At 38.9% G+C, this 72089-nt stretch overlaps 1 protein-coding gene across 13 annotated transcripts; it reads right to left on the reverse strand.

The window, feature by feature from the left end:
* Positions 1–3481: 3481 nt before the first annotated feature.
* On the reverse strand, positions 3482–46421 carry CAPRIN2 (caprin family member 2). 13 transcript variants are annotated; one of them, XM_025283454.3, is made up of 19 exons: positions 46279–46421; positions 44638–44903; positions 42585–42647; positions 35024–35110; positions 29015–29253; positions 27729–27811; positions 25550–25717; positions 24605–24648; positions 23047–23724; positions 20330–20452; positions 19070–19151; positions 16790–16845; positions 14455–14559; positions 13024–13170; positions 10150–10318; positions 8610–8792; positions 7781–7881; positions 5539–5602; positions 3482–4404 (listed from the first exon to the last, which is right to left on the reverse strand). In XM_025283454.3, exons 2-19 carry the CDS (start codon positions 44887–44889, stop codon positions 3836–3838), a joined length of 3213 nt encoding a protein of 1070 aa, XP_025139239.2. In that variant the 5' UTR covers positions 44890–44903; positions 46279–46421; the 3' UTR covers positions 3482–3835. The 13 variants fall into 13 exon arrangements, with proteins under 13 accessions (XP_025139239.2, XP_044797241.1, XP_044797240.1 ...); XM_044941306.2 differs by having other exon boundaries at positions 8610–8732; positions 46279–46409; XM_044941305.2 differs by having other exon boundaries at positions 8610–8789; positions 46279–46408.
* Between the last annotated feature and the right edge of the window lie 25668 nt (positions 46422–72089).

The following is a 72089-nucleotide window of genomic DNA, read 5'->3' on the forward strand; positions in this document are numbered from 1 at the left end:
GACTACACATGTAAGGAACATTCAAGATAACAGAAGTATACTTAAAAAGTTAACATACCAGAAATTTAAAACTCTGTAAAAATGTCAGAAGACAAAATCAAGGAAATCTTCCAGGAAGTGAAACTTAGAAACAAGAGAAAAGATGAGAAGATTAAATAACCAGTCCAATGAGGTTTAACTTTGGAATAGTCAAATTTCCAGATACAGATCAGGAAAAACAGAAGTGTGACAGAAATCAGAGAAATAACTCAGAGATTTGCTCTCAGCAGATGAAATGGATAAAACTGTTACTGATGTGTCTGAGCATTCATCTTTGTAGCCCCTGAGTCAGGTACAAATCAGATAAGCCAGCTATTTGAAAGACTAAATTAATCACTTATTTCAAAGCATAATGCCCTTGAAATAAAATAATAATGCTTACAAAACTTACAATTAGTGAGCCCAAGGCTTCCTGATACTGAAAATGGGTAACTATTTTATCATCTGGCATTTAGAATCTTGCTGTGGTAGCAAGTGAGCTGTCCCTATCAGTTTGTCAACACTCGCCAAAAGCTGCAAAGTGAGGATTAAAGGTATGACCTAATCATTGAAGTGACCATTAAAAATACCCCTGAGATACATTACCAAGTGGAGGACCTAGAGAAACAACTCAAAAATCTTTCATCAAAATAAAGTGTTTGTCATGGGAGCAGAGTGGAATTCATGTGAAAAAACCTTTAGTCTACATGCCAAAAATTATTTCACCTTATAAAATACATATAAAGTATCATCACAAAGATCACAATAGAACATCAGTCAATAAGAAAGAAAATTTTGCAAACAGGGAAGATTAAAGTATAAAAACACAGTATGTGATGTCAAAGCACTGTAAAATTGTAGCTATCACAGAGTTTGTGTACGTGCGCAAGCATGCTCAGTCACTCAGTCATGTCGCTCTTTGCTACCCCCTAGACTGTAGCCCACTAGGCTTCTCTGTCCATGGAATTCTCCAGGCAAGAACACTGGAGCGGGTAGCCATTCCCCTCTCGAGGGGATCTTCCCACCCAGGGACTGAACCCACATTTCCTACATTGCAGGCGGTTTCTTTACCACTGAGCCTCTAGGGTGGAGTTTAGAAAGTTTCAATTTAAAAATGGAATGGTTGACAAGATACTTGGTATGGGAGGCAAGTGAACAAACCTCTCAAAAATATTTCCTGCTTTAAATATCTGTATTTACTCCCTAAATAACTTTAGAGGAGATAGGAGTCAGTTACTCACAATTCTTAAGGGAAAATTCATTTAACAAAAGACTAAAAGATTTAAAGTGGAAAAAAAAAAAAAACCTCAAGGCAAATTTATAGAAAATCTATACAAAATAGAAAAACCACCTCCCCTATCTCTATCTCCAGTAAGACAAGTAACAATCTATATATTCAGAGATATATTGTAACTTTATGGAATGCCTTTCCACCTGTCATACCCACAAGATCCTCTCAGTAAAATATAAGTTCCTTATACAAGGTCCCTAAATGTGCTTTTGCATATCTATGGATCCCACCATCTCTTGCAAAGGTATCTAAAATCTGCTTACGTACATCTTTCTGTAAAGACATCTGGACTTTTACTTAAAGATTCCAGAAGAACTGTATCTTCAAAAGTTATAGTGCTTCAGAATGAAAGATCTTGTTCATCCATTCCTTAAGTCTAAGAATTATTAATTTTCTAGTTCATTATCTTTATACTTAGAAAAATAGTATTTCATTTAAAATACTCTCCTAAAACATGAGTTTCATGAGGGGATATCCTAGGTAATGAATCTCTTCTTGTTGGACACTTATCTTAAAAAATATAAAGTCATTCACAATATTTTAAATAAACATTGATTGGGTGCTGGATAAAAAACTAAACTAAAGACCCTAATGCAGCAGAAAATAGTGGCTAAAAAGGACTGAGAAAGGCCTCACTGAACTTGATCAACTGTTATTAAACATCAAGTTTTCCACTCAATCATTTAATCATATTTCTGCTTTCCTATACAGGGGCTTCCCTCATAGCTCAGTTGGTAAAGAATCCACTTGCAATGCAGAAGACGTCAGTTCAATTCCTGGGTTGGGAAGATCCACTGGAGAAGGAATAGGCTACCCACTCCAGTATTCTTGGGCTTCCCTGTATACTTTTCAGTTTGTGTTCTGGACATAAAAGCCATGAACTAACTGGAATACTGGTATCTTTAACTCACAAAGTACATCATGTGTTGAAAAGTTCTGTTAAATAGTGAATCACATTACATCCTCTATCTTGAGAGCACTATACTAACATTTAACACCACATAGGATTTAATTGCTAAACCCACACCGAGCTCAAAAACATTAACCATAATGATTTAATGCTCTTATACCATCTTCCTGAGATTATTTAACAACAGAGTGAGTGAAGGATCAGAACAAGAACTTTCTACCTCAGCAAGTGACTTGCTTGGTTGCAAAGTAAGAATGCCCTTTCTCTGACCCTTAATAAACCCTAGCATATGCAATCAAAATGTTTATTTTAAAAAACTATTCTTTAAAGTCACTGAGAAATATTATCAAGTTCCTATTAGTGAGAAACATTTACAAACAAATCAAGATCTGTGATGATGTATGCCCAGATGGACACTAAACTCTGGCTATACTGCATGCAAGACAGTATATACACATGCAGAACCCAAAAGTTTTCAGAATGAGAAAAACACAATTACAGCACCTAACGTTTATTAAATGCTTAAGTGTCAGTTACTGTATTAAGTCTTTTAGATGCATTAAACTGTTTAGCTGAAATTTACAACTGCCCTATGAGGCTGATCTATCATGCCCATTTTACATCTTGGGAAATGGTCTTTTAAAAAATCTTAAGATGTATAACTTGCCCAAGATCAGTTACTAAGTGGCAAAAGCAGCACTCCAACACAGCACTGCCTGACCACAGACCGATGTGTGCTTTTTGATGACTAAATATTTCACCTACTCAAATTAAGAATCCACGAAAAAGCATAGCCTTATTGACAGTGGACCAGTAGTATTATCTATGTATCTCCTGCTCTATTTTGTATTCATATGGTAGGAACTTGAAGACAGCTAAATAAAGGATAACACACTCTACTACAAAATAACTTCAAGGAGAATATGTGATTTAGGCAGTGGAAAACAGATGAAATATTTTGATGAATGATATATATAATAACAGAAAAGTAACTCAAAGGAGCTCTCATAAATAAAAGGCTTATTTTAAAATAAACAGTATGATTGGGATTGGGAACACGTGTACACCTGTGGCGGATGCATGTTGATGTATGGCAAAACCAATACAATATTGTAAAGTAAAAAAAAAAAGAAGAAATAAATAAATAAAATAAACAGTATGAACCCATGAAGATTCCCATCCAAGAGTTATCAGTGATGAACACTAAAAACTAAACATCTTACCTCTTAACTAAATGTTTAATCAAATAAGAACACTGAAGATGCAGGTAACTTTTTTATTGAGGCACAACAAGGCATTATAATTTGCCTGAACGTGAGGCAGTTAGTTTAGTAAGCTGAACATTAATACAGTTAAGGATTAAGTGCAAACAATATACATTCACAGCTTGACTAGCGAGGCTACATCACAATTTATAAAGTGCCAGATTAGTGCTAATTGTCATTCAGCTTGAAATTTTTCACCATGAGGAGGAAAACAAAAAGTAAGGACCTCCTCCTCCTTCTAGGAATGAAAACATTTTCCTTAACCAATCAGTCACAAGGGCAAGAACTACTTTTCATTATTCCCACTAATTAGAACACCATATCCTTTCACTGTCGATTCTGTACTGACTTTCAATCTTGGTAAAGCAGATAGCCTGAAAATGTAGAATATTTCCAGCTACTTCCATAAATTGCTCCTCTGTGCAAACGTAACCATATCTGGTCTCCCTGGAAGAGCTGAAGAATTGCGTGATTGCTAGCAGTTTCGTGGTCTGGAGCACCATCATTGGCATAGGCAGATACCAAGACCTCTTCATTCTTCATGAGGTTGACATACAGTGGCACATTCACTGCCAGCTTTAGCATATGAAAAATGAAAACATAAGTGCCATTCACTGGGCAATTAAATCTACCAAGCTGAAGATCAAAAGTTTCTCCCAAGTTGTTCAGAAGAAGATCAAACACAATAGGTTGGTCTAAAGTCCCAGGGGCAAGATTAGAGGTTCTGGCTGCTGAGAAGGCAACACGCATCTGCTGAGGCAGGGGGTACACGTGTACTGGCAGTATGGTGGCTGCTGGGTTTGTCACTGGCACATCCACAGGGGTCATGCTACGGGAGTCTCCTTGTCCAGAGTCACCACTGTTAAAGGTTTCGTTGTCTCTTTCTGGGCTGCTCACCTGAGAAGAATCACTCCACCCTGCTGTTTTATTAGCAACAGTGAGTTTCTCATAATGAAGCAGTTAGCTTTGAACACAATATTTAACATTAGTTGGCTACTGAAACACAGATAAAAATACATTTTATAGTAAGTTTTTTAAAAAGCAATAAAGTAGAGCTACAGTATACTTTTCTAGATTTCTCTGACAATAGGTTTGTATAGTACTATTCTAAAGCCATAAAGGATCTAGATGATTTTGTCCAGTAGCTTTATTTTTTAATATTAAGAAAATGAGGACCCCAAAAGGTTGGATAACTTAACACTAGTTACAGCAGGCAAAGTGTAAAACCCAGATGTGAATGAACACTCTATTCTTTATCTTTCGCCCATATTTCTGAGTTATTAATTCCTCAGTGATAAACCTCCAAGTTATCTAACAGAGAAGGACTCAAGAAAACTGAGATTACATAAAAGAAGCAACTTTTGGAACTAGACACTCAAACATTTTCTTATGGTACTAAGTTCCATAATAAATGCTTATCTTTATTTCTAAGTTAATGTGATTTCATAAAATTTTAATGTTTTCAGTAGTATACAAAAACACTGCTCAGATAGAAGGCAAAGATAATGTGAATAGTGGCTACTTTCTTAAAAGAAAAAGCTTCTTTTTTCTTGTGACAAAGTTAATCTTCATTTTCTCAGTTACACTGAATCTTTTAATTGTACCTTCACATTTTAAGAAGTATTAAAGTATCCTGCTTTTATTCAAGTCATGGCGTCTTAACCTCTGTTTATTCCATCTATCAATGCACTAAGGGGCACTAGAGTTATCTAGGAGTGCCCATTATTCCACAACCACCATCCTGAAACAGCACCCAAAACTATACCAAGCTGGTATAGTGAATATGCACCTAAGGTTAAATTATGCTCTGGTGTTGAGCAAATTTAAAACAATACACAACACCCACATACACTTAAAAGTGACAAATGATCTCCACAGCCTTTCTAGTAGTCCAATATATCTCCCTTGGGTCTTCAGTACTGCATTTAAGCAAACCAAAAACCTCAAAAGATAAATGTTGAAAACAACATACTTTGGGGAGAACTTGACAGAGAATAAAGAAAGATCTAGAGGTACGTTTTGGGTAAAGAAATTCCTCAGTTAATTATCCTTACCTCTCGAATTTGCCCGAGGACCACCAGATGTCCCTCCTCGCTTGTAACACTGCTGGAAATTATCCTAAAATGAACACATAGTATTTACCTCAGCACAAAAAAATGCAAAATAGTTATTAGCAAATAAATCTGTAAGACTAAGTCCTCTGAGCCTTTGATCTGGCCTTCTCCAACAACCAACCAAAGGGGCTCAGATGACACCAAGAAAAACAAAACAAGGGTCATAGTAACATATATCTTCATCTGTTAATTAACCTGACAGGTTAGATATGTTAACACTTGCAAAAACAGGAAAGCATTTAGATAACACTACATAAAAGACACAATGCTAGGTTATGAGGGAAATTCAGAAATATGGCCTGGTCCTCTGTGCCTCATCTCAATACAAAAGGACATAATAAAGCAAAAATACAGACTAATTCAGTCTCTCTAGTTATAAACCAAAGGGTGATGACAACTATTAACTGTGTCAAGGGTTTTGTTTTGACAGGGAAATTGGTAAGAATTATAACACATGAACATATTATTTCCTGGAATCCTTACCAAAAAATGTCCAAAAGACAACATTTCAAACTGACTCCCAAGTATGATAAAAGCCCCCCGTACAAGTCATGAAAAGAATAATTAACAGTGTCATTAATTATTAATGTGTAATAAAAAGTTTCAATAGGACAAGAAAATACATAATAAAAATAATAATATTCCTACCCCAAACTCCTCATCCTCTTCCCAAGAACACTACTATCATTGATATCTTATGTTTCCTCAATAAGAAAGCGAAAACAGCACCAAAAAGTACTAGAATACTGGTACTGAGAACAGATGTGCTATTATTGAAGTTTGTTTTAGTCAACATATTCTCTTCACACAGAGTATTGACAATCAAGTAATAATAGTATTTGAATCCTTGATACATGCCTGGCATTTTCATACAAAGCACTTATGTCCATCACTTCATTTAATCCTCAGACTCTCTCAGAGTAATCCTCAACACTTCAGATATAAGTAACTCAAACTGATGAGTCTCCATCTAAAAGATAAGGAACTATGGAGAAGGAAATGGCAACCCACTCCAGTACTCTTGCCTGGAAAATCCCATAGACGGAGAAGCCTGGTAGGCTACAGTCCATGGGGTCACAAAGAGTCAGACACGACTGAGTGACTTAAAAAAAAAAAAAAAAGATTAAGGAACTAGAGCTCAAAAAGTTTATATAACATGTCAAAGGTCACACAATGAGGGGAGTGGTGAGATCCAGGGTCAAACTCAAGTCATTCAGGTCACATGGTGTGTTCTCCAAAGTGTGTTCTTCAATACTGCCTCTGTACAGACATCTATCTTACCTCATGTAACTGTAAGTGCTTCGAGTATAGATCCTTTGTATATTAACAACAGAACTCAGTAAAATACCACATATATAACTGAAGGCTTGTAAAGCTTCAAAACTTAAAATGCTAATGTAGTATAAATTCATATCCAGATATGATCAGAGATAAGGAGTTTCCAAGGACTGTTAAAGTGGAAAGTCTAACATCTTCCTATCAATCTTTTACCACATACAGTGAAGAATATCTGAACTATTCAAATAAAGAATTAACCAAAAAATTAAACTTTTAACAAAAAGGACTTTCCTATACTTGATTATCTAGAAAAGCTAAACTGTAGGCAATATAGTAAAGCCTATGGTCTATGGAGTTAAACTTGCATATAATTTCTACCATTTATTTGCTGAATGACCTTATACAAGTTACTTGTTTCTGAACTCCAGTTTCCCTTGTAGAGTGGTGAAGTAAATGAGTTAATGCAAATTTAATCAAGACCGTAACACTTCCTGTGCTTCCCTAGTGGCTCACACGGTAAACAGTCTGCCTACAATGGAGAAGGCCCAGGTTCGATCCCTGAGTCAGGAAGATCCCCTGGAGGAAGAAATGACTATCCACTCTTGGATAGTGGAGATCTTGCCTGGAGAATCCCATGGATGGAGGAGCCTGGCAGGCTATAGTCCATGGGGTCACAAAGAGTCAGACACGACTGAGCAACTAATACACTTAAGACCTCCTAAGTTCCATGTAACAGGCAGTTGTCATGTATCCTACTTGGGTTATTAGAAAAGCTCCCAACTCAACTCTCCATAGTAGTAAAAGTGTCATTACAAAACAAATTATGACTCTGCTATAGGTTAATCACTAGCTTCACATCAACTGTACTTCACATCAATTGTTCAATTATGACAATTATTCTTACCCTTTGGGAATAAGGTGTTCCAGGATACTCTCTAGCTTGGAACTGTAGCTGGCTATAATTTCCATTGGAAATTGAAGGAGGTCCTCTATAATTATCAAAACCTAGTAAATAAACAACTTACATTAAAATGGGCAAAATTACACTAATTTAAATAGTCTGTTCTATACCACTTAAAAAGTTAAACTGATCTTATAAAGCCATCACTAGATTTATGCCTTCTTTAAGAAAACTCTTTAATATTATTTCCACAATAAAACACACATTTATAAAAATATCACAGACTTCAAATAAGCCAACTGTAGAATTTTACTATTGCTGGGATACAGATGGGGTTGGGAAAGAATGGTGGTTAAAGCCTTGGTCTAGCATACTTTGCCAATATCATGCAGTGACTAGAATACTTGGAACCATATCTAACTTAAAAGACTATCACTATTATACTCTCAAAGTTATCATCTGTGGTATACTCTGACAAAAAAACTAGGAAATGGGTATTGTCTTAACTATAACATGTTTTGAGCCAGCCAGGTCAATTAACAAAAGAAAGAAATTATTCAAATATGAAAACCAAAATTAATTCCTGGAAAAAACAAAATGTTCAACCTTTTACTTCAGTAAGTCACAGGATCAATCTGTTTTTCATACAAAAAGTTCCTCTGTTATAGACAAAAGATATATTAGAAATACTCTTTTTTGCAGAAATAGGGAATTCTGTATGACATTATAAACAGAAACAACACAAAGGAACAAGGTAAAGTAAAAACAGCATGAGTCAAGTAAATATATAGACAAAATAATTCAGTATAATTAAATTTTATTCAGAGCATACCTTTATAACCACCAGGGGACCGATACGAATTGGTTAGTAATCTCCCACCACGAGTACATCCTCTAACAGATCCCCGGCTATTGACAAATGGTTGAGAGGGTCTGGGAAATACATTCGTCTGTGCTGGGTAAAAGGCAAGGCTACCATTGCTTACTTGAATAGTTCCATCGGGAAAACTTGCTGCTTAAGGAAACAGTTTTAGAGTCCAAGAGTTAAACGGTAATAAAAATTTAATATTCTTTATACTTAGAAGTCAGTGTAGAGCAAACCTTTAATACAACTTTCTCCCTTTAAAAAAAAAATAGGTGCCATAGATATGCATGTGTATATATAGAGATGTTTAAGTAATAAAATATTATTCAGCCCTAGAAAGAAAATTCTGACACACTCTACAATATAACATGGATAAATCTTGAAGACATTACGGTAAATGGAATAGGTCAGTTACAAAAGAACAGATATTGTATGATTCCATTTATATAAGATAAGTACTTAGAGCAAATTCATAGAGTAGAATGCTGGCTGCCAGGGGCTGGAAGGAAAGGGAATTGGGGAGTTATGTTAAATAGAGAAGATGAAAAATTTCTAGAGATGAATGGTGGTGTGGGCCACACAACAACTTGGATTGTTTAATGCCATAAAACCTATACACTTAAAAAATGTTTAAAATGATGAATTTTATGTTATGTATATTTTTACCACAAAGGAAAAATAAAGGCTAAATATTTCACCTCATGGAGAAAAAGAAAGTGAACTTTTATTAATACTTTAATTGAAAAGGCATATGACAAACAATACCCTTTATGTACGTTGCCCGTCCTATGTTTTCACAGCACAGGTTTTGAGAAAAGAAGGAGGTATCTGTGGCTAGGTCCAGGGATTTACATTCACCACCTCTTGCAATTAACGAAGTATTCAGAATGCTTAATTTGTTTGCTTAGGCTTAAGTTTTAGAAAACCCAACAGGGGTCTGAAATACCAACATTAAAAATCTACAAATGCTTCTTATGATTGGGAAATGACTACAAAGTTGCCTGCTCTTTCATGTACCTATTATAATAGCATGAAAGACCAAAAGGGCCTCCCATCTCTAAGCAAAGAGTGGAATAAGCATAATAAGTTAAATATGTATCTTCACATTAACCAATGCTCTATTTCAAGAGAGAAGAAAAGAGAAATGGTCAGATAGCCATCTGTCTGTGATAACACAGAGTTAACAATGATTTCAAAGCCTTCATAAAAGCAGCTGGATAGTGTCTTATGCATCTCTACCACTTCTGATGGTAATCAAAGCAATCAGATTTTTAAAAAGCCTACTCCAAGGTTAAATCAGCCATCTAAGTCCTACCTCTACAAACGTTAAAAGTAACAGGTGAACTTAACTAAAGAGAGGAAAAGGCATTAAGCATTTCTCAGCACTTGAACAGGAGAAAAGATAATGCTTACTAGTCAGGAAAGAACCGCTCAAATGTCACTACAGACTTGCTTTCCATTTAATTAGCTCTCATCTAAGTCTTCAAAATTTACACAAAGATCTTACCAGTCTCTTGAGAAAGGACAGTTTGTTCTACGTGGATAGCTGGCAGTTGGCACTGGGGTGGTGTTTGTGTACTTGCTGTAGTAAAACTTTGATTGTAGCCAGGTGAATAAGGGGATTCTTTTATTTCTTGTTCTTTCCGTGGAGGCAGAGGTGCATTAACATTAAATACCTTAAAAGACAGAGTACACTGAGTCATTTGCAAAGTTTCATAGAAAATAATGAGAGATGACATTCGGCAAAACTCTGCAACATTCAAAAACTTCTGTCTGATGAGCGAAGGACTTGAACAGACATTTCTTCAAAGACAATAAATGGCCAATAAGCACATGAAAAGATGCCCAACATCATTAGCCGCTAGACAAAAAAATAAATCAAAACCACAATGAGATACCACTTCATACCCGTTAGGACAACTATTACTTAAACACAAAACAAAAAAACAGAAAATCTAAGTATAACTGAGGGTGGGGTAAAATTACAATCCTCATGCAACGCTGATGGGAACGTCAAGTGGTACAGCCGACTGTAGAGAACAGTATGGTGGTTCTTCAAAGAGCTAAATGTAGAATTAGCGTATGATCCGGCAACTCCCCTTCTAGGCATACACCCAAAGAGCTGAAAGCAGAGATTCAAAGAGAGATGTGCACACCTGTGTGCACAGTATTATTCATAAGAGCTAAAAGGTGGAAACAGCCAAGTGTCCATCAGCAGATGAAGGGTAAACAGAATGTGATATATGCATGCATACGATGGAATGTTATTTCACCATAAAAATGAATGAAATTCTGATCCATGCTACAACAGGGATGGATGAACCTTGAAAATACTATGCTAACTGAAATAAACCAGGTAGAAAAAGGACAAATATCATGAGTCCACTTATATGAGGTACCTAAAAATAGGCAAACTCATATAGAGACAAAGTAGAATACAAGTAACCAGGGGCTAGGGAGAAGAAGGGGATAATGAAAAAGTTCTGGAAAAAAACAGTGGTGATGGCTGTACAACACTGTGGATGTACTTAATGCCACAGAATTATACCTTTTAAAATGGTTAAAACAGTAAATTTTATGCACATTTTACCACAGTTAAAAAAAAATTCCTATTTGATTTCTGACAGAAGTTAAATCAAGTTCAAAAACTACCTCTCCTGATATTACATTATCATAATGCTGCTTATTGAGAATAAAAACTTCCTAGGGGAAGGGGGTACTTTTTTCAGAAACTGAGGATGAATGAAAAAAACCTGTAAATTCAGTACTGAATTTCTACCACGTGGCAGGACAGTGATTTGACCAGACTCTGGTCACTGAGTATAATAAAGCACTTTTGTTACTCTTGAGCCCCCTTATCCTGCTCCATTTTTCCTCAATACACATATGATATAATATATATATGAGTATTTTTCTCTCTAGCCTTCCCACCTCCATAATAAAGTATAAGCTTCTTAAGCACAAAGACCCATCTATTCTCCATTGTTACAACCCAGGCATTGTTGAACAGTGCCTGGCTTTGTAACTACCTGTTTGTTGAATAAATGAGTAAATGAACAAATAAGAACCAGTTTGTACTACTGAATAGGAACCAAACAGGTAGAGAAGACAGACCGGCGTGAGCAAAAGAAGTATTTGTGATAAGAATGTACAGGGCAAGTCCAGGGGACTAGTCTGGCAAGTTATACCAGGCTTCAAAAGTTACTGAGTGTCAGGTAAAGACATTCAATTTCATTTAATAATGGAACAATATTTGCTTTTAATTAGGAATAAGAAAAACTTAATAAAACCAATGTAGCTTTGTTTTTTTTACTAAAAAAAACCTGTGTACGATGGATTGACAGGCATAGAGGGAAAGCAAGGACACTGAGCTTTTTCTAGGTGGCCAAGCAGGGAGTAATAAGATTAGTGAATTCACGTGTCTAAATTCTCCAGCCCATCTCCCTGCCTTGTGTCGGCTTCCCACTGCCATTCCACTGGCCTCATCTCACTACTGTCACTCACAAGGACGTGAAGCGGGACATTAAGCATCATCAGGAAGAGTACTTATTGGCTAAGACTTTGCGTTCTTCTAAAGAAGTTTTATATTTATTCTAAGTTTAGAGAATAAATATACAAACTTAGTTGTAATATAATCTTAAGAAGTTTTAAACTACAACTTGTAGAAAGAAAGAAAGAAAGTGAACTTGCTCAGTTAATGTCTGACTCTTTGCAACCCCATGGACAGTAGCCTGCACCAGGCTCCTCCATCCATGGGATTGTCTAGGCAAGAGTACTGGAGGGGGTTGCCATTTCCTTCTCCAGGGAATCTTCCCGACCCAGGGATTGAACCCAGGTCTCCCGCGTTGTAGACAGACGCTTTACCATCTGAGCCACCAGGGAAGTACATTGTAATTCAAAATACCATACAAGTCTTGAACAATTCTCCAAAACCCAGCATGAGATGAATGAAGATGAACTCAAATGAAAGTTTCAACAATAAGAGAACACACAAGTATGTGTCCTGTATTTCAGGGTATTGATGCCGTGGAATACCAGAACTGTGATATTAGTAACTGTTAGTATTATTAAGCTATTTATAGAAAATTATGTTTCCCACTTACATTTCATTTCTTTAATATGGGTCTCCTCAGCTTTGCCTATCACTAATTTTCAGAAGGGTAAATGCCCTGACAAAATACTCATTCAAAATTATTGAGGCTTTGGATTTAACACTCTTCCCTCCACAAACAATATTTCCATTGAACAAACACAAATTCTGTCAGTCCAAATAAGAATAACAGAAAAGGCAAACTTTTTCACATAGTACCCAATATTAAAGAAACAGTAGCTTTTTAAATGGAATAATGAACTGCAATCATCATCCATGTTTTATACTCACTGTCTGCATGGCTTGAAAGGGTGCTGTGTTAATGGTTACTGAACTACTACTTGCTGGAGGTGACTGGAAGCCCTGTTCAGAGCCCTTTGACATGGGAGGATTTGGAGAAGCTAGTGAAGACGGTTGCTTGCTTGGGGAAACTGCTGCCTAGGGAGGAGAAATGCAGTATCAGCCAATCACCTGCCATACAACAAGCAGTTAACTTACACTAAACCCCAGGATGGCATAAGTCAGCAAGTCCTATAGGATGACATTTGGACATAGGAATGCAAAAGAATAGCTTCTGCTTACAATTTCAAATCTCAGTTGCTGAGCATGCACACTAGTATTTGCTTTGCACAGCTTGCTGACTAAGTGAGAATCTTACTATTAATCAGTCTAAGAGACGAGGGGTTGAACTTTTTATGAGGACCTAGTCCCTTTCAAACCCTGTAATGATATTTTCTAGTTCAGAATCTAATATTATTCCAAACTTATACAGAAGAATTAGGTTTAAGAAAAACCCTGGGTAAGTTGCTTAGTCAGTGTTAACTTTTTTCTGTTTCAAAGTCTTAGTAGTGGATTCCTTAGTCAGCTGCCTTTAAAAAGAAAAGCAAACCTGAGCTAATGTAAATAACTCTTAACTAAGGGAATTAGCAACTCCTTGATACAACAGATTATAAAGCCAAATACTTAAAAAGATAGGAAAAAAACAATCCCAATGAGGTAATGAAGCAGACAGGTGTGACTCATTAGGTGGCAAACACTTAATTTAAATTTAGACCAAATCAACATCATAAAAACTATTTTCTTATATAATGAATATATATTCTTATATAATAGTTAACCAAGAAATAATAATAAAACCTGAGTTGCTAAATTAATTTTAAAAATCTACCTATCATGCTATATCTATCTCAAGGATTTGCTCAAACATAGTAAAAACTATCAAAAGCATAAACATAATACTGTCAAAATGCTTTGACAAAATTAGCCGTAAAGAGAATGGAACTCATTCTGACTGAGTCAGTGCTAATATTAACACTATAAAGTTATTGAGTCTTCAGTTATATGTATAAAAGATTTTTCTCCTAAGGAGTCCTTCAATATAAATATAATGAGAAACTTGAACTAATTGCTAATCCTAGCCCTACCTAGAAATTTTCATTCTTCTTACATTAGCATTTCAGATATAATTTATTGTATCTGAAAAGGAAATACACTTGCCTTTTCAGTCTATTTAATACACTATTAAGTCTATTTATATGGTAAAGTCACAATAAAGTTAAAGTTACCTGTGTAAGTTCCAGGACTACAACATCAATAAAAAGCAAACATTAGTAAAGTATAAATGTTCAGTCATTAAGTTGATCATGCCTGTAATTCACATGTTAAGCTGGTTCTGCTATTCTTTAAGTCAGAAAGAAATTAAGACAATTGGTTTCTTATTACCTCAGGAGTCTCTGAGGTCATAAACTCTGTTTCAGATCCTGAAGAAGCCTGATCAGTAGTAACCAAGCAAGCATTTGAGCTACAAGTAACTGGAGAAGAAGCAGCCTAGACACAGGAAGATATAAAAAATTGTAAAAGGCACAATTTGTTCACTTTATATTACATGGGCCCTGACCTTCCCAACACATTACTCTCACTGAACACTCAGCAGTGCCAATTGCTATGCTTAACACTTTAATACATATTAATATATTTACTCCTAACAATAACCCTGTGCAATAGGTACAACTATTCCCATTTTATTCATAATCAGGCAGAAGCAAAGAAAGTTAAATAATTTACCCAAGATCACTCTAAAATTAAGGGGTAGAGCTGAGATTCAAATCCAAGCAGCCAGCTACACTGCCTTTCCAGGCCTAGTCACCAAAGCTACACATTTAATCCCATCCTCATTTATCAAGATTCTTGGCCCTGGAAATCTGGGGCCAGATTTTCCATCAGGCACTCAACAGCAAGCTTCCTGGGCAAAGAGCCCAGGGTACATTAACGCTCTGAGCATGGGTCTGCCAGAATCATGACAACTATCTTTTATTCTAAGTGCTCTCAGTGTCTTAAAGGAGTAGGGGAAGTATAAATAAAAAGGATAAACTCTATATAAATCACAATGGCACCAATATCCTAACAAAAATTAAAGCTAATATGTATAAAATAAAAATTGGGAGAAGGCATATAGGAACTAAGTCTGACAACTGTAACCGATAAAAAAAAAACTATGAAAGCAGCTAGGAAGGAATTCTATGGCATAACAGGTATTGGAATATAACAGAAATCCATAAAATTCTAGCAATCACAAGGTCCGAAGTGTCAGTGAATCCACTCCTTTTATCTAAATGCTTCAATTCAGTTCTCAGAAGCCCAAGTAATACATGGGTTACCCAATGCTAACAGAGCAGTTATGTTTCAGTCATCTTCTCCAAGAGTTCATCAGGATATGCTGCTTCTTGGGAAGGAGATGGGGATCAGGTTTAAAAAGTCTCATGGAAAAGGGCTTATGAAAAAAATTTTGAAATCCTTTAGAGCATTTTATGTATTTAAATAGGTATAATTTAGATCTGACCAAACTATTACAAAACAGGAGTGTTTTAAACCTAGGCCTTGCTTCTGGCCTCCTCTTTAAAACAATGAGACAACCACCCAAAATAAATGCTATTGGCTGTTGTGGGAACACAACTAAGTTAACTGCCAAAAAATTCACAGATACTAAGTTAAGGCAATTTGGCACACCTGATAGTTAAGCCTTAAGAGACTATGAATTTTAGTTAAGAGGTTAACAAAGAAGATAAGCATTATTTACATTAGTATTTACTGAGAAGTTAAGGCAGTTTTTGCTTCCAAGTTATTGCTCTTTAAGTAGACCAGCTAGAGTTCATTTTAAGTATTTCTGAGTAAGCATGATGATGGAGGCCAGTGGTTCCAAAAAATCAATGTGCAGATTCACCCAAGGAGCAGACTAAAAACATAGATGAATAGACAACACCCCTGGAGATGCCAACCTTACAGGTCTAAGGTGGTAACTAACAATATAGTCCTCTCTCAGTTATCCACAGGGACTGGTTCCAGGACTCGCTGTGCTACCAAAATGGAGAGATGCTCAGACCCTACAGTCGACCCTCCACACCTGTGGTCCCACACCTTCAGATTAAACCAACCTCGGATATGTAGTATTGTATGGACTTAGTGGGAGAAAAAAACACATATAAGAGGACCTGAGCAGGTCAAACTCATATTGTTCAAGGGTCAACTATATGTATTTTTATTAAAGTGACCAAATGATTCTCATGCAGCCACCCCAGAGGCATGCCTATGAGAACAATTAGACTAGACTACTGGTTTAGCAAAAAAAAAAAATCTTAACTTGTTGACTGAAAGCCTCATACAGAATCTAATAGTTAGAACACATAACGTGGAATTCTTTAGCTAGAGCAGGGAGTGGGGTGAGGGATTAACCATGAATTAAAAATTCGTTTCTTTCTTTAGACTCTTTACTATGCCAATATACTAAGTAACTTAGGTAGCTTAAACAGCAAAGTAAGATTCCCAGAGTACCTCTGAATTCTTCAGGCTTGCTCTCTCCTTACTAAAATTTCCTTCTTTGTTGTAACAGATGACTTGCCCATGTTCATTAGGGAATTTTTTGAGGACCAGTTTTACTTGATCTAAAAAACTAGATATCCTTAAAACATTTTCAATAATTTAGTTAGGAATATTAGAATCAGTGAGTCTGACTGTTCATACCAATGCAAGAGTAAATGAAAGATGAATCTGGAGAAGTTACCTGTAATGGCTCTTGAAGAAAATCACTTTGATTGGATAGATTCTGTTCTGTAGATGCTGTAGAGAGTGAAATCAACAGTAAACTACTGAGGGAAGAGAAAACGTTATGCAAAAAACTGGATGGAAACTAAAGTTTATATTGTACAAAACCAAGCAGTAGCTAGAAGAACTGGGTCTCAAGTCCCTTCTATTAGAGCTTTAAAAAGTCAGAGAGGATTATAGAGAAAAAGCATCCTAGTTCCATCTGTGATATTTAATAATGTTTTATGGTTAAATGGACAAAAGCAGCATTTCGAGTCTTCTAAAAGAAAAGAACTGTGACTTTTTAAAAACCAGTGCTGTAATCTGGAAGATAAAATCTGAGCTATCATGAGCAGTAATTAGCTGATACACTTTAAATTACAAGTTTCAAAATAAGTCCTTGCGGGGGTCATCTGTCTCTTCATTTTTTTTTCTCTTTGATCATGTAAATTAAACATACTTTTCAATTACATAGTTTCAGTTTGATTTATTCTTGTTAATGTCTATCACTTTTATTAATTACTCTCTCTTCCTTCTCCTTACCCAACCCAGGAATTACGGCACGAGTCTTCTGGTTGGTGTATACTGCTTACTACAGCTGAACTATGGCTTTGATCATGTCATTCCACTCCTAAGATAAACTAACGCAGAACAAAAAGCCTGAAGTCTGAAGTGTCAGACCAGATTCAGATTAACCAGTGTTGGTGCAGTGTTAATCAGTTCAGTCAGTTTAGTTCAGTCATTCAGTTGTGTCCGACTCTTTGCAACCCCATGGACTACAGAACACCAGGCCTTCCTGTTCATCATCAACTCCCGGAGTTTACTCAAACTCATATCCATTAAGTTGGTGATGCCATCCAACCATCTCATCCTCTGTTGTCCCCTTCTCCTCCCACCTTCAATCTTTCCCAGCAAAAGGGTCTTTTCCAATGAGTCAGTTCTTCACATCATGTGGCCAAATATTGAAGTTTCAGCTTCAACACCAGTCCTTTCAATGAATATTCAGGACTGATTTCCTTTAGGATGGACTGGTTGGATCTCCTTGAAGTCCAAGGGACTCTCAAGAGTCTTTTCCAAAACCACAGTTCAAAAGCATCAATTCTTCTGCACTCAGCTTTCTTTATAGTCCAACTCTCACATCCACACATGACTACTGGAAAAACCATTGCCTTGACTAGACGGACCTCTGTGGGCAAAGTAATGTCTCTGCTTTTTAATATGCTGTCTTGCTTGGTCATAACTTTTCTTCCAAGGAGTAAGTGTCTTTTAATTTCATGGCTGCAGTCACCATCTGCGATTTTGGAGCCCCAAAAAACAATGTCTGTCACTGTTTCCATTGTTTCCCCATCTATTTGCCATGAAGTGATGGGACCAGATGCCATGATCTAAGTTTCCAGAAAGCTGAGCTTTAAGCCAACTTTTTCACTCTCCATTTTCACTTTCATCAGAGGCTCTTTAGTTCTTCTTAGCTTTCTGCCACAACGGTGGTGTCATCTGCATATCTGAGGTTACTGACATTTCTCCCAGCAATCTTGATTTCAGCCTGTGCTTCATCCAGCCCAGTGTTTCTCATGATGTACTCTGCATATAAGTTAAATAAGCAGGGTGACAATATACAGCCTTGATGTACTTCTTTTCCTATTTGGAACCAGTCTGTTGTTCCATGTCCAGTTCTAACTGTTGCTTCCTGACCTGCACACAGATTTCTCAAGAGGCAGGTCAGGTGGTCTGGTATTCCCATCTCTTTCAGAATTTTCCACAGTTTATTGTGATCCACACAGTCAAAGGCTTTGCCATAGTCAATAAAGCAGAAACAGATGTTTTTCTGGAACTCTTTTGCTTTTTCCATGATCCAGTGGATGTTGGCAATTTGACCTCTGGTTCCTCTGCCTTTTCTAAATCCAGCTTGAACATCTGGAAGTTCACAGTTCACATACTGTTGAAACCTGGCTTGGAGAATTTTGAGCATTACTTTACTAGTGTGTGAGATGAGTGCAATTGTGCGGTAGTTTGAGCATTCTTTGGCATTGGCTTTCTTTGGGATTGGAATGAAAACTGACCTTTTCCAGTCCTGTGTTAATCAGTGTTAAGCAGTACACTAAATACCACTGATATAATTTCACTCACAGGATGCAAAAGCCTCAACACTAGATGTACAGAGTAGAAAGGAGTCAAGCAAGTCAAGAGTAAAATTATTTATAAAAGAAACAATTGGAACAAACAGCTGTAGGTATAACAAATCTTAAGAATGAGGACATACCTACTGGGCTACCTGGAGTAGCTGAAGGCGGCTGTGACGATGGAATTGCACTTGAAGGTTTGTCAAAATCCAGAATAGATTCCTAAAGATAAGATTTTAAATAATGAGTGGAAGCAAAGATCACTGTTTGTTGGTAAACCTATTACCATTATTTATGATGTTGTCATAAACCTCTGCTTATTAGCTATAGGAATTTATCTAATAACTATCTTAAGATGTTAATAACTTAAGTCTTTTAGGAGAAGAAATTAAAAGTAAATCTCAAGTAACTGTCAAACCTTAAGACTATCAAGTATTAAAATTCTAATAGTAATTCCAAGGCCAAGTTAGGAAAACACCTCACTTGAAGGTTTAAACATAAACATTAATCCTAGCATAGACTGAGCCCTCATTTTTATTATAACCAATGAGAAGTTCTAATTATTTTATTTCAACCACTAAACTAACTCATGGTCTTAGACACTTTCATGACAACAAGCCATTCTCTTCTCCCATATGCCTAACTTGGTTATCCTGGAAATATTTCTAACATTTTGAGTACTTAACTTACACACTTGTAGTGATCATTTTAGGTTCTTTATTTATCATCAAATAATCTGAAGAAGTAAGCAATTCCCTCACTTAATAAAAAAGTAGAAGGTTGGGAGTTTGTTAGATTATATAACTGGTAATTGGCAGAAGTGGATTTAAATGCAGGTCTAACTCCAAAGCAAGATCTTTTTACTATTAACACACAAAAATCTCTATTTGCCTATTTCCTAGCTCAATAATATCACAATATTTTGAAATTCTGCATGTGTTTGTATAACACAATTTAACATTTAACTATTGACTTAACTCATCTTATACAAATGAAATATAAACTCTTTGAGGACAATGAATGTCATGATTATTTACACACAATGGCATCTATCAAATACCAAGCATAGTACAGGTTCTCCCAGTCTGAGTAGAAACTGCTAATGAGCTACAGCAGCAATATCATTTGAGCACTTTAAGCTTCTTACATGTTTAATTCATTTCATTACTCACAACAAACAGGAACAGGAACTATTATCCTCATTTTTTTTCAAAAAAGAAACTGAGGCAGAAAGTTAAGTAACTTGCCTAAACTCTCAGAGTGAGCAAGTGGCAGAGCTGAGGTTTGTTCTCATTCTGAACACCAGAATATATGCTCTTAACGACTTCATTTAATGCTTCAGACCAGAAGCTAGTAGCCCCATAACTAGCATTTAAGATTCACTTAATAATGACTCATACTTGCATAAAGTTACAAGTTCCTTGAATCTGGGTCATCAGATCCTGCAGTTTTTCTTTCCTCAATACTGGATCCTTTGGAAGGGTAGAGGAAGAACCTACAGGCTGATGCATAGGCTTAGGCACCTACAAGATAAACCCATAATGTGTAAGAGTGAAGTTCAAATTCAACAGCTTGATTCCGGAAACTTAGCTTATCACTGCATCTTAATGTAATCAAAACACATAGCAGTGTTCACTTATAGGTTTATCTCAGGTAAAGAATTTCCACATAAATGCCTCTTCTAAGTAATTTAAACAAACTTTAAATGTTTCCCCCTTCAGTACAACTTTAATGGGAACTGTTGCTAACCATCATCTTTTTAAAAGGAAGGCCAATAACAGCAGAACTTCCTTGACAAAAAGTTATTTCATTGTGGACATCGGTTACCTTACGTCCTCCACAAGATGCCACTGCCTACAATATAAAACACCTCAATGACGTTTTTCCAAGGAAAAAAGTTACTATCACATTAATTATATATCCCATTTTTAATATATATCTGATTTCAGAAACATTAAGGTATACAAATGTATACACATATATCCTAGAGTTTAGGAAATACATTGTTATATTTTGTTATAAAGTAAGTGTACTTTGGCGGGGCTACTGATGTTTAGAATGTGGTCCCCCTCCAGCTAAATTTCTTAAGATTGCTGAAACAGACCTCATGTTTATGGTTATTTCTTACAGGTATCAGCAAACCGATCCCTACCAGCTCCTCCTCTCCACCTTCTAATTCACTAAGAAATTACACAGCTAAGCTACATCAACAACGTCATAAAATAATAGTTAACAGACCTTAAGGAAATATATGAAAGACTCTTTTAGGAGAAAAGTATGAACTTTGGTGATTTATTTCATGTATCTAGTCTTTTGTCTTTGAACTCTTTTTTGCCCTTGACTGTACTTAGTCATATTAAATAAAGACAGTGGAGATTGCAATACAGATAGAGGCACACACTCACTGAGAGACCCTGTAACTTCAAATATGATGATGTCTGTGCCATAAGGTACAATAAATGAGTTCTGACCTTTACAATTAAACACTCTTGATTTTAAATACTATTCAACAAACAGCAGGGTATCAATATTTCCTATGGTCAAGGCTCAGCACTGTTATACCTACTGGAATTTTTAACTGTGTTTTTTGAGCAACTTTATTGAAGTATTAAATTTGGTTTATAAATTTCCCAAAATATTGATAGCTATCCTGTTAAAATTACTATCATATCATATCTGGTTAATGAAATAAGGCTATCAATCTTCTGCAGGGTCAGGATGAAGCTAAAATTACATTACCACTTAAAGAGGAAGAAAGGAAAATAAAAGGAGACAAATATCTCTAAAATTCTCTTCCCAAAAGGTAGAATTGAGGCAGGCGTAATTTATAAAATGCAGTGATCTGAATTTCCTAAACAAAATGTTTTCTGCCCCCTCACTTTTTAATTGAAGTATAGTTGATTTATGATATGCAATATCATGTTAGTTTCAGGTGTACATCACAGTGATTCAGTTTTTTATATATGTATGTGTGTGCATTCTTTTTCAGAGTCTTTTCCTTTATAGGTTATTAAAAACTATTGAGTACAGTTCCCTGTGCAACATACAAAAATAATCTTCAAACTGTTAAAGGACCAAAGATATATGGTCCTCAATACATCTGGGTTCGATCCCTAGGTTAGGAAGATCCCCTGCAGAAGGAAATTGCAATCCACTCCAGCATTCTTGCCTTAGGAAACCCCAGGGACAGAGGAGCCTATTGGGCTAGTCCATGGGGTTGCGAGGAGTCGGACACGACTGAGCAACTAACACTTTCACTTCTGGCTAAAATGGCATGGAAGTTCAGGAACACTATGAGATGGACATGGAGAACACTGGGAGGGTAGTGAGTTCACACTTCTTAGCAAACAAGGTGATAACAAGTCTTCAGCAAGTTTGCACTGAAATAGTGGTAAATAACTTCTAATAAAAGACAAGACTAACTAGCACTGTATCTAAGGATTATTCATTATAAGCCTTATATTACTGGCATGAGTTATTTATTATTAACAAAATGAGGCCTCATATTTGAACCAAATCTCATACTCCAAAACTTAATTATAGAATGGTAAATACCTATACTTTTCATCTGCAGAAAATTTTTATTTTTAAACAGAAACAGACAACTAATCCAGCTCCCTCCCCAAGCACTAATCTTCAAAAACAGGACATGAAAGATTCCTGTTTCTTCTCCTGTCCATTTGTTCCTTATTCAAAGAGGACAAGCTAATTGAATGACTATAAGTCAGTGAAAGAGAAGGAAGAGAATACAGAAAAATGTAACTTGCATCAGAAAAAGGTCTCCCACCTTTTGATATGCATTTACATATCTCACTTCACATTATATTCTTCTCTGAACTATCATTATTTTGATGTCATATCATGTCATTAAAACTTGAGCATTAAAACATTATTTTCTAATTGTAGAAATTTCACTTCAGGTTAAGCACAAAAGACAGACTAAGTGCTTCGATTTTCTAGGAAAAACAAACTATGTGTTAAAGGGTTAAGTGAAATACTTTATATATTAATATGGGTTTTACTGGGTTTTTTCTAATGAGAAATTTTAAATTATCACTATCACAAATCTCTATTTATGCCTACAATGACAGGAACAGACTGATACAAATCAACTCACATCTTTGGGTTCTGTATTAAACTTCCTGGGAAGGAGCTGGTCATTTGGTATGAGGCTTGCTGCAGCTACTCCCCAGGACTTTGGAGAAATCTGTGATTGTGGTGTTAAAGGGTGTTTCTGACTCTCAACATTGTTTTCCCAGGATTTTGGAGTCTCTGGATGTCTTGAATCCTGTTCTTCACACGTGGGAGAGGTCCATGACTTGGTGATGTCCTGGTCACTCTGCACAGATGGTGTCCAAGACTTTGGCGTTTGCTTCTTTGGCTCCTGTTCTTTCTGTGGCTGAACTGGCCAAGGCTTCAGTGTTTCCTGCTTCTTCTGTTCCTCTTGAATGTATCCTGCTTTGGATTTGGAAGCTTCCTGCTTCCACTGGCCAGGAGTTGGTTTGGTTTTGGAGACGTCCTGCTTCTTCTGCTCTTCCTGCAGAGTGGACCTGAGTTTTGGAATCTCTTGTTTCCTCTGTTCTAAGGAAACCGCAGGCTTTGAGACCTCCTGGTGCTTTACAGAAGACTCCCAGGACTTGAAGGTTTCCTGTTTCTTCTCCTGCCCATCTGGTTCAGTAAGCATATCCCAACATTTGGGGAGATTTGGTTTTCTAGCATAATCTGCTTCCCAAGATTGCTCTTCATCTTGTTTACTTGAATAATCTACTTCTGTCATGTAGCGTCTGTTAAGAAACTAAACCAGAGGGAAAACGTGTTCAAGTCAGTCTGTAGACCTTGGGGGCAGTACTAAACTCCTATGTCCACTGGTCTGAACCACCGTGCTAACAGGAAATTTCTGTCCTTAACCTCCTTGAAGAGAGTCTCCTCCTTTTTGGTCCATTCCTTCCCCCTCAATTAACAGAAAAACAAACTTCAAAAGTAGCGATCTACATTTGACTCACCTCAGACTGGTAAGCAGTGCACATCTTGGTGCCACATTTGCTTGATTCAGGCTCTTTTACCAAGGTTATTCTGCCTCTGCCACCTTTGGGACCACATGACTCCCTCAAATGTTAAGGCAGAGGATAGTTCAACTACACAAAGTTATTCTCTTTATTCTGAAGCCTTATGTTCCCTGAATTACCAGCCTTTTCTTTATTCCCATTATGTATCAATCATATTGTGATTCTGCTTCTTCCATTATTTTCAGCCTCCATGAATTAAAATGTCACTTCAGAAAGAGAACAAATACCCTCTTCTGTTACCAATATGAGTAAATTCTGGCAAGAGCAAAATCCTACTCATCTTTAAATTCCAGTACAGGAGCCAAAAACAGCAACAGCTAACACTTGTATGCCAGGCCAAAGTGTAAGTAACTTAGAATTTAAGTGAACTCCTTCAAACTTCACAATAACTATGTAGGGCAGGCATTATCATTATCCCTATTTTATGCAGGAGAATAACAGACACAGCTGAGCTAGGTATCTCGCCCAAAGTCACTAAAAAGCTAATAAGCTGCAAGGCCAGGATTCAAGCTTATGCAGTCTAGATCCAGAGCCTCAGTTTTTAACCACAACACTACCCAAAAGTCTCAAAACCCAAAGTTGACTGAAAATTGCCTTTTAGTACCTTACCTCTTGTGGTTGTATCTCTGGTTGTGCCAGTTCCATAAGAGACTCTGAGAAAATAAAAGAAATATTAAATAAATACCAGGTAAACCATAAGTTTTTAGACTGATTACACTATAATTCATTTAAGAAACAAATTTCAGAAGGGTAATAGAAAAAGGATGGTGCAATTAAGTATATTTATGGAAGAAGTAATTCTCACTACTGGGTGTTGGTCAAAAGCATGTGGGCTGAGGCTAGTTGGAGCTAGTTGCTCTCCTTACGCAAGACAGTTTTCTGAATTCAAGCTGCAGTTACAAACTGATTTCTGACTGAAAATAGGACTATCTCCCCTTATCCACAAACACCAGCTTCTTTCAAGATAAGAGTTATAGCTCTGGTGTCATGGGGTATAAATGAGAAACACTTGAATCTTGCTAGTGGCTACCAGAAAGCTGCTTGGACTACCTCCTTAGAAGTAATATTTCTTGCCAGCCTCAACAATCATTAGTAAACGTGTTACTTAAAGTATTTCTTCAAGAAAAGTAGAATTTTGAAAAACATTTCTTTAACTGATTTTGGGATCAGTATGTTAACCTTAGATTATTTATATTCTTGGCCTACAGTAGAGTATTGAACTCTACTATAACTTACATTTAAACAGTTTTAAATGGAATGATCCTAATAGTTTAATGAAGAGATTCCTTCAAATTCCATAAATGCCTCATTTTAACAGTATACTCTCTTGTAACAAAGTATAACCTAAAGTTTCTATTGAGATTCACTCTGCCAATCATGGTAGTAAAGCCTAGACATGTTTCCTAAACCTAGGCTTATCCTGGGACTAGTAAAGATTTCTATGCATGCAGAAAATAAAATTAAAACAAAGCAATCATTTTACAATGATTTGACTCATTTGGTTAAGTGTTAAAAATGCAACCACTATAAAGAATTTCAGAGATCACAACAAACCTGACTCTTTAACAGATTCAGTCTTCAATAATTGTTTTTTCTTCTCCGATTTTATTAGCATTTCTTCCTCCAATGATACCTCTTTTTCCTTAGCATTTTTTGGAACTGGGATACTTTCAAAATAGCCTGAGTTCAGCAATTTAGAGAGTAGATCTTTCATGTGTTTGTCTAACAAAAAGTGACTAAGAGTTAGTTATCACATAGCTGAATAGTTCATGGAAAATTATTTGAAATAGAAATCTTAATGCAATTTTATCCTAGTTGTATGTCATTATAACATTTTACACTGGGGATACTTAAAGAACTGGTCATACTATAAAAAGGAAATATGTAGTCCATCATTACCTCATACTGAATGAATATAAATTTTAAAAGTCAGAATCCCAAAGTTTTAGCAAGTCATTTAAGTTTCTCTGGACCTCCATTTCCACCATTTGGAAAATGACTAAAAATCAGAGATTCCAATTGAAGACTCTAGTATGTCATAAAAAGCACATATGTATTCCCTGAGCTTGGAGAAAATAGAATTTTCCCATCCACCCCCAAGACATCACAATAAGCAATTACTCTACCTTCCCCAAGTAACTATGACTTTGGAGAAGTAAAATAACACAGTTCCTCAAATATAATCTTTAGAAAAACCTATCTTGGACAATCTCTAAAGAATGTTTAAAGTACAAAATTCCATGATTAAGATTTTACTCTTGAATTATGCTGTATTTCACTCCTACCACATCACCATTTGATAATCAAGTAAAACCTTAAAATGACGTTAAAGATCATAAACAGATCTAAAGTCTATTTCACTTTTGATAGCCACTAAAAACATAATTCCCAAATAAAGCAGAGTTCTCAAACTTGATTTGGGTCTACTATTCTTTTCAGAGGAATACTATGACACAGATTACCTGTCTTTTAAAATTAACTTTGAGGTAAAATTTACAAGAAACAAAATTCCCATTTTAAGTGTACAGTTTTAGCAGGTATGTAATAGTCATGTTACTTCCACCATAACCACAATATAGACTATTTTAATCAACTCAAAAAGTTCCCTTATTTCCCTTTTATAAACAATCACTTCCCCCTACTCCCTAACAACCACTGACCCACTATCATTCACTTTATGTCATTTCTAGAATTTCATATAAATGAAATCATACATTATGTATTCATTTTTTATCTGGCTTCTTTCATTCAGCATAATTTATTTTGAGATTCACACATGCTGCTACAGTATCAATAATTCCTTTTTTACTGCTGAAATGATTTCACTGTATGGATATATCACAATTTGTTTATTAATTATCAGCTGATGTACATCTGGACTGGGTTCAATTTGGGACTGTTCTGAATAAGCTGGTATGAACATTCCTGTACAAGTACTTAAAGGAATGTATGTTTTCAATTCTCTTGGGTATTAGAAGTGTAACTGCTTGGTGATATAGTAAGTATACACAATTTTATAAAAAACTGACAAACTAGTTTCCAAAGTATTTGTATCATTTTGAATTCTAACCAAGCAATAAATATCTGTGATTTAAATTTGAAAGGACTTAAGAAATTGAGATAGTTATTCATACTCAAATATTTTTAAAAAGGAAGTAACAAAAATGTTTACCAGCTTCCAGTGAGTTTTCATTATCTTAAACTAGCACACAAAATGATGTATTTCATGTCCAGACATTTGTACTTGGTCATCTGGTCAAAGCCTACTTACAAAGCCAAAAGGACTCTTTCTCTCCAGATCAATTCCAGATCGGTAGACAACAATGTTTCCATAGACTATGGAGCCAAACCATTCCTATTTTTTTAAGCAGGTCTGGTAAATAAACTTTGATATTAACAATGTGTGGATTTAAGTTTCCTGAACAGAATGGGTACTACCACGCAGAAGAGAGAACTGAATCCCAAAATGGTCAAGCACTAGTCTATAGCTCTGTTCCCAAATCACTGTGAATTGCCACTCAAAACTCACCATAGGTTCCATTTTAGTGAGTACAATTAAACAAGAGCTGCTTCTAACAGAACAAAACAAAGCTATCATTCTGCCAATGAATCCAGTATTGTCAGACGTGTAAGTTCTGATGGACTGACACAGTTTTGGCCCTTGATATCATACTAAACTCCTAGACATAAAGTTTAGTATTTACTGCATAAGCCCAGAGTAGAGAAAACTCACATGTCGTTCCTACCACTGCTTTCTCACTACCTTCCAAAAGGTCCCAAAAGTACAAGGATGACTGCTCCATCTGGTCTTCAACGCTGACAAGGAAAAGCAGCAGCAGAAAAGGTGGTTTTAGAGGCATGTGGAGCAAACCAATTTATACAATATAACCCATCAACAATTAAGACATTCAGTGTTCATTTTGTGTTTTTCTACTCTCTGGAAATAAAAAATTGAAATTTTATAAAAGATGACTAAATGTCCATTTATGGACTTCATATATATAAGCATTTTTCCTTAAAACAACTAAAATAAAGATTTTACCAAATACAGCTATTAAGGAATAGACTCAAAAAGAGTTTAAAGCAATCAATATGGTATCATTCATTACCAAGTATACATCCTAGATAAAAGAACAGTGGATTGGAAATATTAAGAGCTACATCAGGCTTTAAAGAGAGCAGCTCATTTTTCAAATTAGGTTTCACTTACATTTCAAATATTAAAGTAAGCTTTATTCCCTGGATCTATCAAAGTGAAGCATTAGAAGGAAGCAACCAAATAGATGATGATGGTGGAATAGATTATCAGGTAGGAATAAGTAAATAAATAAATATATGGCTATATATAGGTAATTAAAGAGTTTTATAAGGTTTCTTCCTGAACTGATAGTTTCAACTGTTACTAGAAATTACCCTAACTCTGCTTTTGCATGGCTAACAAACACAGCATTGAAACGACCTGAATCTAACAAATCAAAAGCACAGAGCTCTGCTCAATAGCTGATTTACTCCATATTCCATTTAAGCAAAAACAGCAAAAAGATAGCTGTAGAAGAAAAAAATTGAGATGCCTCAATTTGCTGGGGTTTTATTTTAAATTATTAAATTTATTCCTCGGTATTTATTCACAGCAAAAGAAGAACACTAAATAATTCTAACTTTGACAGCTGAGTGATATGGATCAAGTTAAATTTCATTTACCTCCACTTAGGTACAGTAGTAAGGAGGCAAAGACTCTCAGTCATACAACAGTCTGACATAATTACAAAAAAATGTTTAAGAGCATACATAATTAGTATTATGGCTAATACCGGTATAAGGCTAAAGTATCAGACATTTTAAAGATCAGTGTTATAATAAAGAAGCAGGTTAATAATACCATTCAAATTCACTTTCCTACTAGACAGTCTATCAACCTTGTGAGAGCCTGGACAGCCAATGTTTCCAATGCTGAATATATACACTGAAAAGCTAAAGTGTCATGTGTCTTATTTTAGGAAAACATTTTTATTAACTTACCTCAGACTTTCATTTCTTTCAGGACAGGTCAGTTTTGAAAATTTAATGAGGTAGTCAAGTTCTTTTAAAGGCAAATACACTGCACCATTCAAGCCCCCTTTGAAGTCTTTCTGGACATGTTCCTGCATCAAGTTCTGTAATACATACTGAACTTGAAGTATAGTGCGAAGCTTTTTCTTCTCAGCCTCAAGTTTTAGCATGTGCTCCCTTCTCTGGGCTTTCTTCTGCGCTTTAAGTAGCTGTTAAAACAAATGTTAATTAAAGTGAGCAACTCTCCACAATCCATATTAGCAATCTATAGTCTGTGCTGTGTGTGTGCTGCTCAGTCGCTTCAGTCATGTCCAGCCCATTGCAACTCATGGACTGTGGCCCACAAGGCTCCTCAGTCCGTGGGACTTTCCCAGGAAGACTAGAGTGGGTTGCCATTTCCTACTCCAGTGAATCTTCCCAACCCAGGGATTGAACCCACATCTCTTGTGTCTCCTGCATTGGCAGGTGGATTCTTTACCTCTGTGCTACCTGGAAAGCCTTCCATTAGTCTATGCTATGCTATGCTAAGTCACTTCAGTCGTGTCCGACTCTGTGTGACCCCACAGATGGCAGCCACCAGGCTCCCCCGTCCCTGGGATTCTCCAGGCAAGAACACTGGAGTGGGTTGCCATTTCCTTCTCCAATGCATGAAAGTGAAAAGTGAAAGCGAAGTCGCTCAGCCGTGTCCGACTCTTAGCGACCCCATGGACTGCAGCCTACCAGGCTCCTCCATCCATGGGATTTTCCAGGCCAAAGTACTGGAGTGGGGTGCCATTGCCTTCTTCGTCCATTAGTCTACAGAAGTCTAATCCCAAAGAGTTGAGACTGAATGATAAATCTCTAACACTGACTGTGAAACTGACAAGATCACCGGGTACTAAACTGGTTTGTCAGTGCAATAGAGCTGAGGAAGTCCAAATATGTGACTCCCAACTCCAGGCTGAATCCAGTACCTCTATTATCATCATGAGAAGCAAAATATCTATCATTAATGTCCATTTAATTCCAAGGTTTTACTTTTCCATATCATGTATACCAAGCCTTTTTAGGCTAAGTATTTTAAGAAAATGCTTCAGTTTAATTTGGGGGTTGTTTTTTTTTTTTAATCTCATTTTCCAGGGGAAGTATATTTAAACTAAAGTGGCTAATTTTCAACCAACCAAAAATGACTGGCTAAAACATGAGGAATTGAAAACCAAACAGAAATAAAATGTCTTACAAATGCCAGAAAAACAGCCACAGCACATAGGGATTTTTTAAGCAAAATTGAGAGATATTTTCAAATGTTGTCAGTCTGGATAGAGCTGTATCTTCCAATATTTAGTTGACAAAATACATATGGAAAATTAGCAGAATGTAAGTTTTCCCTCAAATGAATATATGTGTATGTATAGTCTGAGTAGCTTAGAGTCTACTCGAAAGCTCACAACTATAATACTTTAAAGTCTGACATAATATGTGGGTCCCAAAAGTGACTGCTCATTTATAAAATACCAATAATAAGAAGTACCATCTATTTCCTCTGAGAAACCTAAACAGTTTTTTCTCCCCATAACTGTTTTTCTGTCTGTAATTTTTCCATCATACTGGATATTCTCCAAGGTATGAAAATTAAGGGAACAGAAAAAAAAAATCCTTTTGATTTTTCCTATAAATGAATTAAAGTACTTTGATTCAGCATCAATATTCAAAACTCTACAAAAAAGATGTTCATAAATCCTAATCAACTAAGATGGTGGTAAAAAAAAAAAACCCTCAGGAAAAAGATTCATTATGGCATTATTAATTCCTTTCTACAGGGTATGAATGCCAACTATGACTTGCACTACTACCAGGGATAAGAGACAATGTTATGCTATGCTATGCTAAGTCACTTCAGTCGTGTCAGACTCTGTGTGACCCCATAGACGGTAGCCTACCAGGCTCCCCCGTCCCTGGGATTCTCCAGGCAAGAACACTGGAATGGGTTGCCATTTCCTTCTCCAATGCATGCAAGTGAAAAGTGAAAGTGAAGTCGCTCAGTCATGTCCGACTCTTAGCAACTCCATGGACTGCAGCCTACCAGGCTCCTCCATCCATGGGATTTTCCAGGCAAGAGTACTGGAGTGGGGTGCCATTACCTTCTCCAATAAGAGACAATGTGTGAAGATAAAACGTTGAGAGTGAGAAACAGACTGGTTGGGGGTTATGTGAACAAGGGAATTTTCTCCAGGATGGCAAAGGCTCAGCAAAGCTTTTTCCAAGACCTCAATATGGACCTCAATAGCACTTATCAAATTCAGTTTCTGCTTGAGAGGGGGAAAGACAAAAGAGGTGGTAATTCTAGCTCTCCAAGACAGTGGGATTCCCGTGGACACAAACTCATGATGGTATAAGAAAATACAAAGGTGCTGAGGACACTTTGGGACTGTATCACATGATTACCTCAGATCTCTCTTTAGCCACCTCCCAGGGCTGGATTAGGTGTTCTTATTGCTCAGGTCACACTGAACCTCCCCTATCAAAGTATCTATTGCATTAAATGTTTATCTTTCTCTTGAACTGCATCCCCCTTAGCCTTCAGCTCCATGATGACAGGGACTCTATCTCTGTTGTTCACCAGTATATCACTAGGACCCAACATAGACTCTGACATGTGACAGGACCTCAAATATTTATTGATTTAATCAAGTAAGAAATATGTTGTCTTCCAGATCTCCTAGGAAAAAGCTGTGACAAATCTAAGCAGTGTATTAAAAAGCAGAGACAGAACTTTGCCAACAAAGGTCCATACAGTCAAAGGTATGGTTTTTCAAGTAGTCATGTACAGATGTGGGAGAAGGAAATGGCAACCCACTTCAGTACTCTTGCCTGGAGAATCCCCATGGACAGAGGAGCCTGGGAGGCTACAGTCCATGAGGTTGCAAGAGTCAGACACAACTTAGTGAGTTAACTACGACCATGTACAGATGTGAGAGTTGGACCGTAAAGAAGGCTGAGCATCAAAGAATTGATGCTTTCGAACTGTGGTGCTGGAGAAGACTCTTGAGATTCCCTCGGACGGCAAGATCAAACCAGTCTATCCTAAAGAAAATCAACCCTGAATACTCATTGGAAGGACTGATGATGAAGCTGAAGTTCTAATACTTTGCCCATCTGATGTGAAGAGCTGACTCACTGGAAAAGACCCTGGTGCTGGGAAAGACTGAGGACAAGATAAAGGGATGACAGAGAATGAGATGGTTGGATGACACTGACTCAATGGACATGAGTTTGAACAAACTCTGGGAGATAGTGAAGGACAGGGGAGCCTGGCATGCTGTAGTCCATAGGGTCACCAAGAATCAGAACGACTTAGTAGCTGAATGACAACCAGGTCATAATCAGATATCATGCTAACCACTAACAGCAGCCTATTTCTCCTTATTTATGTGGAAACTAGTAAGTCAGGTTACTTATCTTCTTTCAGTTGAGGACCGGTTAAAAAGAAATGAAGTAGATTATTATCAACCAATAGTACCAAACCATAAAATTTATTTTCTGAACCATGACTCTGAATGATAAATCCCCATCAAAGGACAAAGCTCTTATCAAAAAAACAAAGAGATGTGGACTGAATAGGAAGGCTCCCAACTCTAATTTGAAGGGAAAGAAGAAAATGTTACACAAACTGCAAACAGGCTATCTCAGAGCAGAGGTCTAACAAAAGAAAGACTTCATAAAAAAAAAAAAAAAATTCCTCAATAGGCTGAAAGGTACTTCATTATAAAAATAGTGAAACTCCATAGTGCCTAGCACATGGATGATGTTTAAAACAAGATTTAAATCTAAAAAGAACATCATACACTAAAAAAAAACCTGGGTAAAAAATTAAAATTTGATAGGGTTAACTCTGAGAAAAGAGTTAACAGAAATTATTAAGTATTATAGAAATATACTTCAAACCTCCAACCAGAAGGTAAACATAAAGATCTTTCTTTTAGCACAATGGACCAAAACTAAATAAACTCAACACATTGGAAGAGGGATAAATCAATCACATGTATCAGAAAAAAAAAAAAATGACTTAAAAACACTGTACCAAAAATAGCCTAGAGGAATAAAAAGTTTTTAAAATAATAAAATAATCTAGAGGAACTTCCCGGGCAGCCGAGTTGTTAAGACTCCACCCTTCCAATACAGGGGACATGGGTTTCATCCCTGATTAGGGAACTAAGATCCCACATGCCACATGGTATAGCCAAAAAAATAAATATAATAAAATAGCCTAGAAATGCTTAACAGATGTGGAGCCAACAGAAAGTATTAAAATTAAGTAATGAAAAAGCGAACATGAGTTAAAGTGCCCTATGGATAACAAAGCTAGTATCATCTTCAGTTCAGTCGCTCAGTCATGTCCAACTCTTTGTGACCCCATGAATCGCAGCACGCCAGGCATCCCTGTCCATCACCAACTCCCGGAGTTCACTCAGACTCACGTCCATCAAGTCAGTGATGCCATCCAACCATCTCATCCTCTGTAGTCCCCTTCTCCTCCTGCCTTCAATCTTTCCCAGCATCAAGGTCTTTTCCAATGAGTCAGTTCTTTGCATGAGGTGGCCAAACTACTGGAGTTTCAGCTTCAGCATCAGTCCTTCCAATCAATAGTCAGGACTGATTTCCTTTAGGATTGACTGGTTTGATCTCCTTGCAGTCCATGGGACTCTCAGGAATCTTCTCCAACACCACAGCTCAAAAGCATCAATTCTTCAGCGCTCACCTTTATGGTCCAACTCTCATATCCATACATGACTACTGGAAAAACCATAGCTTTGACTAGACAAACCTTTGTTGGCAAAGTAATATCTCTACTTTTTAATATGCTGTCTAGATTGGTCATAGCATTTCTTCCAAGGAGCAAGCATCTTTTAATTTTATGGCTACAGTCACCATCTGCAATGATTTTGGAGCCCCAAAAAATAAAGTCTCTGTTTCCATTATTTCCCCATCTATTTTCCATGAAGTGATGGGACTGGAGGCCATGAATATCTAATATCATGATATCGGATGCCATGAAATCTAATATCATCTTAGACTTGCATTAACAGAAGTATTCAGAAAACAGAAGGAAGTATCTCTATACGAGGCTATTTTAAATTTCACACTACCTTTTAAAAGTCAGACATCCAGAAAAGAGCAACTCAGAATTATATAATACAAAGATTAAGATGGTAGATGTCATCAACTTCAGAATGATATTTTGTGGTATTTTGTTTGTTTTTGATCCCAGGGGAATGGAGAAGAGAATTTTAATTCACTGTACAATAAAGTATCCAAAAAGTAGAAAAGCCTATGAGACATTCTCCCTACCCCAGAATGAATTCACCAAAATATTTCCTCAGTTGTTAGAACAGGATCTCTAAAGGTCCATCTTTCTAAAACTAAGACTCTAGAACAATGAAGAATACCTATTAATGAAAGCTTAAGACTTCATATTAATTACTGGTTAAATTTATAGGAGAAAAAAACTTGAATTGCCAATATAGAGTAATTCAAACTATATCAGTGAGACCACACTTAACTCTATTTAAATTATGAACCATAAATTTTCCTGGTAATAACTGTCATGCTCTCAAGAAGGATCTACCAATTCTATGTTTCATCATATGTCAAATAATGCTAAACACACAAGCCAGTATTATTTAAATTTTCAAGCCCACATTTCTTGATAAACAAATCTGTCAAAAAATTTTCATTCCATTTCTCAGTGATTTCTATAATTCCATAGTGAAATAATATACATTTGATAATGAATACTTTATTCACAATATCTCGTATTCAGATAACATTTGTATTGAGTTCTTCAGTAGCTATCCTCCACCCCACCTCCCAGAATAAAAAATCAGCAGGCATTAGATGAACAATAACCAAGTACCATTATCAGACACTAACATTTTCTTCAAGGTCAGTAATTAAGCTGGTTTTAAGAAAAGCAAAAAAAAAAAAAAAAAACATACTCACATCTTGGCTCAGTCCAGAAAAGGTTTTCTGAAGCTCCTTGGCAAATTCTAAGTTATGTAGCACTTCTTCGTATTTCTCAACTGCTTCCTACCAAACCAGATAAGAAAACATCAATTCTGTGAATTTCCAAGTACAATATGTAAAAATAAGCGCTCCTTGATAACAGTAGAAGAGATTTAACACTTTGGGAACTAGCCATTTACTACACATGGGCTTCCCGGGTGTGGCACAGTAGTAAAGACTCCGCCTGCCAATCCAGGAGACACAAGAGATGCAGGTTTAATCCCTGGGTCAGGAAGATTCCCTGGAGAAGGAAATGGCAACCCACTCCAGTATTCTTGCCTGCAAAGCTCCATGGACAGAGGAGCCACGCAGGCTTCAGCCCATGAGATTGCAAGGAGTCAGACATGACTAAGTACACATTTACTACACATACTCAAAAAAGTAAGGAGAAAGTATTTAGTAGAAGTTAAATAAAGTTAAATTCAAAAATTCAACTTTTATGCTAGAAATCTGAACCATAATAATAAAAATGAAGTTGACTATCCATAAAAGTCTAAGGTCAGAGAGGCCCGAGGGTTTTAAGAACACTGAACCTACAGGATTCCTCTGTCAATATTCATTCACTACACAAATATATTACACAAGTAGCACAGTGAGAGTCACAGATGAAGCAACCTCAACAAATTTACACTATGGTAGGAAAAACTTGTAAATAATTACCTATAACAACAAATTAAGTATTATAACAGAAATATTGCAAATTTGGAGGGTATGCATGTGGCTTGCCAGATCTCAGTTCCCTGACCAGGGACTGAACCTGGGCCCTTGGCAGTGAGAGCAGAGTCACAAACACTGGACCACTAGGGAATTCCCTGTAAATTTAAAGAGGCAAATTTTTCTTTTCAATTTCACAGATGAAGAAAGTAAATAATTAGAGAAGGGGCAAGTTTCTATGGACTTTACTTCAAATCTACATGGAAGAACAAAGGGCCAATATGAAACAGAACAAGATGGGGAACTCATCTAATCAGATAAAGACATATTACAAAGCCTGTACAGTTAAAATAGTGTAATATTCCACTTCTGAGTATCTGCCCAAAAGAATTGAAAGCATATACCCACCTAAAGACTTGTAGACAAATTTATACAGCACATTATTTATTACAGCCCCAAATAAAAACAATCCAAATAATCCAGCAACTGGTAAATGGATAAGCAAAATGTGTTATAACCATACAAAGGAATTCTGGCTAGCAACAAAAAGAAATGAATTATTGATACATGCTATAACATGCATGAAACTGAAAAACATAATGGTAAGTCAAAGAAGACAGATACAAGACTTTATTTTCTATACAATATCCAGAAAAGACAAATTTATAGAGACAGAAAGCAAATAACAGCACAAAAGAGAACTTGAAAGGGATCTGGAAATGTTCTACAACTTGCTACTAGGACTTCCCTGGTTGTCCAGTAGGTAAAACCCCATGCTCCCAATGCAGGGGCCAGTTCAATCCCTGGTTGGGTAACTAGATCCCTCATGCATGCCACAACTAAGAAACCCACTTGCTGCAACAAAGTTCCCACAAGTCACAACTAAGACTCACTGGAGCCAAAATAAATAATAAATATTTTTTAAAGTAAATAAAACTCAATTGTAACAGTTGTATAACTCTACAAATTTACTATAAATTATTGAATTGTGCAGTTACAAGGGGTTAATGTTATATTTACTATACCTCAAGAAAGCTGTTTTTAAAATAATTGAATACTATTAAGTCTTTGCAAAAGTATAGAGCAACAGAACTGTGTACTGTAACATAACATAGTTTTAACATAAATTGGTACAATAATTTAGGAAACTAATTTGGCATTTTTACTGGGAAGTTAACTATGGGTATACCCTACAGCCCAATGATAAGCACACACCCTGAAGAAATCTTACACCTGTATCTTACATGTAAGACCAATCAAAGTAGAATACCAAAAAATAAGAGCAAACAACTCAAACATACATCTTTATAGACTACTATCCAGTAGAGAAAAGCAAATGAAATAGAAATACTTGCCTCAATATAAAAATCTTAAATGTAGTGAATGAAAAAAGATAAGCTGCAGAATATACAGTATAACATTTATTGTAAGTTTCAAAAAGTCACCCTAACAGTTTTAAGGACAGTAAGTTCTCTTCAAACATAAGGAAGGGAATGAACGGGGGAAGTTCAAGGTCAGGTTACAGGAAGGAGCTCAGGGAAGGTGCTTCAATAGTGTTCCTAATATACTATTTGAGCTAAGTAGTGGGTTCTGACTGGAGAAGGCGATGGCACCCCACTCCAGTGTTCTTGTCTGGAGAATCCCAGGGACGGCAGAGCCTGGTGGGCTGCCGTCTATGGGGTCGCACAGAGTCGGACACGACTGAAGCGACTTAGCAGCAGCAGCAGTGGGTTCTGACACTTGCTTTATTAGGCGCTGTAACTTATATGCAATATTTTGTATGGACTACATATTTCTTAATAAAACAGGCAGTTCAAGTATTAGAACCAAGAATGCACAGGTAACATAACCATAGTAAATAGTCCTCAAAGGGATGTGAAACTGGAAAGGAATACCCCCTTTGTGTGTGTGTGTGTGTGTGTGCTGCTCTGCTGCTGCTAAGTCGCTTCAGTCGTGTCCAACTCTGCGACCCCAGAGACAGCAGCCCACCAGGCTCCCCAGTCCCTGGGATTCTCCAGGCAAGAACACTGGAGTGGGTTGCCATTTCCTTCTCCAGTGTGTACACTCGACTGTCCAACTCTTTGTGATCCTGTGGACTATAGCCTGCCGCCAGGCAATTTTCCAGGCAAGAACACTGGAGTGGGCTGCCATTTCCTTCTCCAATACCCCTTCATATCTACTCCCAAATAACATTAACTCAACTTCCCATCATTAGATGTGGATCCACCCTTCCTTTCTCTCCTTTTTTATACAGTGAAAGAGATATCCTTCCACCTGTGCCCTGGATCCTATTCAACTCTGCATTCACAGGAGAACTTAATCTATGATTCTCTCTTGAATGCCTTAAGCCTCTCCCTCTCTGTTGATGCTGAAACCAGCACTGAAGTTCAAGTCTCCCCCAACCTACACAAGAAAAATAAAAAGTGCCTTTCTGACAACCACTTCCTTCAAGTCTCAGACAAATTTCAAAATGTCTACACAGTCTCCATTTCCTCTTCAGCCCTTATCAACCTGGATTGTTTCCACCATTCCACCAGAACTGTCCTGGCCTGATGCTGGGAGGGATTGGGGGCAGGAAGAGAAGGGGACGACAGAGGAAGAGATGGTTGGATGGCATTACTGACTCAATGGACATGGGTTTAGGTGGACTCCGGGAGTTGGTGATGGACAGGAAGGCCTGGCGTGCTTCGGTTCATGGGGTCGCAAAGCATCGGACATGACTGAGCGAATGAACTGAACTGAATGTCAGTGATGTCAATCCCATCCTTTAAACCTGTGGATCTTGTATAGCTTTCATTTTGGTTAACTTTTCAGACGATTTCAACACAGAGGCACCCTCCTACTCTACAAACAACTCGTTTTTTATAACACTAAACTTCCATTTTTCCTCCATTTCTCCAGCTTTTCATTTACCAGCAATTTTCCCATTAACTGTTCTCATCTCAGTTTTCAAGCACTTATAAAGACAATAGGACCTACATCACAGAAATGTGCAATTTAAATGAATACTTTTAAATCATTTAAAAGTATTGTGGAAACACAGACACCATATTAAAAAAAAAAAAAAAAAGGATGAACGGGTAGAGCACAGAGGATTTTTAAGGCAGTGAAGCTATTCTGTATGTTACCATGACAGTATACGTGCCATTATATATTTGTCAAAACCCACAGAATGTACAATACCAAGGGTTGAACCCTAATGTAAGCTATGGACTTTGAGTGATGATGCTGTGTCAACATAGGTTCAATTGTAACAAATGGACCACTCTGGTAAGGAATGCTGATAGTGGAAAAGGCTGTGCGTGTGTGGGGTCAAGGAACTCTCTCCACTTTCTGCTCAAATTTACTGTGAATCTAAAACTGCCAAAAAAAAAAAAGAAACCGAAAGTACCTATATTAAGCTAAACTGTATACAGGCTTAAAGAAACTGGACAGATACAAAGCAATCTATCAGAATCATTATTTTATAAGATGAGTACTCAACAGAGGAAGGACAGGGTGAAAGAAAAAACATCTTTTTTAACATTTCCTATTTCTAAACTATGTGAATTACTTCCAATTTTAAAAAACTAAACTTAAGGGCTTTTTAATTAAGTACTATACTATTGACAACAGGTCTCTGAGGGCTCAGATTATAGATTTTTTTTCTTCTGACTTATCTGCATTTTCTAAATTTCTGCCTGAAGTATATGTTCCTTGTACGAGATGTTATTTCTCAAAAGTACCGCTAACTATATAATCACATCTAAAAACCTAATATTCAGTCATTTTATATTTAGTAAATCTGTATGTAATATTTAAATACCTACCATATGCAATAAACCATTCTAGTAATAGGAAAACAGCAGTAAGCAGACAAAACCTCTACTTTAACAGAACTTACACTGCAAGGGAGGAAGAGATAAACCTTGAGTTTGTCAGAGAAGCACTTTTATTAAAAAAAATTAAAGCAAGGAAAGGAGCAAAGGAGTGTTATCAGGACAGGCTTTACTGAGATGACCTTCAAAGAAAAAGCTGAAGGAGGTTGGGAATGGAGCCATTTAGACATCTGGGGAAAAAGCACCCCAGGCAGTAAGAAGAGCACAGCAAAACCCTAAAGTAGCAGCGCGGCTGCGATATGTGAGGACCAGAAGAAGGCCTGTGTTGCTGGGATGAAGCCAGCAAGAGAGAAGTGCAGGAAATGCAATGAAAATGTAAAAGGAAATAGGCAGCATAATTTGTTTGTAGGCCTTACAGGCCATTCTGAGGTTCACTGGTGGCTCAGATGGTAAAGAATCCACCTGCAATACAGGAGACCCGGGTTCAATCCCTGGGTTGGCAAGATCCCCTGGAGAAGGGAATGGCTACCCACTCCAGTATTCTTGCCTGGAGAATCCCATGGACAGAGGAGCCTGGCAGGCTACAGTCCATGCGGTCGCAAAGAGTCGGACACGAATGAGCGACTAACACTTTACTATATATCCCATTCTGCACCATGATGGAAACCAATAGTGGGGGACTTCTGAGCAGAGGACTGATATCTGACTTGTTTTTGAACAGAACTAGAGGCTACTTGGAGAAGGCAATGGCACCCCACTCCAGTACTCTTGCCTGGAAAATCCCATGGACGGAGGAGCCTGGTAGGCTGCAGTCCATGGGGTCGCTAAGAGTCGGGAACAACTGAGTGACTTCACTTTCACTTTTCACTTTCATGCATTGGAGAAGGAAATGGCAACCCACTCCAGTGTTCTTGCCTGGAGAGTCCCAGGGACAGAGGGGCCTGGTGGGCTGCCGTCTATGGGGTCGCACAGAGTCGGACACGACTGAAGAGACTTAGCAGCAACAGAGGCTACTGGGGTTCCCAGGTGGCTCAGTGGTAAAAAAAAAAAAAAAAAAAAAAAAAAAAAAAACCTGCCTGCCAATGCAGGAGATACGGGTTTGATCCCTGACCCAGGGAGAAGGAAATGGCAACCTGCTCCAGTTTTTTTTGCCTGAAGAACCCCAGGGACAGAGGAGCCTGGCTGGCTAGAAACCATGGAGTCGCAAAGAGTCAGACATGACTGAGTGAACACACAGGCACGCACACACTGTGGCTACTGTGTTAAGAACAGACGTGGAGGGAGAGCAGAAACAGAAAAACCTATAAGGAAGCTGTTACAGTAATGCAGATGAAAGGTGATGTGGTGTGGAACAGGAAGGCAGAGGCAGAATTTGAGAAATGGTCTGTTTCTGAATTTATTTTGAAGGAGGAATTGACCACACACTTGCTGATGGGCTAGATACAAGGTATGAGGAGAAAAATGAGAAATTCTCCAAGGTTTTGAGTGATACCATCCTTCTAGTAAATCAGGCTGTTAACTGATATAGTGGAGGTTAAAGGAGAACAGGTTTTGCGGAGCAAAATGAAGTAAAAGGCAACTGGACAGAGGAATCTAGAGTTCAGAGAACTGCTCTATTGACAATATAAATTTGGAGTCTGTCAGGTATCACTCAAGCAATCAAAGTTAATACTATAGAAGCAACATGTAGTAGCTTGTGTATCTCAGACTAGTGAGATTAAAGTTCACCTGGCTGGAGCTCCTCAACATTTCTTAGAGAGCTACCACGAGAATCACCAGCCTCCCCATTCCCATCCCCTATGTTTCCCCAAAGACAAAAACATGTAACAGAACACTTTCTCCAAGGGTGTTTAGACAGAGGTTTCATCACTTTAAAAGTTAGTGAACATACCATGACTACTTAAAAACAAAACCGTGTTGAAATGCTGAATGTCCAGCTAAGTCCTTTCACCAGCCATCTGAGCACATCATTCTCAGAACTCGACAATTCAAATCTGTGTCTCAGCAAAACAGTAATTCACTACATCACAAAAATTCTAGGTCAGTGAAGAAGAGCCAACATGGCAAGGAAAAAGTCCTTGAATACCAGTACCTGTAATTCACAACCAAAAACTTTAAATAACATAAAAGACAACAGATCCACATGCTAGATCAAATAACTTTTAATTTTGTGCTGTCTTAGCCAGGAAGTGTGATCAGATCAAAAAGGCAAACATCAATAAAGGGTTTTTAAATTTTTCCATACTGTAAAAACTATCCTTCATCCTATTAGATAAAACTTGCAATTACTAGTTATACCATGGGCAACGTAAAGAGTATTTTTAGCTTTCATAAACAGTAAATATTTAAAGGCCTGATATCTATCAGATAAACATGCCTCCTAAGAAGGAACACAGCAATGCAGGATAGAAAAGCAGGGAGATACCATCAAAGGAATTAAGGAGAAGCAACTAGAGAAAACTAAGGCAAGCTGTAGCAGTTACCCTTTTACATTTTAGAGCAGAGATATCAGGTTTAGAATATGTGAGTAAATAGTAGAAAGCTAGGTGATTCCCTGCTCTTCTCCTTCAGTCTACTCTAGAGAAAGTTTAATTAAATCCATACATTAACGCTTTGTGATTATCTACATCTTCACTCTTATTCGACAACACACACCCCCATCCATATACTATCTACTAGTGCAAAAGTAAAGTCAAAGATATAAGACCTGATAGCTGAAGACAAAGTCTTTGGAAAAACCCAGTGGACTCTCACTCTTCCTTTTTAGCCTATCAAATCTTTCAGTTCAGTTCAGTAGCTCAGTCATGTCCGACTCTTTGCGACCCCATGAACCACAGGACGCCAGGCCTCCCTGTCCATCACCAACTCCCGGAGTCCACCCAAACCCATGTCCATTGAGTCGGTGATGCCATTCAACCATCTTATCCTCTATCATCCCCTTCTCCTCCCGTTCTTTGGTCTCCCCCAGATTCATCTAGAGTCTTACTAAGAAAATAAGTCTGACCAAAGGATCAGAAACCACTTACCAACTGGTCTGGATTAAGATGCTCTCCATTTTTCAGGCGATCTTTGTAATCTTCCAGTTTGAGCTACAAAAGAGAAGCTTGTATCTACCACAATCTGATACAAAATTCTGAAACAAACTAAATACCAGACTGCTTCTCATGAAAACAAAGTTCTTGCAGTAAACTACCAATCTATAACATTTTAGTACAAGATAAGAGGCAGTTGTAGATGAATTCCAGTCAGAAAAAAAAAAAGATTACACACAATCAACACTAGTCTGGAATTACAAAAGTTAAGTGGTAATAAACCCTTTTTCTCTTAATGGGCTCTGTAACTACATTACATGACACATCAGGATTTAACAAATAAATCATATGCCCCTAACCCAATGGTGCTCAATCAGGGGCAATTTTGTCCCCCAAGGACACATGACAATGTCTGGAGGTATCTCTGGCTATCACCACACAGGGGATAGGGAGGAGGTGGGTGCCACTGGCATCCTGAGGGTAGAGGCCAGGCCATTATAGAATGCTGCAGTGCATCCTACAGTGCAAAGGTCAGCCCCCCACAACAAAGAACTATCCAGCACAAAATGGCAATAGTGTTTGTGAGGCTGAAAAGTCCTGCTTAAATGGTTACCTGTTGAACTACGTGAGCATTTGTCCAGTGAAACTTTCTAATGGAAGTACAGAAATGTAATATATATTTTTTTCTAGAATTATAGTAGCCTCAACTTGAAGCCATCTTTCATTTTAAAAAATCTGATATTAAGTAAATAAATGACAAATAAATTGCATTTATTGTCCAAATAATGACATTACCCTTTATGGTATTCTAAAAGCAATTTTAGGCACCTTCTATGTTTGCTTTATAGCTTTAAAATACTTTCTCAGAAGCTTGAAACAAATGTATGAGTACTGACCAGATTGGTATTCAAAATTAAAGAGGTACTATAGTTCAGCTGAAGAGTATAATTATACATATATTACACATATATATGTAGTTCCTCCACCTGGGTAAGATATTTATGAGTCTATCAAAAGATCCCGCTTAGAACAGATCCTGCTCTGACTCTAACTTCCCACAGTGGCAGGGGATTTGTGCTGACCCAGGCACACTCACCTTATCATGCTCATGATCAACTGCATGCATTCAAAAGACAACTGGTGAGAACTAAGGCTACAGAGAAGCTACCAGTAACTGGCCCTTCTTCACTATCTTCCTAGAGTGTGTGTTGGGGGGGGGTGGGGGGGGGTGGGGAATGGGAACAGAAAGGAACAGGGTCAACCAAACTCTTGAAAATCTCTTCACCCTCCTGCATCAAAAGCAACTTTCCTAGATTTAACTAGGTCTTGGCATAGAAATATTCAAAAGTTCCTCGGTCCAGATAGTAACTCACCTACTATCACAAGCAAAAGAGAATCATGACACAACAAAGCTATGTGCAGTACCATTTCACAGGCTACATGACTCAGGAAATGAGGAATGATCTGGATCTTTACATCAGCATTTACTGTCACATCAGGCTGGTTACAACCTGCGTATCTTTACAAGGCTCCCTACAATGCTTTCACCAACCAATCTGAAACAATCACCTAGCAACACAAAAATTAGTGCTAAAACATCTTCTGGCTCTGCCATCGTTAAAGCTTCCAATGACTGCAGCAGTTATACTGCAATATCAAATGCTGCAGAAAGTCACAAGGAAAACAAGCTAAAAAAAAAAAAAGAACACTATTCATTTATGAAAAGAAATATTAATACTACATGCAAGGAATTCATCTGACCTAAAGTAGCTACCTCTTCAAATATTTCAACAGTAGCATGCATAATAATTTTACTATGAAGAATATTTTTATTCAGCTATTCTGGCAAATCAAATATAAAGTATTTAATACAGTCAGTATTTAGCCCACTTGTACATTTTCAGCCAGCTAAATCTTAAGGTTACTTAAATCTTCAGGAAAGAAATCTTTAGGAAGAATATCTAGGAGCCCTGATAGAAAGTAAAAAAGCAAGTTCCTTAACTCTAATTTAACATGGTGTATATACTGGGTGGGGGAAAAAAGTTACCTTCTTTTTCTCGATGTTTCTAATTTTGTGTTTAAGGCATATGAGTCCATTATCAATATATGTCTCATATGCTTGGGAAGGAGAGGCAGCAGAGCTGAGGGCAGACTGCAAGGGGCTCATCGCCCGCTGGCTTTCCCCATGCTGACTGTGGTTCACTTGGGGCTTGGCTGACTTCATTGTCCTCTGTTTTCCCTCCTCTGAATGGCCTGAAGGTGACTGGTAACCAAAAGGAGATGAAGAGAGTTGCACCATTGAAACAGATGAGGCTGAAGGAGGGAAGGGAAAAAAAAAAAGTTAGGAATAAAACTAAATTACGACTAGAGGCTTTAAATTCCCTTTAAAGTCTAGACCCACGCCCCACAAAATTCTCTTCCACAGAAGTGAGCTCAAAACTTAATGTTGTTTTAAATACTGTACTTTCATTTCACTACCTTGAAGGCAGTTCGTGCCAAGCACTGGCGCCTTTGCATAGGCAAAAATCTACAATACGGGGGATATTTCCAGAAATTCAATTTCCCACATAGGGAGGAAGAACTGCTAATCAAACAGTGGCTTCAGAGCTGAGGGCGACCCACATTCTGAATAATTTCTATGGTCAAGTGATGACACACACAAAAAATAAGCCTTCCCCATCCGGACAAGGCAGCCAGCCATTCGAAACTCTTCACATTATCTCTCACCACCAGCCCCAACCCCAATCACTAACAACCACATTTAAAAGAAAATCCCAAACACAATTCTTTCAGAGCTCTCTTTCACTAAGTGCGGAGAAACTTCTTGAACAAGAATGCTAACTTCCCTTTGATTGCTCTACGGCCTACAAGGCAAGCTCGTCACTACTGGACACTGGAGCGAGGTACTCTCAAGCTTCGACCTCTTCGAGTTGGTGTTCAGTTTTGTTTAAACTAACCCATAACCACTCACAAGTCAACCGGTTTAAGGGCGCATCCTGGCGAGCCTTACACCGCCCCGACCGTGGCCCTCGCTCCCCCTCCAGCCCCGCGCATTAGCGCTGTTCTCCCCACTCCCCTTGAGGGGCATCCCCAGAGCAAGGACAAAACAGGCCCCAGGCCCCCGCAAGGCCCGCGCCAAAGGCGCTTCTACCGGGCGGGCCCTCGGCCCCCCGAGGGCAGCGACCCCCGCCCTCCCACAGTCGTCCGGTCGCCGAAGCAGCGGGCCGGGGCCACTTCTGCAGGTGCCTCTAGGAAGCCGATCTGCGTAAGACGCACGGGCTACCTGCCCGCCAGGGCCTCGCCCCAAGGATGCCGAGCCGTCCTGCACTCCAGGCAGCGGTCGCCCAACCCGGCCCACCCTCGCCGGTCGGCCACTTGCCCCCGCAGCGCCGACTCAGGCAGCCGCAGCCTGGCTTCACCTCCGCAGGCCGCCGAGGCCGCTGCCGCCGCCGCCGCTGCCGCAGCCCGGGCCCGCCTTCGAAAGCCGGCGGGAGCCAGGAGAGCTGCGGAGGTGGACCAGCGCCACCCCGCACTCCTGTCTCCTCCTCCCGCCTCCCCTCCCTGTCCTCGCAGGCGGCGTCTGCGGCACCAGGCACACCGCCGACTCAGCCGCTCTTGCCCAGGCCCGCCCTCGACGCCGTGGAGGGGGGGGCCTATATAGGTGCGCCCCGCCCCCACGCGCGCGCACCTCCTCCTTCCGGTGCCGGGCCCCGCCACCGCGGGCCTCCGCCCGGGGCGGAGGACGCTTGTGCCAGGCCCAGTTGCGGCGAGAAGTCGTCGCGAGAGGGCGCGTTCTCCCCGCGATTGCGCAGATTGCGGGCCACCAGGTGGGCCCGCTGAGTTGTCGAGAGCCGGCCGGTCGCGAACTCCGCAGCTCTACGCGACCTTGCTGATTGCTGCCAGTAACTCTTGGCGTGACCTTGAACAGGTGATTTGGATCACTCGAAAAGCGCAGAGAGCCCTTTGTGGAATTGCCAATTAAACCGAACTTGAGCCTTTGGTGGTTTAGGTGGGCAGTCTTGAAGTGCAGCGTGCCTCTGCCCCTCAGCTCCAGATTCCATCCTTCGCTGTCCAATGGAGAGAAATCACCGTTTCCGCCGAAAGGACTCACAGGCGCAGAATACTCCAAACCAGCATTGCCATAAAAACGATCTGGGTGACTCCGCAACCTTCAGTAATAAGATTTAGTTTATTTAGGCTGTGTCATTTGTTACTTTGAAACATTAATTCGTTGGCACTCAGAGAAAGAGCTAATAAAAATCTTGGTACAGTTGCATCAAATTAAGAGAAAAGGTTGGAAATACATCACTGTTTCTGAAGGAAGGGATGGTGTTTCTCATACCAAAAGAGGAAAAGAAAGAGAAAAAAACCCAGATATACATGTGTCTAGCTACTACACCAAAAAAAAAAAAAAAATGTTTTAGGTCCTGTACCTGGGACTCTGATAAAAATTATTTAGGCTAGCAAGAGAACACTGCAAAACCAGGAGTATAATCAAGGAAACAAAACTCCAACTTAAAAAATGTTGGGGAAACTCAACACAAAAATAATCATGATGTTTAACATTTCTTGATACAGGATTTTGCCACTTGCGGCATTCTTTGCAGTCTATGTTGCATTGTAGCTTTGAATCTCTGAATCCCACATGCGACCTTGAGGGTCGGACAAATAATAGGTTGTCCATTTGTTTCATTGTTTATAACGAGAGATAGAACAAAGCTGTTGAACCTCAGGGGAGGAAGACTACGCCTTCATCCTTAGGAGAGCAAAAAGCAATAAACAAAGGTAAAAACATGTGAAGGACACACTTTTGTATCGAGTAGAAACAAAGTTACAGCTCAGGTTTATGCCTGTGGTAGCCTGAACTAATAGTGAATCTAAGAATGAACAGTATTTCTGACATACTAATCATTATATGTTTGTCTTCTAATTGACCAAGAATAAACTATCCTTTGGGTCATATAGATCTGGCCATGGATCCTAAATATTCCACTAAATGTAGTAATTCTGAATAAATCTATACCGTTTTATTTGCAAACAGGATTCAGAAAATGAATCAAGAATGCAAAAGCAAAAATAATTAAATTTCAAGTCTGGTAAGGTACAGTCTGTATAAGCACAGCATAACATTTATAGGAGATTGTACCTAATAGATAATGTTGTGGTGATATTTTCTTTTAAAAAATGGAAAAAGTAATTCAGAAAAAAAGCTTTTCTGCTAGAAAAGATCTTTAAAGCCAGTGAGTCTGGTTTATTTTGAAAGTACATGCCCCCTCAATTTTTATTTGTTAGTGATTTTCTTTGTTTTCTCCTCCCCATTCCCTATTTTCTACACCTTTATTTGCCTTGCAAACAGTGAGGAGTATTTTTAGAAAGCCACCTCCAAGATCAGCAATGAATTACTGTTTCAAATATGATTTTTAAAGTTGTTTCAAATCAGTGAGGGAAGAACACATCCATTCAACAAATACATATTGTTATGTTAGCTAAACCAAGTATGTATTGTCCAATATGTCTTGGGTTATGTGTTAGGGATATATTGGTGAGTGAGAGATATAGCCGCTGACCTCATGGATCTGCGTGGGAATTCAATAAAAGCTGCAGGAATAAGTAGCAAAAGCAATCAACTCAAAATAGATTAACAAAAATACTAAAGACTTTTAATGGATCATTTGATTTCTGTAAAAATTGGTCAAACTTTACATCCCTTGAAAATGTGAAGATTTTAAATATGCATTGTCTGGTAAACACATGGTCCCTGCAGGAATGGTTGTGCTGTGCGTGTGTGCTCAGTCACTCAGTCGTATCCAACTCTTTGCAACCCCATGGACTGTAGCCCATGGGGTTCTTTTGTCCATGGGATTCTCCAGGCAAGAATACTGGAGTGGGTTGCCATTTCCTCCTCCAAGGGATCTTCCCACCCCAGGGATCAAACCTGCATCTTCTATGTCTCCTACATTGGCCAGCAGATTTATCACTGAGCCATCGGAGGTTATGCTGTAGTCTCTTAAAATTTATGTAGCTTCGTGTTGTTGAAACTGGAAAGATTAATTCACTAAAGGATGTTGAAGCTTTTAGCACGAGTGGAGATAGAAGAAATTATCCTAGATATTTTGTTATGGGTGATAGAAATCTGCCTCTATGTGGTTCTATAAGGCTTTCTAGAGTGTTGCCACAAAGACAATGAGAAAATAAATAAATAAATGGCTAAGAAAGATTCTCATGGAACAGATAGCATAATAAAGTTGTTTTAAAGTATTGTACTTTCACATATCAATATATCATCAAAGGAATTTATTGAACAATACATCCTAAAATAGTCATATCTTTTGACACAGTAACCCCTTACTTTAGAAATCTCCCCTATGGAAATAATCAGACATGCAGACAATAATTTATCTATCGAAATGCTAATCACAGCTTTTTTTTGGTGATGAAAAATTGTGAACAAAAACTGAGGCATTCAAACTAATTCAGTTCAGTTCAGTTCAGTCACTCAGTTGTGTCCAACCCGCTGCGACCCCATGAACCGCAGCAAGCCAAGCCTCCCTCTTCATCACCAACTCCCGGAGTCCATCCAAACCCATGTCCATTGAGTCGGTGATGCCATCCAGCCATCTCATCCTCTGTCATCCCCTTCTCCTCCTGCCCTCAATCTTTCGGCATCAGGGTCCTTTCCAATGAGTCAGCTCTTAGCACCAGGTGGCCCAAGTATTGGAGTTACAGCCTCTACATCAGTCCTTCCAATGAACAACCAGTACTGATCTCCTTTAGTATGAACTGGTTGGATTTCTTTGCAATCCAAGGGACTCTCAAGAGTCTTCTCCAACACCACAGTTCAAAAGCATCAATTCTTCAGCACTCAGCTTTCTTTAGGTCCAACTCTCACATCCATACATGACCACAGGAAAAACCATAGCCTTGACTAGACAGACCTTTGTTGGCAAAGTGATGTCTCTGCTTTTTAATATGCTGTGTCGCTTGGTCATAACTTTCCTTCCAAGGAGTAAGCATCTTTTAATTTCATTGCTGCAGTCACCATCTGCAGTGATTTTGGAGCCCAGAAAAATAAAGTCAGCCACTGTTTCCACTGTTTTACCATCTATTTGCCATGAAGTGATGGGAACGGATGCCATGATCTTAGTTTTCTGAATGTTGAGCTTTAAGCCAACTTTTTCACTCTCCTCTTTCACTTTCATCAGAGGCTCTTTAGTTCTTCTTCACTTTCTGCCATAAGGGTGGTGTCATCTGCATATCTGAGGTTATTGATATTTCTCCTGGCAATCTTGATTCCAGCTTGTGCTTCTTCCAGCCCAGAGTTTCTCATGATGTACTCTGTCTGCATATGAGTTAAATAAGTGGGGTGACAATATACAGCCTTGACGAACTCCTTTTCCTATTTGAAACCAGTCTGTTGTTCCATGTCCAGTTCTATCTGTTGCTTCCTGACCTGCATACAGGTTTCTCAAGAGGCAGGTCAAGTGGTCTAGTATGCCCATCTCTTTCAGAATTTTCCACAGTTTATTGTGATCCACACAGTCAAAGGCTTTGGCATAGTCAATAAAGCAGAAATAGATGTTTTTCTGGAACTCTCTTGCTTTTTCCATGATCCAGCGGATGTTGGCAATTTGATCTCTGGTTCCTCTGCCTTTTCTAAAACCAGCTTGAACATCTGGAAGTTCATGGTTCATGTATTGCTGAAGCCTGGCTTGGAGAATTTTGAGCATTACTTTACTAGCATGTGAGATGAGTGCAATTGTGCAGTAGTCTGAGCATTCTTTGGCATTGCCTTTCTTTGGGATTGGAATGAAAACTGACCTTTTCCAGTCTTGTGGCCACTGCTGAGTTTTCTATATTTGCTGGCATATTGAGTGCAGCATTTTCACAGCATCATCTTTCAGGATTTGAAATAGCTCAACTGGAATTCCATAACCTCCGCTAGCTTTGTTCGTAGTGATGCTTTCTAAGGCCCACTTGACTTCACATTCCAGGATGTCTGGCTCTAGGTGAGTGATCACACTATCGTGATTATCTGGGTCGTGAAGATCTTTTTTGTACGTTCTGTGTATTCTTGCCACCTCTTCTTAATATTTTCTGCTTCTGTTAGATCCCTACCATTTCTGTCCTTTTTTGAGCCCATCTTTGCATGAAATGTTCCCTTGGTATCTCTAATTTTCTTGAAGAGATCTCTGTAGTCTTTCCCATTTTATCAGCTCAGTTCAGTTACTCAGTCATGTCTGACTCTTTGCAACCCCATGTACTGCAGAATGCCAGGCTTTCCTGTCCATCACCAACTTCCATTCTATTGTTTTCCTGTATTTCTTTGCATTGATCACTGAGGAAGGCCTTCTTATCTCTCCTGGCTATTCTTTGGAACTCTGCATTCAAATGGGTATATCTTTCCTTTTCTCCTTTGCTTTTCACTTCCCATCTTTTCACAGCTATTTGTAAGGCCTCCTCAGACAGCCATTTTGCTTTTTTGCATTTCTTGTTCTTGGGGATGGTCTTGATTCCTGTCTCCTGTACAAAGTCACGAACCTCCATCCATAATTCATCAGGCACTCTGTCTATCGGATCTAATCCCTTAAATCTATTTCTCACTTCCACTGTATAGTCATAAGGGATTTGATTTAGGTCATACCTGAATGGTCTAGTGGTTTCCTCCACTTTTTTTAACTTCAGTCTGAATTTGGCAATAAGGAGTTCATGATCTGAGCCACAGTCAGCTCCCGGTCTTGTTTTTGCTGACTGTATAGAGCTTCTCCATCTTTGGCTGCAAAGGACATAATCAATCTGATTTCAGTGTCAACCACCTGGTGATGTCCATGTGTAAAGTCTTCTCTTATGTTGTTGGAAAAGGGTGTTTGCTATGACCAGTGTGTTCTCTTGGCAGAACTCTATTAGTCTTTGCCCTGCTTCATTCTGTACTCCAAGGCCAAATTTGCCTATTACTCCAGGTATCTCTTGACTTCCTACTTTTGCATTCCAATTCCCTATAATGAAAAGGACATCTCTTTTGGGTGTTAGTTCTAAAAGGTCTTGTAGGTCTTCATAGAACTGTTCAACTTCAGCTTCTTCAGCGTTACTGGTCGGGGCATAGACTTGAATTACTGTGATATTGAATTGTTTGCCTTGGAAACAAACAGAGATCATTCTGTCAAACTAGGGAAATAGCTAAATAAAGAGACTCTGACCCATGAATTATAATTCAAGCAGTACAAATATTCAGTGGCATGATATTATACAAAGTAAACAAAAGCAGGGTAATAACATGATTTAAGACATCTGGCCTTCTCAGGTGGCACAGTGATAAAGAATCCACCTGCCAATGCAGGAAATGCAAGAGACTCTGGTTTGATCCCTGGGAGGGGAAGATCCACTGGAGGAAGAAATGGCAACTCACTCCAGTATTCTTGCTTGGGAAATTCCATGGACAGAGGAGCCTGGCAGTCTACAGTCCATGCGGTTGCAAAGAGTCAGACACAACTGAACAACTGAGCACATTCACAAGACATTATTGAATACAGTTGTGATTTTGTAAAACATTTAATTTTAAATATGCATGGGAAAGGCTAGACGATATTTTCATCTTTATTTATATAGCATATGTTTATTTTAGAGAGCAAAGTAGACCAAAAAAGTTTCCCCAAAACATGAAAACTGTGACTATTAATTTTCTTCTTACAGCCATCTAGACTTTATTTCCAAGCAAATATCTATATAATCTTTTTACAAAAATGGAAATGTACTAAACATATTTGGCAGTTCTATCATTTTCACTTAAAACATGTTACACATCTTTTTATTAAAACAAATGTTCAACTTCCTTGGTGGTCCAGTGGTTAAGAATCTGCATTACAATATAAGGGACACTTGATTGCTGGTCCAGGAAGATCCCACATGCTGTGAAGCAACTGAGCCCAGCACCACAACTACTAAGCCCGCTCTCTAGAGCTCATGAGCCACAGCTACTGAAGCCCACACACCGAGACCCCATGCTTGGCAACAAGAGAAGCCACCACAATGAGAAGCCCATGCACTACAACAAGAAAGTAGTCCCCACTCACCACAACCAGAGAAAGCCCCATGAAACAACCAAGACCCACCACAGCCAAATGAAATAATAATATGATTATTAAATAATAATTAACATAATTATTAACTAATAAATGAATCTTAAATTTTAATTTTGAGTTAGGTTTGGGTACTATAATTTTGAATGTCAATTATCTTCTTTTTACTTTCCTGTGAACAAATAAGAAGTTAGAAAAACAATAAATGACACAAAGTATCATTTAGATAATTTAACAGAAATGTTAATTGTCCAAATGGGAACCACAAAAATAATATATAATAGTAAATATTTGAATAAATGGTAAGTCATATAATTCTTCCCCCCATAAAAGGGCAAGAATCCTAAATGAAACGTGTGTGAAAAAATTATCCTAAAAGAAAGCCTACTGCTAGTGCTAAGTCACTTCAGTCGTGTCCGACTCTGTGTGACCCCATAGACGGCAGCCCACCAGGCTCCCCCGTCCCTGGGATTCTCCAGGCAAGAACACTGGAGTGGGTTGCCATTTCCTTCTCCAAAGCATGAAAGTGAAAAGTGAAAGTGAAGTCGCTCAGTCATGTCCGACTCTTGGCAACCCCATGGACTGCAGCCTACCAGGCCCCTCCATCCATGGGATTTTCCAGGCAAAAGTACTGGAGTGGGGTGCTAAAATAGTACAAATTATTTTGTCACTTGAAAAACTACTTTTTATCCATGATCATATTACCTCAGAATTTTTCACATAAATTTACTCATTTTTAATAAGAAATACATCTTAAAAGAGTTGTATTTTTTTATAGAAGGCATGGAGAGCACATGGAGAGCAAAAAAAAGAAAAAATTAAGTTGGACTTCATCAAAACTGAAAACTTTTGTGCTTTAAAGGGCACCATCAAAAAAATAAAAAAGTTCACAGAACTGGAGAAAAAATTTTCAAATCACATACTTGTTAAGGTACTTATATCATCAATATATGTTTTACTATACACATCAATGTTATACGTTTTTATATGAGCATATATGAAGAAGTATACAACTAAATATTTTTTTAATCTAAAAATGGGTAAAGAACCTGATTTGGCGTTTCTGCAATAAAAACATAAAAATAGCCAATAAGTACGTGAAAAGCTACCCAACATCATTAGTCATCAAGGAAATGCAAATCAAAATACAGTCAGATACCACTTCACACCAACTAAAACAATTATAACCAAAATAACAGATAATAAGAAATGTTGATGAAGATGTGGAGAAATTGGTTGGAATTCCTTGTGCACTGCTGGTGGAAATCTAAAATGGTGTACCCTCTTCAAAAAACAGTTTGGCAGTTCCTCAAACAATTAAACATACAATTTCCAGATGAGCCAACAATTCCAAGTATATGCTTTCCAAGTATATACTCATATGTATATACTCAGGAGAAATAAAAAGATATCGCCACACAAAAAGTTGAACACATATTTTCACAAGAGCATTATTCACATAACCACAAAATAGAAACAACCCAAATGTTCATCAACTGATGAGTAGATAAATAAGATGTGACATGTCCATCAAATCAGATCAGTCGCTCAGTCGTGTCTGACTCTTTGCTACCCCATGAATCGCAGCACGCCAGGCCTCCCTGTCCATCACCAACTCCCGGAGGTCACCCAGACTCACTGTCCATCGAGTCAGTGATGCCATCCAGCCATCTCATCCTCTGTTGTCCCCTTTTCCTCCTGCCCCCAATTCCTCCCAGCATCAGAGTCTTTTCTAATGAGTCAACTCTTCGAATGAGGTGGCCAAAGTACTGGAGTTTTGGCTTTAGCATCATTCCTTCCAAAGAAATCCCAGGGCTGATCTCCTTCAGAATGGACTGGTTGGATCTCCTTGCAGTCCAAGGGACTCTCAAGAGTCTTCTCCAACACCACAGTTTAAAAGCATCAATTCTTCAGCGCTCAGCCTTCTTCACAGTCTAACTCTCACATCCATACATGACCACAGGAAAAACCATAGCCTTGACTAGATGAACCTTTGTGGGCAAAGTAATGTCTCTGCTTTTGAATATGCTATCTAGGTTGGTCATAACTTTCCTTCCAAGGAGTAAGCATCTTTTAATTTCAAAGCACAGGCGGCTGCAACGGGCACGCCAAGCGCGGCGGAGAGGAGCCACCCCACGTCCGAGGTCAGGGGCAGAAGCCGGGAGGACCCCATGCCCAAAAGGCAGCGGCCAAGAGGAGTTACCCCATGTCCGAAGTCAGGGGCAGCGGCCGAGAGTACCAGACTGCGACAGCGCACAGGAACGGCGGAGAAGAGCTAACCCGCATCGGAGGTCGACGGGGGCGGGGGGGCGCGACGGAGAGGAGATACCCAGCCTCCGAGGTCAGGGGTGGCCACGAGAGGAGTTACCCTGAGTCCAAGGTCAGGGGCGGCAGCCAGGAGGAGATACCCCACGCCCCAAGCCCGAGGCCAAGGGCAGCGGCGGGGAGGAGCAACCCCACGACCGAGGCCAGGGGTGGTGGCCGGGAGGACCAACCCCACATCCAAGGAGCCATGGCTGCGTGGGCGCAGGAGGGCCTAGAGGAGCTATCCCATGTTGAAGGTCAGGAAGGGCAGCAGTGAGGAGATACCCCTCATCCAAGGTAAGGAGCAGTGGCTGCACTTTGCTGGAGCAGCCGTGAAGAGATACCCCACGCCCAAGGTAAGAGAAACCCAAGTAAGACAGTAGGTGTTGCAAGAGGGCATCAGAGGGCAAACACACTGAAACCATACTCACAGAAAACTAGTCAATCTACAGCCTTGTCTAACTCAATGAAACTAAGCCATGCCTGTGGGGCAACCCAAGACGGGCGGATCATGGTGGAGAGATCTAACAGAATGTGGTCCACTGGAGAAGGGAATGGTTTGCCATTCCACTGCAAACCACTTCAGTATTCTTGCCTTGAGAACCCCATGAACAGTATGAAAAGGCAAAATGATAGGATACTGAAAGAGAAACTCCTCAGGTCAGTAGGTGCCCAATATGCTACTGGAGATCAGTGGAGAAATAACTCCAGAAAGAATGAAGGGATGGAGTCAAATGGATGTGACTGGTGATAGAAGCAAGGTCCGATGCTGTAAAGAGCAATATTACATAGGAACCTGGAATGTCAGGTCCGTGAATCAAGGCAAATTGAAGTGGTCAAACAAGAGATGGCAAGAGTGAATGTCGACATTCTAGGAATCAGCGAACTGAAATGGACTGGAATGGGTGAATTTAACTCAGATGACCATTATATCTACTACTGTGGGCAGGAATCCCTCAGAAGAAATGGAGTGGCCATCATGGTCAACAAAAGAGTCTGAAATGCAGTACTTGGATGCAATCTCAAAAACGACAGAATGATCTCTGTTCGTCTCCAAGGCAAACCATTCAATATCACAGTAATCCAAGTCTATGCCCCAACCAGTAATGCTGAAGAAGCTGAAGTTGAACGGTTCTATGAAGACCTACAAGACCTTTTAGAACTAACACCCAAAAAAGATGTCCTTTTCATTATAGGGGACTGGAATGCAAAAGTAGGAAGTCAAGAAACACCTGGAGTAACAGGCAAATTTGGCCTTGGAATACGAAATGAAGCAGGGCAAAGACTAATAGAGTTTTGCCAAGAAAATGCACTGGTCATAACAGACATGCCCATACAAAAATATTATTGAAGCATAAAAAGGAATGAAATGCTGATACATGCAAAAGCATGGATGAGTCTTGAAAACATTATGCTACAAGAAAAGAATCAGATAAAAGATATAAAATTTGCTGTTCCTCACACCAGCAAATGCCACACCACAGCCTTGAACTAGGTCTGGGAAAAACACAGCAGAGAAAGGATGCAACCTTCAGCTGTTTTGGGGCAGAACTGCAGACACTGGCAGGGGGAACACATAGGTTTGCTATGACCACAGAGGCCTCACTTGCTTCAACAGTCACCTCCTTTGAAGCAGGGCATGCACTCAAGGGCAATAATGCCTAATAGAACCCAACCCTCAGGGCTTATAGTCCAACAATTGGGAGAAGACCCCATCCCCACTAGGGCAGTGACAGCAGCAGAGCAGAGGAAGCTCTGCCCACACATCCAGCACAGGCTCTGGACACCACAGTACAAATCATATCCCCTGTCAAGGGGATAGCAACTGGCACACTCAGAAAAAAGACATGGCTGGTATGCAGAAAAAAGGAGAACTTTCACCAAAAATGTTGCACTCACAGAAGTCTAGACAGGGATGCTACCACATTAAAACACTGCTTCAAGACCACAGTAGAGAAATTCATGTAAAATGAAAAAACAAAGGAAATATTTCCAATCAAAGGAATGAGAGAAATCCCCTGAAAGAATAATGAAACAGACCTCACTACTGTACTAGACCCAGAGTTCAAAAAGGAGATAGTAGAAATGATGAAGGGATTAAGAAAGATTATTGAAAGAAAAGCAGATCATAGTAAAAAGGAAATAGAAACTATGAACTAATCAAAATTGGACAATTCAATTGCTGAGACAAAAACCAACCAAGAAACAATGAAGAGCAGACTAAACAACATAATAGCAGGCTAAATAATAATAACAAAGGAAAAATGGCTAAGTGATCTGGAAGACAGATCAGAATAGCAGACAGAAAGACAAGTGAAAAACAAAGGAAATAAACATAATACATGTTGTTGTTCTTCAATCACTCAGTTGTGTCTGACTCTGCAACTCCATGGACTGCAGCACACCAGGCTTCCCTGTCCTTCACCATCTCACAGAGCTTGCTGAAATTCATGTCCATTGAGTCAGTGATGCCATCCAACCATCTCATCCTCTGTCATCCCCATCTCCTCCTGCCTTCAGCCTTTCCCAGCTTCAGGGTCTTTTCGGTGAGTCAGCTCTTCACACCAGGTGGCCAAAGTATTAAAGCTTCAGCTTAGGCCTCAGTCCTTCCAATGAATATTCAGGACTGATTTCCTTTAGGATCGACTGATTTGATCTCCTTGCTGTCCAAGGGACTCACAAGAGTCTTCTCCCAGCACCACAGTTTGAAAACATCAGTTCTTTGGCATTCAGTCTTCTTTATGGTCCAACTCTCACATCTATATATTACTACTGGAAAAATCATAGCTTTGACTATACAGACATTTGTTGACAAAGTGATGTCTCTGATTTTTAATACACTGTCTAGGGTTGTCATAGCTTTTCTTCCAAGGAGCAAGTGTCTTTTCATTTCATGGCTGGGGTCACCATCTGCAGTGATTTTGGAGCCCAAGAAAATAAGTCTGTCACTGCACTGCTTCCGTTGTTTCCCCATTTATTTTGTCCCATGAAGTGATGGAGCTGAATGCCATGATCTCAGTGTTTTGAATGTTGCATCCTCTGTCACTCAATCATATCTCTTTGTGAGCCCCTAGACAATAGCCCACCAGGCTCCTCTGTCCATGGAATTTTCCAGACAAGAATACTGAAATGGGTTGCCATTTCTTCTTTCAATGGATCTACCTGACCCACGGATTGAACCCACATCTGCTCTGTCTCCTGCATTGGCAGGCAGATTCTTTACCACTGTGCCACCTGGGAAGCGCAATTGAATGTTGAGTTTAAGCCAATTTTTTCACGTTTTTCTTTCACCTTCATCAAGAAGCTCTTTAGCTCCTCTTCACTTTCTGTCTTAAGAGTGGCATCATTTGCATATCTAAAGTTATTGATATTTCTCCTGGGAATCTTGATTCCAGCTTGTGCTTGATTCCAGCTTGTGCTTCATCCAGCCCAGCATTTTGCATGATGTACTCTACATATAGAAGAAGGCAATGGCACCCCACTCCAGTACTCTTGCCTGGAAAATCCCATGGATGGAGGAGCCTGGTAGGCTGCAGTCCATGGGGTCGCTAGGAGTCGGACACGACTGAGCAACTTCACTTTCACTTTTCACTTTCATGCATTGGAGAAGGAAATGTCAAGCCACTCCAGTGTTCTTGCCTGGAGAATCCCAGGGATGGGGGAGCCTGGTGGGCTGCTGTCTCTGGGGTCGCACAGAGTCAGACATGACTGAAGCAACTTAGCAGCAGCAGCAGCACTCCGCATATAAGTTAAATAAGTATGGTGACAATATACAGCCTAACATACTGCTTTCCAAATTTTGAACCAGTCTGTTACTCCATGTCTGATTCTAACTGTTGCTTCTTGATCTGCATACAGGTTTCTCAGGAGGCAGGTAAGGTGGTCTGATATTCCTATCTCTTTTAGAATTTTAACAGTTTGTTGTGATCCACACAGTCAAAGGCTTTAGTGTAGTCAATGAAGCAGAAGTAGATATTTCTCTGGAATTCAGTAGCTTTTTCTATGATTCAACAGATGTTCGTAATTTGATCTCTGGGTCCTCTGCCTTTTCTAAACCCAGCTTTACGATCTGGAAGTTCTCAGTTCACATACTGTTGAAGCCTAGCTTGAAGGATTTTGAGCATTATCTTATAGCATGTGCTGCTGCTGCTGCTGCTAAGTCACTTCAGTCGTGTCTGACTCTGTGCGACCCCATAGACAGCAGCCCACCAGGCTCCCCCATCCCTGGGATTCTCTAGGCAAGAATACTGGAGTGGGTTGCCATTTCCTTCTCCAATGCATGAAAGTGAAAGTCAAAGTGAAGTCACTCAGTCGTGTCCAACTCTTAGTGACCCCATGTGAGATGAGTGCAATTGTGCAGTAGTTTGAACATTCTTTGGTATTGCCCTTCTTTGAAATAGGAATGAAAACTGATCTTTTCCAGTCCTGTGGATACTGCTGAGTTTTCCAAATTTGCTGACACATTGAGTGTAGCACTTTAACAGCATCATCCTTTAGGATTTGAAATAGATGAGCTAGAATTCCATCACCTCCACTATCTTAGTTCATACTGATGCTTTGCACCGCAGGATGTCTGGCTCTATGTGAGTGATCATATCATCATGGTTATCTGGGTCATTAAGAGCTTTTTAATATAGTTCTTCTGTGTATTCTTGCCACCTCTTCTTAATATCTTCTGCTTCTGTTAGGTCCATACTGTTTCTCTCCTTTAGTGTGCCCATCTCTACATGAAACATTCCCTTGATATCTCTAATTTTCTTGAAGAGATCTCTAGTCTTTCCCATTTGATTGTTTTCCTTTTTTTTTTTTTTTTTTTTTTTTGCATTGTTCAACTAGGAAGGCTTTCTTATCTCTCTTTGCTCTTCTTTGGAATTCTTCATTCAAATGAAGATATCTTTCCTTTTATCCTTTGCCTTTCTCTGCTCTTCTTTTCTCCACTATTTGTAAGGCCTCCTCAGACAACCATTTTGCCATTTTGCATTTCTTTTTCTTGGGAATGATCTTGATCACTGCCTCCTGTGCCAATATCATGAACCTCTGTCCCTAGTTCATCAGGCACTCTGTCTGTCAGATCTAATCCCTTGAATCTATTTGTCATTTACACTGTATAATCTTAAGGGATATGATATAGGTCATACCTGAATGGTCTAGTGGTTTTCCCTACTTTCTTCAATTTAAGTCTAAATTTGGCAATAAGGAGTTCACGATCTGAGCCACAGTCAGCTCCCAGTCTTGTTTTAGCTGACTGTATAGAGCTTCTCCATCTTTGGCTGCAAAGAATATAATCAGTCTGATTTCACTATTGACCATCAGGTGATGTCCATGTGTAGAGTCTTCTCTTGTATTGTTGAAAGAGAGTGTTTGCTGTGATCAGTACGTTCTTTTGGCAAAACTCTATTAGCCTTTTCCCTGCAGGTCTTTATAGAACCATTTAACTTCAACTTCTTCAGCATTACTGGTTGTAGCATAGACTTGGATTACTGTGATATTGAATGGTTTGCCTTGGAAACAGACAGAGATCATTCTGTCATTTTAGACATTGCACCCAAGAATTGCATTTTGGACTCTTTTGTTGACTATGAGGGCTACTCCATTTCTTCCAAGAGATTCTTGCCCACAGTAGTAGATATCATGGTCATCTGAGTTAAATTTTCCCATTCCAGTCCATTATAGTTCACTTATTCCTAAAATGTCAATGTTCACTCTTGCCATCTCCTGTTTGACTACTTCCAATTTACCTTGATTCATGGACCTAACATTCCAGGTTCTTATGCAATACTGTTCTTTACAGCATCAGACCAAACTTCCATCACCAGTTAAATCAACAACTGGGTGTGGTTTTTGCTTTGGCTCTGTCTCATCATTGTTTCTGGAGTAATTTCTCTGCTCTTCTCCAGTAACATATTGGGCACCTGCTGACCTGAAAGTTCATCTTTCAGTGTCGTATCCCCTGGACACTCACAGGCAAGTCTGGCTGAGTCTCTTGTGTGGTCACTGCTCCTTTCTCCTGGTGTGCACAAACTTTTGTTTGTGCCCTCCATGAGTCTGTTTCACCAGTCCTGTGTAAGTTCTGTAATCAAATCCCCCTGGCCACCAAAGTCAATTCCCTGGGGGTTCTCAGTCTCTTTGTCAGATACCTAGGTTGGGATATCTGTTGTGGGTCCTAGAACTTTCTTAGCAGTGCAAGAATTTATTTGGTATAATTGTTCTACAGTTTGTGGGTCATCTGCTAGGTGGCTCTATAGTGGGATTAATGGTAACCTCATCCAAGAGGGCTTATGCCACTTGCTGTGTGACCCAGATCTGCTGCACCCAGAGTCCCTTCCCCTGTGGAAGGCCACTGCTGACCTGTATCTCTTCAGGAAACACTCAAACACTCAAAGGATGCTCTGGCTCAGTCTGAGTGGTCTCTGGGTCCTGGTGCACACAAAGTTTTATTTGAGCCCTCTAAGCATCTCTGGTAGGTGTGGCGTTTGATTCTAAATGCAATTTTTCCCCTCCTACCATCTTTCTGGGGCTTCTCCTTTGCCCTTGGATGTGGGGGTGTCCTTTTATGGTGGGATCCAACATTCTCCTGTCAATGGTTGTTCAGCAGCAAGTTGTACTTTTGGAGTTCTTGCAGGAGATGAGCACACGTCCTTCTACTCTGATCTTGTGCAGCCCCTTAAAAGGATCATACACCACAGTCAAGTTGGACTCATTCCAGGGTCACAAAGCCAGTTCAACATAAGTAAATCAACCAATGTGATACACCACAGTGATGAAAAGAAATATGAGAACCACAAAATTGTCTCAATAGATGCAAAAAAAAAAAATCATCTGATATAGAGTGAAGTAAGCCAAAAAGAAAAACACCGATGCAAAAAAAATCATCTGATATAATTCAACATCCATTGATAGTAAAAATAACTCTTCACCAAAGGGGATATAGAGAGAACATAGTAAAAGCCTTTTATAACAAACCCACAGCCAACATACTACTCAATGGTGAAAAGCTGAAGTCTTCTCATTATATTCAGGAACATGGCAAGGATACCCATTCTCACCACTTCTCTTCTACATAGTATTGGAGGCCCTAGCCACAGCAATCAAACAAGAAAAGAAATAAGTGGTATCCAAATGGAAAGGGAATAGGTTAAACTGTTCTAATTTGAAGATGACAAAATACTCTATGTAGAGAACCCTAAATTCTTCATACAAAAACTATTAGAACTAATAAATGCATCCAGAAAGGTAGCAGGATACAAGGTTAATATATAGAAATCTGTTGCATTTCTTTACACTAACTATGAAATATCAGAAAAGGTAACAAGCAAACAAACAAAAAACACTATTTAAAATCACACACAAAAATACTTAGGAATAAACTTAACCAAGGAGGTAATACACTGCAAATTATAAAACATTGATAAAGGAAATTGAAGATGATTCAAAGAAATGAAAAGCTATACCATGCTCTTCAATCAGAAGAATGAATATCATTATGTAGTCATACTACACAGAGCAGTGTACAGATTTAATGCAATCCCTATGAAAATACTCATGACATTTTCCACAGAACTAGAACAAATAACCCTAAAATTTATATGGAAGCACAAAAGACTCAAAACTGTCAAACAATCCTCAGGAAAAAGAGCAAAGCAGGAGGGATAACTCTCCCAGACTTCAAACTATACTGAAAAGCCTCTATAATTAAAACAGTGTAGTTTTGGCACAAAAATAGACGTATAGACCAATGAAAGAGAGCAGAGAGCCCTGAGAACATTAAACCTACACACCTACAGCCAATTAATCTAAAACAAAGGGGACGAGAATATACTATGAAAAATTCTCTAGCAAATGATATTGGGAAAGCTGGACAGCTATATGTAAACCAATGATATAAGAACACTCTCTCATACCATACACAACTCAAAATGATTTAAAGACCTAAATATAAGACTTGACACCATGAAACTCTCAGAAGAGAGAACAGTCAAAACTTTCTCAGACATAAATTGTAGCAATATTTTTCTTCAATCTGTCTCCCAGGCAAAAGAAATAAAGGCAAAAATATACAAATGGAATCTAATCAAACTTAAAAGATTTTTCTACAAATAACAGATGCTGAAGGAGGTGTGGAGAAAAGGGAACCCTGTTGGTGGGAATGTAAATTGATTTGGCCACCACATATATATATATAGTCCCTTGGGCACGTCACAGGTGGCCTAGTGGTAAAGAACCCACCTGCCAATACAGGAGATGTAAGAGATCCTGGTTTGATCGCTGAGTCAGGAAGATCCCCTGGAGAAGGGCATGGCAACCCACTCCAGTATTCTTACCTGGAGAATCCCATGGACAGAGGAACCTGATGGGCTACAGTCCATAACATTACAGAGTCAGACATGACTGAAGAGACTTAGTACACATGCATACATAGTCCCTTGGACAGCAAGAAGACCACACCAGTCAATCCTAAAGGAAATCAACCCTGAATATTCATTGGAAGGACTGATGCTGAAGCTGAAGCACCAATACTTTGGCCACCATTAATGCAAAGAGCCAACTGATTGGAAAAGACCCTGATGCTTGGAAAGATTGAAGGCAAAAGGAGAAGAGGGTGGCAGAGAATGAGATGGTTAAATAGCATCACCAACTCAATGGACGTGAATCTGAGCAAACTCCAGGAGATAGTAAAGGACAGGGAAGCCCAGCATGCTAGAGTCCATGAGGTTGCAGAGAGTCAGATACCACTTAATGACTAAGCAACAACAACAAAGCCACTAAGGAAAATACTATGGAAGTTCCTTAAAAAACTAAAAACAGAGTTTCTGTATGATACAGCAATCCCACTTCCAGACAAAACTCTTAAATGGAAAAGATACATGCACCTGTATGTTCATAGCAGCAGCATTTACAATAGCTGAGACATGGAAACAACTGAAATGTCATGGACAGATAAATGGATAAAGAAAATGTGAGCATATATATATATATATATATATAATGGAATATTAAAGTAGCAAATGGCAACCCACTCCAGTATTCTTGCCTGGAAATTTCCATGGACAGAGGAGCCTGGCAGGCTACAGTCCATGGGGTCACACATGACTGAGTGTGTGTGCGTACACACACACACACACACACACACACGGAATATTACTCAGATATAAAAAAGAATGAAATAATACCTTTTGCAGCAATATGAATGAACCTAGAGATTATCATGCTAAGTGAAGTAAGTCAGAAAGAGAAAGACAAATACCATATGGTATCACTATATGTGGAATCTAAAATATGACCAAATTAACACATCTACTAAACAGAAATAGACTCTCAGATGTAGAGAACAAACTTGTGGTTGCCAAGGTGGAGGGGAGATGTGGGAGGAATGGATTGGAAGTCTGGGATTAGTATATTCAAGTTATTATTTATAGGATGGAAAACAATCAGGTCCTACAGTATAGCACAGGGAATTATATTCAATATCCTGTGATAATGGAAAAGAATATGAAAAAAGAATATGGAAGGAATGTTGAGATATATATATATAACTGAATCACTTTGCTATACAGCAGAAATCAACAGAACATTGTAAATTAACTATACTTAAGAAAAATTTTTAATATAAATAAAACTTTTGCATAGCATAAGAAACCATAAACTCAACAAAAAGACAACCTAAGGACAAGGAGAAAATATTTGCAAAACATGCAACCAAAAAAGAGTTAATACCCAAAATATACAGACAGCTCATACAAACCAATATCAAAACACAAACAACCCAATTAAAAAATGGGCAGAAGACTTAAATAGAAGTTTCTCCAAAGAAAACATACAGATGGTCAATAGGCATATGAAAAGATGCTCAACATCTCCAAAGATTAAAGAAATGCAAATCAAAACCACAATGAATGATTACCTCATGCTGGTCAGATGGCTATCATCAAAAAGTCAACAAATAACAAATGCTTGAAAAAAAAAAAAAAACAAATGCTTGAAAGGATGTAGAGAAAAGGAAATCCCCCTATGCTGTTGATGGGAATGTAAACTGGTACAACCACTATGGAAAACAATATGGAGGTTCCTTAAAAAATGAAAAATAGAGCTACCATATGATCCAGCAATCCAACTCCTGGGCATATATCCAGAAAAGTTGAAAACCCTAATTTAGAATGACACATATATCCCAGAATTCATAGCATTATCTTTTACAGTATCCATGACATGGAGTACATCATGCGAAATGCTGGGCTGGATGAATCATAAGCTGGAATCAAGATTACTGGGAGAAATATCAATAGCTTCAGATATGCAAATGGTACTCTAATAGCAGAAAGTGAAGAGGAACTAAAGAGCCACTTGATGAGGGCAAAAGAGGAGAATGAAAAGCCTGGTTTAAAACTTAACATCCAAAAAACTAAGATCATGTCATCTGGTCCCACCATTTAATGGCAAATAGGAAGGGGAAAAGTGGAAGCAGTGAAAAATTTTATTTTCCTGGTGTCGGGACCAGTCCAACAACGAACCAACCTGAGGGATCAGTACCACAGAAGAAGAAAGAAAAAGAAGACTCAGAAATAAAGTGGGAATCAGGGGGCTGATGCCATTCGCAGGCAAAAGCCCAGATCCTAATCCTTGCAATACTTTGGCCACCTGATGCAAAGAGCTGACTCACTGGAAAAGACCCTGATGCTGGGAAAGATTGAGGGCAGGAGGAGAAGGGGACAACAGAGGATGAGATGGTTGGATGGCGTCACCAACTCAATGGACATGGGTTTGGGTGGACTCTGGGAGTTGGTGATAGACAGAGAGGCCTGGCGTGCTGTGGTTCATGGGGTGGCAAAGAGTCGGACACAACTGAGCAACTGAACTGAACTGAACTAATCCTTGCATGCCTTTTATTGTTAACTTCTACTTCCTTGTTCGTGCTCTAGAGATATCTGTTCTTTACAATCTCAGATTGGGGGTAAAGATATATATTGCACAGTCCTCAGTGTCAAACCTTCAGGCCTTTCATGACTTTGTTTAGCCCTTCAGCTAGTGATGCCCTTTCTCAGCAACTCCCTCAAGGCTCTGGTTACAGGAACAGTCACTAATGGTTTTCCATCAGTTGCATCAGTACTTCAATATCTTGTTTTCAAGATGTCTTTCCAAGATGTGCTTTTTACTGCTCCCAGCCCTTTGCCTGGGGGTGATGAGAAAGTCATTCTTATTTTTCAAAAAAGCCCTGTTAATTATAGTACAGGCCTGTGCATAGCATATTCCCTACACCTGGACTCTAAAATCATTGTTGACAGTGACTGCAGCCATGAAATTAAAAGGTGCTTGCTCCTTGGAAGGAAAACTATGAAAACCTAGACAGCATATTAAAAAGCAGAAGCATCACTTTGCCATCAAAGGTCCATATGTGTATAATCAAAGCTATGGTTTTTCCAGTAGTCATGTATGGATGTGAGTGTTGGACCATAAAGAAGGCTGAGCACCAAAGAACTGATGCTTCCAAACTATGGTGCTGGAGAACTCTTTTTTTTAATATTTATTTATTTTTAATTGATTGATGATTGGTTTACAATATTGGTTTGATTTCTGTCATACATCAACACGAATTAACCATAGGTATACATATGTCCCCTCCCTCTTGAATCTCCCTCCCACCTCCCACCCATTCCCACCCTTCTAGATCATTACAGAGCCCCAGTCTGAGTTCCCTGAGTCATACAGCAAATTCCCATTGGCTGTCTATTTACATGTGTTAGTGTACATGCATCAATGCTACTCTCTCCATTTATCTCACCCTCTCGCTCTTCTCCCCTACCTTTGTCTATAAGTCTCTTCTCTATGTCTGCATCTCCATTGCTGCTCTGTGAACAGATTTCATCAGTATCACCCTTTTAGATTCCATATATATGTGTTAATATAAGATATTTGTTTTTTCTCTTTCTGACTTACTTCACTCAGTATAATAGGCTCTAGGTTCATCTACCTCATTAGAACTGACTAAAATACATTCCTTTTTATGGCAGAATAGTATTCTATTGTATATATGCACCACAGCTTCTTTATCCATTCATCTGTTGATGGACATCTAGGTTGCTTCCATGTCTTGGCTTTTGTAAACAGTGCTGCAGTGAACACTGGAGTACACGTGTCTTTTTCAGTTTTTATTTCTTCAGGGTGTGAGCCTATAACTGGTATTTCTAGAGCATATGGTGGTTTTATTCCTAGTTTTTTAAGGAATCTCCATACTGATTTTCATGGCTGATACTACCTTCTTGGCTATATCAATTTACATTCCCACCAGCAGTGTAGGAAGGTTCCCTTTTTGGAGAAGACTCAAGAGTCCCTTGGACAGCAAGGAGATCAAACCAATCAATTCTAAAGGAAATCAACCCTGAATATTCATTGGAAGGACTGATGCTGCAGCTGAAGCTCCAATACTTTGGCCACCTGATGCGAAGAGCTGATTCATTAGAAAATACCCTGATGCTGGGAAAGATTGAGAGCAAGAGAAGAAGGGGACAACAAAGGATGAGGCAGTTGGATGGCATAACTGACTCAATGGAGATGAATCTGAGCAAATTCTGGGAGATAATGAAGGACAGGGGAGCCTGGTGTGTCCATGGGGTCACAGTGTCAGACATGACTTACCAACTGAACAACAGCAACATAGACACGGGAACAATCCAAGTGCCCATCAACAAATGATTGGCCCATTAACAGATAACTGACTTAAGATGACTGGCTTAAGAAATAAATGTTGCCTTGGACCTAGAGAATATTATAGTTAGTGAAGTAAGAAAAAGAAAGACAAATATCATATGCTGTCACTTATATGCTTATCCACTATATGTGGAATCTTTAAAAAATAATACAAATGAACTAATTTGCAAAACAGAAACAGACTCACAGGCATAGGAAACAAAGTTGGGGTTACCAAAGGGGAAGAGAGTCGGGGAGGGATAAATTAGAAGTACGGGATTAATAGATACAAACTACTACACATAAAATAGATAAGCAAAAAGGATTTACTTTTTGCAGGGGGTTATATTCAATATCTTGTAATAATATATAATGGAAAATAATCTGAAAAGTATGTAGATATATACATATAACTGAAAAAAGAAAGAATGCCATGTGAGAACAGACATTGACTGAAACCACAGAGCTATAAATCAAAGAACAGCAAGGATTGCTGACAACCACCAGAAACTAGGAGGAGACAAAGGATTTTTCTCAGAGCTTTTGGAGGGACCATGGCTTTGCTGAGAGGCTTTCCCAGGTAGCTCAGCGGTCAAGAATCCAACTGCAATGCAGGAGATGCAGGTTCGATCCCTAGGTTGGGAAGATCTCCTGGAGGAGGAAATGGCAGCCTTCTCCAGTATTCTTGCCTGGAAGATTCCATGCACAGAGGAGCCTGGAGGGCTTTAAGTCGTTGGGGTCATAGAGTTGGACATGACTGAGCAGGCACTCACTCACTGGCCTTGCCGACACCTTGATTTTGATTTTGGACTTGTAGTTTCCAGAATCATGACAGAATAAATGTTGTCCTAAGCCACCTAGATTGTGGTCTAGTAATTTGTTATGGCAGTGCCGGGAAACTAATACATATGGCATGTGAGTTATATCCTAATAAAGGTGTTCTATTTTGTTTTGTGTTTTAAGGGTTCTAGATTTAGTTTGTCATAAGTGGAAATTTATATACTCTAGAGGCAGAAACCACTGGACATTTAGAAGACAAAGAACTCCCCTAACCATGTAGATTTCTCTGGAGGATATGAACTTATGTTTTATTGCATATGAAACTGTTTTGGCGACTGGCAGTGTAATTCAGTCATTCCTAGGTCTTTTATTCTTCTGTGGCTAAGTCGCTTCAGTCCTGTCCGACTCTGTGCAACCCCATAGACGGCAGCCCACCAGGCTCCCCCGTCCCTGGGATTCTCCAGGCAAGAGCACTGGAGTGGGTTGCCATTTCCTTCTCCAATGCATGAAAGTGAAAAGTGAAAGTAAAGTCCCTCGGTCATGTCCGACTCTTAGTGACCCCATGGACTGCAGCCTACCATGGAATCCAATCCATCCATGGGATTTTCCAGGCAAGAGTACTGGAGTGGGGTGCCTTAGATAACCAATAAGGACCTAGTGTATAGTACAGGGAACTCTGCTTAATATTATGTAACAATCTAATTGGGAAAAGAGTTGAAAAAGAATAGATTCATGCGTATGTATGACTGAAACTTTGTTGTGCCACTGAAACTAACACAACACTATTAATTAACTCTTGTTCGTTGTTCAGTCGCTCAGTCATGTTGCACTGTTTGTGATCCCATGGACTGCAGCATCCCAGGCTTCCCTGTCCTTCATTATCTCCCGGAGTTTGTTCGAACTCATCTCCATTGAGTCGGTGATACCACCCAACCATCTAATCCTCTGTTCCCCGCTTCTTCTCCTGCCCTCAATCTTTCCCAGAGAGTTTTTATTCATCAGACAAAACTGAGGACTTCAAGCCTGGGACACAGCATCTCAGATTACTCTGAGATACTGCTCCAAAGAAGTAAGGGAGAAGCCAGGATCCCATGGCTCAGCGGTAAAGAATATCCCTACAATGCAAGAGACACAGGAGATGCAGGTTCAATCCCTGGGTCAGGAAGAACCCCTGGAGGAGAAAATGGCAACCCACTCTAGTATTCTTGCCTGGAAAATTCCATGGACAGAGGAGTCTGGCCATCTACAATCCATAGGATCGCGAAAAGTCAGACACAACTGAACACACACACACATAGGATACATGAGTTTTTGTAAGAAAGACCAGGTAGTTGGAACATCAAAAATTATTATTAATTAAAAAAAACCAGATCTCTCAAGTTAGGGAATTTAGTGCTTTTCTCTATGTCTCTGTGTCTCTATTTCTGTTTTGCAAATAATATCATCTATACCATTTCCAGGTTCCACATATTTGTGTTAATATATGATATTTATTTTTCTCTTTCTGATTCACTTCACTTGGTATGACAGTCTCTAGGTCCATCCATGTCTCAACAAAGACATAGAGATGGCCAAAAAACACATGAAAAATGCTCAGCATCACTATTATTAGATAAATGCAAATCAAATCTATAATGAGGTATCATCTCACACCTGTCAGAATGGCCATCTTTTAAAAATCTATGAACAATAAATGCTGGAGAGGTTGTGGAGAAAGGGAACCCTCTTGCACTGTTGGTGTGAGTGTAAATTGGTACAACCACTATGAAGAACAGTATGGAGGCTCCTTAAAAGATTAAAAATAAAACTACCATATGGCCTAGCAATCCCACTCCTGGGCATATATCTGGAGAAAACCATAATTCCAAAAGGTACATGTATCCCCAATGTTCATTGCAGCACTGTTTACAATAACCAAGACATGGAAGAAACCTAAATGTCCATCAGCAGAGGAATAGATAAAGAAGATGTGGTACATATATACAATGGAATATTACTCAGCCATAAAAAGGAATGAAATTGGGTCATTTGTAGAGATGTGGACATCCTGTTTGTATCCTAAGTTCCCTCAAGGCTTGGAGTGGCTGTAATGTGATGGTTTGATGGCTGCAAATTTTGTTACTAATATGGCAGGCTATATTTTTCAGTCACACCCCCCATGCACACACAAGGGGCAGTTTTCACCCATGACTTTTCAGGTCCTTCTTCCCTTGGGTAGGACAATCCTGAGACTGGTATGTTGCATTATCTCTCAGAGTTTTTCCACGTGATAACTAGTTTAATAGTGCACCTTTCATTACTTTCCGCTCTTTTTCTATGTCACTTCTCTACTTCCCTTTCCAGTGTTCCCTCCCAGCTGCCCAACTAAAAGTATTTTCTTTGGATTCTTTTTGTCTGGAATTAAAATCAGGCAAAATTGGGTTGAGAAAGCTCTACATCCCCCTCCAAATAATGGAGCTGCTTCTTGTTATTTGGTCTGAATGTCCCTATATCTGTTTCAGACTCATCGCAATGTTGATATTTTTTCAGTCTCTTGGAAACTAACTTCTTTGAAACCATGCATCTTTAATTAAAGCTTTAAAGGAGATGACTGATCCTAAAACTGATGCTCCAATACTTTGACAACCTGATGCAAAGAGCCGACTCATTGGGAAAGACCCTACCATTGGGAAAGATTGAAGGCAGGAAGAGAAAGGGACAACAGAGGATGAGATGGTTGGATGGCATCATCAATTCAATGGACATGTGTTTGAGCAAACTCCAGGAGATAAGGACAGGGAAGCCTGGCATGCTGCAGTCCATGGGGTCACAGAATCGGAAACTACTGAGCTACTGAACAACAAAAACAAACTGCAATACTGGAGTAGGGATATTCAACCCTCTGAGACCATTGCTTTTGCTATTCCTATCTACCACTTGCAATATTTACGCTACCAATTTCAAAAATACCTTCTAGAGATGCAGGAAGACCACCTTTTCTTCATAGCAAACTGTTCTTTGTTGGTTTGTTTGTCAAAAGCAATATTTGATGGTGAGAGATAGAGGATAGGCAATGGGAGTTATAGAGAAAGTATGTACTGCGTACATCATGACATCTACAATGGCATAGCAGAACTAAGAACTGTGCAGGCACAGGCCTAATTCTGGCTCTTTTAATGACAGTGCTTGTTAACTTGGGCAAACTTACTTAGCTGTAAACAATCATATAATAATTTAACAGCAAGTACTGTTAACTCTGCCTCCAATGTATATCTCAATCTACCTACTTCTTTCTATATGTTCTATACCTAAGCCAGACCACTAATTTCCTATCTAGAGTTCAGCAACAGCTTCCTCTGGCTTTCTTGTTTCTCTGCTGGCCCCACTACAATTTATCCAAGATACCAAAGCAGAGGAATATGTAAGAATTTAAATTTGATGCAATCCCCTGTTCAAAGCTCCTAATGGTTTTCTACCCCACTTAAAAAAAAATCCATACTTATAACGACCCTCTTGATATTAACCTCCCCCCGCCAAACCTCTCTTACTTTGTTGTGGCTGGCAGAGTCTGAGGAGGCCCCCCATGACCCCTTCCTCCGGTACTCACACCTTGTGTAATCTTCCCCCGTTGAATAGATGGGGCCTGGACATGTTTTTACTCAGTAGAATGCAGCAAAGGTGA

The sequence above is a fragment of the Bubalus bubalis genome, chromosome 4 (genome assembly GCF_019923935.1).
Source record: "Bubalus bubalis isolate 160015118507 breed Murrah chromosome 4, NDDB_SH_1, whole genome shotgun sequence".
Taxonomy (NCBI): Eukaryota; Metazoa; Chordata; class Mammalia; order Artiodactyla; family Bovidae; genus Bubalus; species Bubalus bubalis.

Excerpts from the sequence above, each read along its gene's own strand:
- CAPRIN2 (XM_025283454.3), bottom strand. The coding sequence starts at position 44,889 with ATGGTGCAACTCTCTTCATCTCCTTTTGGTTACCAGTCACCTTCAGGC. Across the intron at positions 24,649-25,549 it reads TGAATCTGTTAAAGAGTCAG|AGTCTCTTATGGAACTGGCA; the intron begins GTTTGTTGTGAT and ends TTATTTTCTCAG. Across the intron at positions 10,319-13,023 it reads CCTTTCAAGCCATGCAGACA|GTATTTAATGTTAATGCACC; the intron begins GTGAGTATAAAA and ends CTGTCTTTTAAG.